General features: G+C 41.5%; 2 protein-coding genes across 4 annotated transcripts; both read left to right on the top strand.

The window, feature by feature from the left end:
• The first annotated feature begins 36,030 nt into the window (after positions 1 to 36,030).
• Positions 36,031 to 45,117, top strand: LOC124292145. Of its 2 annotated transcripts, XR_006902373.1 has the most exons (4): positions 36,031 to 36,168; positions 38,356 to 38,706; positions 40,206 to 43,665; positions 43,720 to 45,117. XR_006902373.1 is itself a non-coding variant. In XM_046729194.1 (3 exons), exons 2-3 carry the CDS (start codon positions 38,424 to 38,426, stop codon positions 40,382 to 40,384), a joined length of 462 nt encoding a protein of 153 aa, XP_046585150.1. In that variant the 5' UTR covers positions 36,037 to 36,168; positions 38,356 to 38,423; the 3' UTR covers positions 40,385 to 41,833. The 2 variants fall into 2 exon arrangements, 1 of the variants encoding a protein (XP_046585150.1); XM_046729194.1 differs by lacking the exon at positions 43,720 to 45,117 and having other exon boundaries at positions 36,037 to 36,168; positions 40,206 to 41,833.
• A 3,863-nt stretch (positions 45,118 to 48,980) lies between these two features.
• On the top strand, positions 48,981 to 69,890 carry LOC124292142 (endosome-associated-trafficking regulator 1-like). 2 transcript variants are annotated; one of them, XM_046729191.1, is made up of 7 exons: positions 48,981 to 49,706; positions 52,847 to 53,409; positions 55,168 to 55,241; positions 59,506 to 59,617; positions 59,973 to 60,035; positions 61,860 to 61,993; positions 68,758 to 69,890. In XM_046729191.1, the coding sequence occupies exons 1-7, from the start codon at positions 49,241 to 49,243 to the stop codon at positions 68,879 to 68,881; spliced, it is 1,536 nt and encodes a 511-aa protein (XP_046585147.1). In that variant the 5' UTR covers positions 48,981 to 49,240; the 3' UTR covers positions 68,882 to 69,890. The 2 variants fall into 2 exon arrangements, with proteins under 2 accessions (XP_046585147.1, XP_046585148.1); XM_046729192.1 differs by lacking the exon at positions 48,981 to 49,706 and adding an exon at positions 50,822 to 51,032.
• Positions 69,891 to 72,089: the final 2,199 nt, after the last annotated feature.

Raw genomic sequence — 72,089 nt, 5'->3', positions numbered from 1 at the left:
ATTGGCTGTTGTATTTCTAGGAAGTCATACACAAGGCTAAATATGGATGTCAGCTTGGAAACTTATACTCTTGTTTATTCCTGTGTAGATTCGGGCGGTGGGGTAGCCGCGAGGTTAAAGCGTTCGCTCGTCACGCCGAAAACCCGGGTTCAATTCCCACATGGGTACAATGTGTGAAGCCAATTTCTGGTGTCCCCCGCCGTGATATTGTTGGAATATTGCTAAATGCGGCTTTAAATTATAATCACTCACTCACTGTATTGATTCGAGCTGGTTTGTCTCAAAGACCTCGGAGAATAAATTAAAAACGAAACCAACTCAAGTATAGATTGCCAAAGGTAATAAATTGAGCATTACTGTGGGTGCTGTTTGTAGTATACGGTCCATTTGTGGATATGTATCTTATGTATGGGATAGCTTTATGTCGGGGACTATATTTTGCAGAAGAAAAACAGTTCACAATAAAAAATAATATAATGAAATGAAAAGTAGTCCCGAGACTTTCTTCATTTTCCTGAAACTGTGGAAATCTAGACTTCTCACATATTCTAGACTGCATGGCTTTCTTGTTTCAGGGTCTGTATGACCAGGGACTAAATGGTAAGTGGGTTAAACTTCCATGCCGGAACTTTAACGAAGTTCAGAACTGTTCCTTAGTAAGTCACCGTTTATTATTTATACAAGGTGAGCACCAATTCGTACATATCTGGTACAGATCAATGGAAAAACATCGTCTATACTAAAACACCCGTCTTTTCTCTACAGCCACCGTGGTATATGGAGCACACAGAATATATAAAAGATATAAACAATACATGCATATTGCAAGGTCCTTTGTTACGACATAAATTGTAATAAAAACGCAATTTGTAATACTTGCAGCAAATTGTAATAAATTTACCACATTGTTTGTTGTTTAACGACGCACTCAGCAATATTCCAGCTTTAATCAGGTGGTCTGTAAATAATCGAGTCTTTGTCAGACAATCCAGTGATCAACATCATCAGCATCGATCTACGCAACTGGGATACGATGACATGGGGTCAACCAAGTCAGCGAGCCCCATCTACCGATCCTGTTAGTCGCCTAAAGCCTTGGTATTTACGGGTCATTGACCACGTTGTACAATATAAATGTACTCACGTAACAGAACGGATAATACTTAACTGATGTGTACATGACATTGTGACGACAATACCTCGCCTGTCGGAATGTGTAGTGGCGTATTACCTACAGTAGGACCTGTGCAAGGTCACACTTTGACGAAGAAATAATACGATATACTGAAACCGCCCCACACAAAAACAAGGTTCAATAAAGAGATTTGAAAATCAGGGGGAAGTGAAACCTGAGTCGAGCAGATCGTCTGGATCTGATTGCATTTATGTAAACTGATATTTGTCACAATATCTTATCTACTAATGTTTCGTGTCTTTATAACATTGAGTAGGCAGTGGCTGATATGAAACTAACCTACCTACAGTCCGCGAGTCTGGAATGACTGAAGACGTCCGTCGTAGCTTCTCAACCAAATCATATTCAGTCACACAGAAAGCGGTAACTGTATTCACCCAACCAATCTACCTAATGGGTAATAACAATTCGTATCCTACTTCATCTAAATGTTGCGCTTAATTAAAACTGTCAAATTTTATGCTGAGTGTTACAAGTCTTACAAGTGTTAATAAAGTTTTACATACTGGTTTTCAATTATACTCCTTCGGTCCGTAATCACTCGCCCCGCCACTAAAAGTTATGATAAACTGGATCTTTCTATTGGTAGGCTAGTGGATGTTGTCCTATAGAATGACGTCTAGACTAAGGCTTAGTCTCTGAATATATATAATTTTGATAGTAACAAACAAGCCCATTTATATTGAAAGGAGCCCTAGGGAGACCAGAGATTCAGAATCCTGAACCTGAGGAAATCTAGGCTTGCTTTATTTAGGGCTTTAAGCACTGCAGAGAGGGCTTGGCAGTAGGGAAATTAATGTGGTTCAGGGACTGTGAGACAGACTAAATGCCGTCCTGTGACGCTCGTTGTCGCTTCCTTAACGGTTTCCTATTATATATGTTTAGTTCATTTACTCCAGCACACCACGCCCTTTGCGTCCACAGTACCTGACTTCTTCAGAAGACATGCTTGCCAAAAACAAGGAAGAAAGGAGTGAAAATCAGTGTTATTTAAACTGTGTCTACAAAGAAAAACAAAATTAAACTTGGCACTTTATTAATGCGTGTTTAGCAGATACAAGTGCATGCATTCACTATAATAATAATGGGCGCTTAGTTCCAGAGGGGCGCTTTTGGTAGCCTAATGGTTAAAGCGTACGCTCGTCAAATCGAAGACCCGGGTTCGATTCCCCACATGGGCACAAAAGTGTGAACCTCATTTCTGGTGTCCCCTGCTGTGATATGGCTGGAATATTTATGAAAACGGCGTAAAACTAAACTCTCTCACTTACTTGGTTCTAGATTTGGCATTCTTGGACGATAATGACATCATGAAGTCATCGAGACAAGATGTTAACGTAATTGTATTGCAAATATATAGACTCGAATATGTATTCTTTCGTGAAAATATATTATTCTGATTAATTACAGGTTTGTTAAAGGTCAATTACAGGTTTCAGATCACAAAAACCACCATTGATAAGAACATTTGATTTAATTGTCGCACCATCGAGGAGACTGATATTTACAGGAATCATTGCCTTTCCGAGAACCAGTAGAAGTTTCATAATGCAGTTCTGCAGTTATTTTACTGTTACGTCCCTATTGCACCTACAGCCGCTGAGAAAGCTCTCAGCCAAAAACTAGCCACCGAATACCTACAACCTGACAAGCACAGCCTGAGCTTAGAACGGTTTTAACCGTTTTTCGAATAACGAATAACGTGCTAGCAGCTGGTTCGTTATTCAAACGTTCTACATGGAATATCTATAGTAGTGTTGTCATATACACTGAAACTAGGTTCCATTCACAGGTGTACATGAGCATGAGGTGTTCAGAACTTCTGAATAACGAAACACAAACCAGCACTGGGTTCGTTATTCAAGGTATGCCCATCAATTCTATCAAATGTAAGATAAATATAGCCTACCATATTTCCAGAGTGTTCGTGTATCGTTATTCGTCTTTCGAATAACGAATAACGTGCTAGCAGCGGGTTCGTTATTCAAACGCTCCACATGGAATATCTAACCCGAAAAAAGGAACCCGTTGTATTAAGAAGTACTGAATTATTAAACAGTTGTTTGGAGAGAGGTTATAGAATATCATAGAGTTGGTGTGGTGGACATAGGTTGAAAAACGAACCCGGTGCTGGTTAGTTTTCCGTGATCCAGAAGGGCTGTATACGACAGCACTACTATAGATATTCCATGTAGACCGTTTGAATAACGAACCCGCAGCTAGCACGTTATTCGTTATTCGAAAGACGAATAACGAAATACGAACCCGCTGCTAACTTCAGGCTGCTCAAACTGCGTAGGCTATGATATAACAGGAAAACTGTTCCAAGCGGCGTCAAACCAAACTCACTTACTCACACCTTCATGCATCCAGAAAGTCACTTGTATTCGAACACATTATATCTGCGTAACCTACAAACCAGCTGGCACGAAAGAATCGAATTCAGTACTACGTACAAAACATGGCACCAACTGCTCACGTCCTGGTGTAAGCATCCCAAAGGTGCTATGATCCCCTCTATGTTGACTGGAATCAGTATCGACTCCACGTACACTGGTAGTTAGGTACAAAGAGGGCACATTCATAAAGCGTTGTACAAATCGATGCTGGTATGGGCGGTTTCCAAATCATATCTTTACGAACAGAAGGGATCAGTGCCAGCCAGAGACCATATACCGGTTTATGGTCTCTGGTGCCAGCTAATGGATCAGCGTGTATAGTAATTGTTTGTTATACAAAACTGAAAAGTGCCCCGTGGACATGATTACTTTGCAAACCATTTGTGCTTACCGAGGAATGTATAGCGGTGGTAAAGTGTTAGTAATAATCTCAAGTGAGAGGTGGCCTAGTTGGTAAAGCGTGACTTCGTCAGGAGGTTCGATTCCCCACCTGGGTACAATATGTAAACCCCATGCCTGGGCCCTGTTCCTCAAAGCGATCGTAGCGCTATGACTGCCGTAAGTCTATGTTAAAGTATGGGAGTTACGATCATCTTAGCGCTACGACTGTCGTAAGTCTATGTTAAAGTATGGGAGTTACGATCATCTTAGCGCTACGACTGTCGTAAGTCTATGTTAAAGTATGGGAGTTACGATCATCTTAGTGCTACGACTGTCGTAAGTCTATGTTAAAGTATGGGAGTTACGATCACCTTAGGGTTTCAATCGCTTTGAGGAACAGGGCCCTAGTGTCATCAAAACACCACAGACTCAACCACTCACTATGTATACGATGAACTATGAAAGATGAATAAACAGCTGATTGCCGTGCTACGACATAGTCAATGGTGACCACGTATGACGTTCTTCGCCCCGTTCCTGAAAGCGATCGTGGCGCTAAGATGACCGTAACTCCCATGCTTAAACATACAGTTACGACTGTCGTAGTTCTACGATCGCTTTCATGAACGGGACCCTGTACAATGGGTCTTCCCAGTGGATCATTTGAGAATTTGACTTTGCTGTTTAAGTTATTTCATGTCCAGCAGGACATCCACACGAAACAATTTTTATTTTATCTTTGTTTTTTATTCATTCAGTAGATACAAATATACAAAATACATAATGCAACATAACTAGCACAAAATAAGACTGAAGTTCATTACACATACTGGAATTTTCATTAATATTACGCTGGAATATATGCAATAGTGATATATGCAAAAGTGTCGGTATTATTTCCGCCAATTAAAACTGTATATTTTATCAGGGTAAAATTTTCTGATGATTTATCTTCAATATACTCTTTCAGTTTCAACACGAAACAATTGGTACTAAATGGTTATGCTTCACGTAACGAGTGACTTACACGGATCGAGTGGAATATTAGGGTTATATACTTGTTTATAACATCCCCCACTTTTATTCTATAGTCAAGATCAGATTATGTGGTGGTGATAGAATTGGGTTTAACGTCGTGCTTGAGAATATTTCGCTCATATGACGACGTGCATGCGTGTGTATGTGTATGTGCGGCTGCTTGTACTAGCCCAGACTGAAGCTGGTTTTATAGTGCTAGCTCACTGAGATACCATGCCGCAGTGAAGCATGAATACCCCACTCAGACACATTATACTGACTCCGAGCCGACCAGTCCTTGATGTACCCATTAATGCCGACGCCAGGCAGGGACCAACAAGTACCATATTTTAACGTCTTTTGGTATGACGCAGTCGGGGATCGTACCCGCGACCTTCCGCACTCCGGGCGGACGCTCTAACCACTACACCACGGAGGCGGTCCCAGATTATGTACAGAATGATGTTATTTAAATATAATACTGCTTACTGCCGCATTAAACAGTATTCATTCGCTTTGTTGGGATGGGGTGAGATGGGGTGGGTGTATACGTTCAAGATTTCAAACCAGAAACAAACCGGTCAGACAAACCTAGGGTGGATATAGATTCGAAATCAGTGTCACGGTGCTCGTGGAAGATGACGAGGAAATAGGGTGCGCAGATGTTTGTTGTTTTGTACGTGCGTGCGAACTTACGGCATAATCTATACAGAGAAAGGCCAGCAAATCTAATAATCAGGTTAATAGCATCGGAGCATGTAATCAGCCGGGACGTATCATGTTCTCAGAGCCCACTCATCCATCACAGAAAACCATCCCTAGCTTATCCACATTTGGAATTGCGGGGGTGTCACTAAATGGTCTTTTACTCATAGAAAGGCCGTGCTATGTTGAAATATTCGGAACAAAATGGCCGTAAGTACTCAGAGCAATACATAGTCGGTTATCGCATTGGTCATTTGAGACGGAATCTGTACTTGTTTTGCTCTTTGATGGTTAAAAGAGGATTTATTGGGAATGCAAACATTATCAAATTACCCCAACAAGGCAAGCTGTTGTTAGTTCCCCAGTGGGGCGCGTTTCCACTGACGTAGGCTGCGTTTCATTGATAACTTCTGATTATGCCGCTTGGGAAATGTGTTCAGGGGGGGTCCCTAAATTAAGTTGTTTGTAGAAATAAACGTCGCATGTGTCACAACTGGGTCAAGAAAGGATTGTTTCCGCATACCAGTTTACATAAGAGCGTCACTGTGGCTAAATCAAAACCTATCCATATGGTTTTACGGTGTAAACAAAGTAAGAGTTATAAATAAATTGCACAACATGCTGTTTACCAGAAATATTATATAGCATTATCAGATTGTTTCCAGGAATTTTAATCAATGGTAGATACGGAAGGTTAATAGATGGGTGGAGTTTCTGGCCGCGCCTTAGTCCTCTTGACCTAAGTTTAAGTGAGTGCTTTTACATACTAAAGTGCACGCTTGAAATACCAGAGTAAGGCCCTCTTCAAAGTTACACTTATCACCGTCAAAGTAACATTATTAGCTTGAAGTGAAAAAACATTAATATCTATCACGTAAAATTATGAAATACATGATCCGATTTTGACGATAACTCTCCTCTTTGTTAATTATAGGCCACCTTACAACCAGAATATAGTTTACTGGAAACCAATCCACACGATCAGAGATGTGTTGCTGCAGAGAAGGCTGCATCTGCTGGGAGAGCGTGAGTGAGTGAGTGAGTTTTACGCCGCTTTTAGCAATATTCCAATATTCACTGCGGGGAATCGAACCCGGGTCTTCGGCGTGATGAGCGAGCGCTTTAACCACTATTTAATGGGTAAGACTATGCCTGGTAAACGGCATTCCGTGCGGGTAGATATCCATCATAAACTGCGGCATGATCTATCAGTGGGCTAGTCTGTCATACAGACCCTGAAGCAAATATATCCAAGACAGCCCACGCAAGTCTAGAAAATGTGGCAAGTCCAGATTCATACACAATGAAGAAAGTCGCAAGGCTTCTTTTCACTATATTTTATTTTTTTACTATGAACTTTTTTCTGCAAAATCTGTTCATTTCAGAGACTAGTTGTCAGTCTACCAGTGGGCTACAACACCATTACACCGGCATGAGGCCCAACTGGTACCTGCAGACACACATACATGTCGCTATTTCAGTGCACTAATCTTGAACGCAAAACCCGATTTCATCTCACCGATGTTTTTACATACAAGACAACATACACCTCAACCCGGTTCCGTTTGTAACATCTTAATAGGCTTTTGTTTTGAAATATGGGCGCGTAAGAAAGGAAAACGGATGCGAGAAGACGAAGTTGTTTTGACACTTCATCCCTTGATCATTTACATTGCTGACGTCAGCAGAAAGAGAATTCGTCAACACACGACGCCGTGCACCAGACGTTAAAGGCAATTAACGTGTACATAGAACGATCTTGTCAAACCTGCATCATTAAACAACAAAAAGGGTTGTTAATGAAATCGATGGCATATTTTGAAGGTTCTTCGTCCGAAATACAATTTGCATACAACTCGACTGGGATGCTCGTTCTTCATACAACAATATGATGTTTGCACACCTGACGAATGTTTTACCAATGTTACTTTGTCGGTTCAATGATGTACACGATTATCTGCTTGTTCGGCTAACTCAATCATAAACAAACGTATGTATGTAACATCGTGTACATAAGCAGCTTAACGGCTCAAACACCAACATGCCCCTCTTCTCACTGGTGTTGTCATATGAATACGTAAGCTGACTCTTCCTTGTTAAAGGTGTCATGCAACCAAAAAATCAAACATAATTAAAACACAATTATCACTTATTCATGACATATGATATACATTGCTGGTTATGAAAATACATATAAACAAACTTATAAGCGTACAATCGCAAATCAAAAGTGCAATATTGTGTACTTGGGTTTACTTCCCAAGAAACGAAGCAGCCGGGATACCGAACCCAGTCAAAGCGGGTGGGTGTGCACTCAAGTGTAACGGCTGGTTCATTTGCAGATGCCCTCACGGCTCATTGTGTGTATATATGGAGATGTTGGGTTTTGTAAATACATGCTCATTTTTTGTGTATAACATTTTGCAATCAACAGACATCATAACATGTCATGTGTTCAAGTATCACACCTGCCTGTCTGTGTAATTACATAATGTGACAGAGACCGAACTCGGGCCATAAATCAATGCGTTTTGTTTATGGTGCATATAGCCTGATTGGTGTTAAGTTCAAATTGCATGTGGTCAGTGATCGCAGTTGTGTATTGAATATTGTCATTAGCAGACAGGCAGGCAGACACACAGGTGTCAATAAAACAAGACATTGTCTGTGACAACGACATATCTATATCACAGTTAGAAATTCTGTCAACGCTAAATAATGACATTGCTTTTAAGTATCGAACTGAGAAAGTGACTCGGTAAGAAGAACGTGTGGTGAAATAGACAAATGAAATTATATAAACAGTTTATTTACTGTCATAACATATAAAAAGCTCGCGCCTGTGAGATATCAACAAAACATCAGGAAAATAGCTTACACCAAAGCCTTCACCGAGTATTCACCGGACAGCCCGCTTCCAAGTTGCGCGAACCTATTTCACTGCGCACGTGCTATGAGCGCAGCCCAGCTGTTGAAACCAGTTTTTCCCCCGAAAAGTCGGGGGAAAATTAGTGAATCGTTTGAACTCCGATTTCGCGCGGTTTTTTTCATCGCGTTATTTTTCAACTTTATAAGTTGAATTTGCATTTTTGATGATTTGTTTCGGTAATTCCATACCGAAAGGTATCAGAATCTGCAAAGTTGTGTTTTACGTTGCATGTGACCTTTAAACACTGGCATGTTATGGGTGAGTGAGGGGTTGTAGGTTTCACAAACGTAGTAATTAAAGTGGTACATCCCAAACGGTTTATACATTCACTCAGAAGAGGAATCAGTGAGTGAATACTGTTTAACTACCGAGACACTGATATTCAGAATAGTTGTCGTAGTAGTAGTAGTGGGTGAGTGAGTATGGTTTTACGCCGCTTTTAACAATATTCCAGCAATATCACGGCGGGGGACACCAGAAATGGGATTCACGCGTTGTACCCATGTGGGGAATTGAACCCGGGTCTTCGGTGTGACGAGCGAACGCTTTAACCACTAGGCCACCCCACCGCCCCTTACTAGAAGTAGAAGTCGTAATAGTAGTTTGTTTCGGTTTTGTTTGTTGTTTAACGCCGCACTCTGCATTATTACAGTTATATGCTGGCTGCCTGAAAGCAATGGAGTCTAGACCCAACAATCCAGTGATCAACATCATGAGCATCGATCTGCGCAACTTTGATACGATGACATGTGTCAACCAAGTAAATGAATCTGTCCGCGCATGGTTTGCTGAATACTATTTAGAACCCGGATCTTCGCGGGTAGCAGTAGCAGTAGCAGTAGCAGCAGCAGTAGTAGGTCGACCGCCAGTTAGCCACCGGTTACCAGTACAGCATTCGGACTTGTCATACTTTGCTGATGCGCCGTAAATGTTGATTTCAGTCACACTATCGCACTAATGTTTTTTTTTCATGCTTCTACAAGTCTGAGACCTCGAGCCGCGGGCTGTTGCTGCCGCGTGACACATACGGCTGGAGTTGGTCAACATGGCGGAGATTGCTTCAGCATTGTTGCCATAGATAATATGCATCCTGTGACCAGTGAAACAGACGAAATGTAACATAAATATAAGACAAGTGTGTGCTCAAAGGCCCCAGCATGTAGCAGTGATGCGCCACAATGTGATGACGGTTTGGTGCGAAGATGATGAATCGATTACGGGGGTGGATAGTGAGTAACTCTCTAACGTTTTGTCTTCGTTTCAATGTCAAAGGTCACACAGTTTGGTGCAGGATTCCGGCAACGTGTGGACCTCAGACTACAGGAACGATGTTACACATGGCATTGCTATTACAGACATCCCCCTTTAAAGCAATCTCCTAAAATGGGTAGGATTTTCTAAATTTATTAATGATGCTGTGGAATTTGTCAAAAAACAGTTTCAACTGATCGTTGAAGGTGAGTCTGAAGTTATCAAATAGACGAATAACTGAAATATTGAAGGGATAACAGATTAAATATCGAAACTGCGCCTTGCAGATGGCCATGAGTCAATTGTGTTTATTGAAAGGGTATTTACTTGTGATGAGACATTTAACAAACTTTACCCAGAAAACAACTCATTGTGTCATTGTGATCGATCCTACGTCCCTGAGAGAGACAGAAGATTCTAAATATATTTTTAATTCGCTACGATTGCGTTTAACGTACAAATCGTCGTACACTGACTCCAGATCTTATTACGCAATGGCATACTTATTTCATGCACGTGCAAATGTTACATCAAGATGTTTGAAAGCTGAACAGAACATACTTTGGCACCAACACGTTTTGTGCATATACGTATCTTTATCAAAAGCGAAACATTAAAGGAAAAATATTGATGTCGACAGTACAATGTTTCTACCGACTCCGTCCATCCATCTCACGATACGTTGTTCCCAAGGACGTGTTGTGCCTGCCTGGTTCGCACTGAGCGACACGAAGCTTAAGAGTAGCGTTGTTACGCAACATACCGCGAACCATGCATGTGACAAAAGTTCGTCCCCTGCTGCCATATCAAGAAGTAACAAATTATTTCATTCACACCCCCTCTCACACGCTCTGACCGCAACGACTCACGTCTCAAAGCAGCCAGTGGGTTTAATGGTGGAAAATGTCGCCCTACGAGTGACCAAAGTAAACAGCGTTAATCTAGTTAAATCCTTGGCCTTGCCGGTTTCACCTTCTTGACACAAAGCTTTGATCTCAACGTTCAGTACTCGCACCTTGACCAGCGAGGAACATGGGACGCCAGCGCGCACCTGCGCACAAACAAACCAGTGCCATTTTAGAACGTGGCGGGTCCTTGGTGTGCTTTTCCAAGTAGGACAGTAGATGTATCATGATTGTCATGACCAACACGAATCTGTCAATGTATAAATATATAACTTATTGGCGAATATCGTGAAAATAAACCCGAGAAAAACGACGCATAGGAAATTAGAGAAATAAATTATACATTTGGCAAGTAATTAACCCATGAATAATTGGCTTTGTGGCACTAATTACGGTAATTAGTACATGGACATATGTGTCCTGATTAATCCATGAATAATAGCTTTGCTACCTTAATTAATACTACTTCAATAAGAAACCTTTGATAGCATACAATTAACACCTGACCGGTAATTATGTCGGTGTAGATATCAACAGAGATGTGACGTATTTGGTGTGTGTCCTTGATAGCACTACATTTGCTGAGATTTACAGTTCATTTATCTACCTCTATATTGCGGTTGTTGTCCAACTCCAAATTATTACAGATTTGTGATGAATAGGTTCTGGACATTCTATTTCAAAAGCATCCTGCAGGACATGTTATTGACATTCAACTCTTAGCGTATACTCGGATAGATCAAAAGGTCGTGGGTAAAACGCTGCATGCCTGCTAACGTACAAGTCCAGGGCCTAGGTTTTCGAAGCTCTCTTAGCGCTAAGATAGTCGTAAGTTAATGTTAATTTATGGCACTTAAGACTATCTTAGCGCTAAGAGAGCTTCGAAAATCTAGGCCCAGGAACAGTTCGTGAAGCTGACGTCCTCGTGATGTTGCTGGAATATAGCTGAAACTCACTCACTCACTCAGTTATATCGCCCCTTACCTTCAGTGTTTAAATGTTTGAACTATGGGAGGGATAAAAATATCTGGAGTTGTTGTCAATGACGTTTACACTGTATTGTATAGTTTTGTGGAATATATAGGACTGTTTTAGCGTAGTTTCAACAAGTAATATGTTAATGTAATATCATTGACATAATCGTTTACACTGCATGCATGTATTTTCGTTTGCATGAACCCCTCATGTAATAACCGTGTGCTTTTCATCTCTAAACTAGGTTAGATTACGAATGGTTTGTTGTTGTTTGAAATAAGATGTTTACCTAGCTTTCTACGTGCACGGCCAACTACACGTGCCTTGGCCAGTATTTCATGAAGTTCATCAATTAGCGTGGATGTGTGCAAGCGTCATGTATGTCAACCTGGAGGATATACGTGTCAGACAAGGCTCTCTCCAAATGAAAGCCAAATAAGAACGAAAGGCAAATAATATCCTGGGCGAGAAAAATTGATATAAAACCAAATACGTCATGAAGCACCAACAGACGCTCGTGATAATGCAATTATCACCCAACAAGGAAGTATTGCAGTAGACCGTCCTTCCGCACTGCAAGCTGAGCTGCACTTCCTTAAGAGTGGGCAAATATGCATGATCACGTAAGGTCTTGCAGGTGTTCGAGCGGCACGAGCCGGGGTGAATTCTGATTGGTTGAAGGTATCCGTGACACGTGTCGTTAGGTCAGGTGGTTCCGGTCAGTTGTTTGCTTTTTATTAATGACACGATCTTTGATGCTCCTACCGCGGTCAGTTCCAGGTCAGCGCGAAGCCAGGGCAATGACATTACCACCATCACGTCGGTCGGTACCTCATGCTCACCTTCACAGGTTCAAACCCTGCTATGTCAATGTTTTAACTATAACGCATGTAGATAATATGGCACAGAATGGGAGGTCCTTGAGTACGCTTACGTGTCCAATAGGTAGTCCTTGTAATGCACACGGAGAGGTGGTGGAGGAGGAATGATGAACTAGGTTCATCAACGTGTTTGTTGACAATTCCATATCAATAACCTTACGTCTTAATAGCCAGCGTTGAAGACATCCTTTTATATTTCACATATGCTGAACTTGAAACTCAGCACAGGGGCTTGTTTTGCTGAAAATAATACGTCCTGGGTCCTACAAGCGTACACTGATATCCATATACATTTAAAGAAGATATCCATATACATATAAAGAAGACGTCTTCTTTATATGTATATGGATATCAGTGTACGCTTGTAGGACCCAGGACGTATTATTTTCAGCAAAACAAGCCCCTGTGAAACTCAGTCAGTTTAGCGTCCAGGTCCCGTGTTTCGTAAATATATGTTTTATTTCCCTATTTTTGTTGTAATAATTGCCAGAGTGAAATACGTTAATAATGAAACTATGCTCACCGTTAAAGTGTCTCTTGCGAAGAATACACATCATCTGTTGAAAGAAAATGAACATATTTTTTCTGGTGTATGTATGTATTTCTAGTTGTACTGGTATCAGCATAAATTCGAAGTACCAAATTTCACCCGGAAATACAGTTAGAGTTGCGATGATTTTCACGAATATGAAACAGCCAATGTCATGAGAAAAAAGTAACACAATAGGCTCAGTACTTCAATACAAAAAAGTATCTTTAGTGTATCATATATTATGAATGTCAGTGTGTAGACTTTCAGCCCACTCAACCCTCTGTCATTTATATCTGCAATCAGAGTCGCAAAGTCAAAGGATGACATATTGCTGACGTCAGCGACTTTATAGGTATGGCAGTCATTTGTTTCATTCTTATAAATGTATTGAGAACTTATGATAAGTTTTATATACCCTATTCTTCCATTTCACTTCACTTAATGTCATGCAATCTTTAACAAGTTTGATTAGTACAGATAAGATTTCAGGTTTAATATGATAAAATAAGATGAACAAACCATTTATATCAAATCAAAATCATTTGTTGTCGGAGTCATAAGCACCTTCACAGCCAGAAATAATTAGGATTTTATTTCATTGCCCGTTTACCACGCAATAACAAAAAGGAATAATTTGTCGGAAACAAGTTACAAGATTGAACACAGCCACGCGATAACAAAATTGAATGCATACATTGTCGGAAACAAGTTACAAGATTGAACACAGGTATTATTCTTAGTGTTGTAGCGTAATAAAGAGGTCTGAGCCGTCCACTGTTGCCCGGCAGGATCCACTGATCGCTGATTCAGATCCACAGCTCAACCCTGTCATTGTCACTGGATATTAAACACAATACCAGACCCGTGGTCGTCACCCACCTGTAAACGTCAACACATGCGTCACTTCCGGCGTATATGCATCTATAACCCCTCGCGATACCCGTCTGGAACCTACACATCATTAATGTCAAACATTCCCTTAATATTGTACTAAGTGCAACATATCAGTCATTATGTAGGTATTCATATCCAATAAATGCAAATATAAATGCCGTATACAGCATCGATAATATGTTATCCCTGTAATACTGACATGTCAACATTATGCTGAAACATCACATTCTTGTCATGCTGGTGATTAGTAATTTTAGCTTGGTTTTCTTAATAGGTATACACACAATGTGCTAATAGGTAATATATAGTCTTACACACAATGAAAACACATAATCTAAAACACAAGTGGTGATGCATCTACAGACTAAAAAACAGTGGTGATGCATTTACGGCCTAAATGCATCTACGGACTAAACACCAGTGGTGATGCATTACGGTCTAAACACCAGTGGTGATGCATCTACGGACTAAACACCAGTGGTGATGCATTACGGTCTAAACACCAATGTCGATGCATCTACGGCCTAAATGCATCTACGGACTAAACACCAGTAGTGATGTCTCATCTACGGACTAAACACCAGTGGTGATGCATTACGGTCTCAACACCAATGTCGATGTATCTACGGAATAACACCAGTAGTGATGCATCTACGGACAAAACACAAGTGGTGATGCATTACGGTCTAAACACCAATGTCGATGCATCTATGGCCTAAATGCATCTACGGACTAAACACTAGTAGTGATTTCTCATCTACTGACTTAACACCAGTAGTGATGCATCTACGGACTAAACACCAGTGGTGATGAATTACGGTCTAAACACCAATGTCAATGCATCTACGGCCTAAATGCATCTACGGACTAAACACCAGTAGTGATGTCTCATCTACGGACTAAACACCAGTAGTGATGTCTCATCTACGGACTGAACACCAATGTCGATGCATCTACGGCCTAAATACATCTACGGACCAGTAATGATGCATCTACGGACTAAACACCAGTAGCGATGCATCTACGGACTAAACACCAGTAGTGATGCATCTACGGACTAAACACCAGTAGTGATGCATCTACGGACTAAACACCAGTAGTGATGCATCTACGGCCTAAGCACCAGTGGTGATGCATCTACGGACTAAACACCAGTGGTGATGCATCTACGGACTAAACACCAATGTCGATGTATCTACGGACTTAACACCAGTAGTGATGCATCTACTGACTATACACCAGTGGTGATGCATCTGCGGACTAAACACCAGTGGTGATGCATCTACGGACTAAACACCAGTGGTGATGCATCTACGGACTAAACACCAGTAGTGATGCATCTGCGGACTAAACACCCGTAGTGATGCATCTACGGACTAAACACCAGTGGTGATGCATCTACGGACTAAACACCAGTAGTGATGCATCTACGGACTAAACACCAGTAGTGATGCATCTACGGACTAAACACCAGTAGTGATGCATCTGCGGACTTAACACCATTGGTGATGCATCTACGGACTAAACACCAGTAGTGATGCATATACGGACTAAACAACAGTGGTGATGCATCTACGGACTAAACAACAGTAGTGATGCATTACAGTATAAACACCAATGTCGATGCATCTACGGCCTAAATGCATCTACGGACGAAACACCAGTAGTGATGTTTCATGTACGGACTAAACACCAGTAGTGATGCATTGCGGTCTAAACACCAATGTCGATGTATCTACGGAATAACACCAGTAGTGATGCATCTACGGAATAAACTCCAGTAGTGTTGCATCTACGGACTAAACACCAGTAGTGATGCATCTACGGACTAAACACCAGTGGTGATGCATTACGGTCTAAACACCAGTGGTGATGCATTACGGTCTAAACAACAGTGGTGATGCATCTACGGACTAAACACAAGTGGTGATGCATTACGGTATAAACACCAATCTCGATGTATCTACGGTCTAAACACCAGTAGTGATGCATCTACGGACTAAACACCAGTAGTGATGTCTCATCTACGGACTAAACACCAGTAGTGATGTCTCATCTACGGACTAAACACAAGTGGTGATGCATCTACGGCCTAAACACCAATGTCGATGTATCTACAGACTAAACACCAGTAGTGATGCATCTACGGACTAAACACCAGTGGTGATGCATTACGGTCTAAACACCAATGTCGATGCATCTACAGCCTAAACACCAGTAGAGATGTCTCATCTACGGACTAAACACCAGTGGTGATGCATTACGGTCTAAACACCAATGTCGATGTATCTACGGAATAACACCAGTAGTGATGCATCTACGGATTAAACACCAGTGGTGATGCATTACGGCCTAAACACCAATGTCGATGTATCTACGGACTAAACACCAGTAGTGATGCATCTACGGACTAAACACCAGTCGTGATGCATTACGGTCTGAACACCAGTGGTGATGTCTCATCTACGGACTAAACACCAGTGGTGATGCATCTACGGCCTAAACACCAATGTCGATGTATCTACAGACTAAACACCAGTAGTGATGCATCTACGGCCTAAACACCAGTGGTGATGCATTACGGCCTAAACATCAATGTCGATGTATCTACGGAATAAACACCAGTAGTGATGCATCTTCGGACTAAACACCAGTAGTGATGCATCTACAGACTAAACACCAGTGGTGATGTCTCATCTACGGACTAAACACCAGTGGTGATGCATATACGGCCTAAACTCCTGTGGTGATGCATCTATGGACTAAACACAAGTGTTGATGCATCTACGGACTAAACACCAGTAGTGATGCATCTACTGACTAAACACCAGTAGTGATGCATCTACGGACTAAACACCAGTGGTGATGTATTACGGACTAAACACCAATGTCGATGTATCTACGGACTAAACACCAGTAGTGATGCATCTACGGACTAAACACCAGTGGTGATGCATTACGGTCTAAACACCAATGTCGATGCATCTATGGCCTAAATGCATCTACGGACTAAACACTAGTAGTGATTTCTCATCTACTGACTTAACACCAGTAGTGATGCATCTACGGACTAAACACCAGGAATGATGTCTCATCTACGGACTGAACACCAGTAGTGATGCATCTACGGACTAAACACCAGTAGTGATGCATCTACGGACTAAACACCAGTAGTGATGCATCTACGGACTAAAAACCAATAGTGATGTATCTACGGACTAAACACCAGTAGTGATGTATTACGGTCTAAATACCAATGTCGATGCATCTACGGCCTAAATGCATCTACGGACTAAACACCAGTAGTGATGTCTCATCTACTGACTAAACACCAGTGGTGATGCATTACGGTCTAAACACCAATGTCGATGTATCTACGGAAAAACACCAGTAGTGATGCATCTACGGACTAAACACAAGTGGTGATGCATTACGGTCTAAACACCAATGTCGATGCATCTATGGCCTAAATGCATCTACGGACTAAACACTAGTAGTGATTTCTCATCTACTGACTTAACACCAGTAGTGATGCATCTACGGACTAAACACCAGTGGTGATGCATCTACGGACTAAACACCAGGAATGATGTCTCATCTACGGACTGAACACCAGTAGTGATGCATCTACGGACTAAACACCAGTAGTGATGCATCTACGGACTAAACACCAGTAGTGATGCATCTACGGACTAAAAACCAATAGTGATGCATCTACGGACTAAACACCAGTAGTGATGCATCTACGGACTAAATGCATCTAAGGAGTAAACACCAGCAGTGATGCATTGCGGTCTAAACACCAATGTCGATGTATCTACGGAAAAACACCAGTAGTGATGCATCTACGGACTAAACACCAGTAGTGATGCATCTACGGACTAAACTCCTGTGGTGATGCATCTACGGACTAAACACCAGTAGTGATGCATCTACGGACTAAACACCAATGTCGATGTATCTACGGACTTAACACCAGTAGTGATGCATCTACTGACTATACACCAGTGGTGATGCATCTGCGGACTAAACACCAGTGGTGATGCATCTACGGACTAAACACCAGTGGTGATGCATCTACGGACTAAACACCAGTAGTGATGCATCTGCGGACTAAACACCCGTAGTGATGCATCTACGGACTAAACACCAGTGTTGATGCATCTACGGACTAAACACCAGTAGTGATGCATCTACGGACTAAACACCAGTGGTGATGCATCTACGGACTAAACACCAGTGGTGATGCATCTACGGCCTAAACAACAGTGGTGATGCATTACGGTCTAAACGCCAATGTCGATGCATCTACGGCCTAAATGCATCTACGGACTAAACACCAGTAGTGATGTCTCATCTACGGACTAAACACCAGTGGTGATGCATTACGGTCTAAACACCAATGTCGATGTTTCTACGGAATAACACCAGTAGTGATGCATCTACGGACTAAACACCAGTAATGATGTCTCATCTACGGACTGAACACCAGTATTGATGCATCTACGGACTAAACACCAGTAGTGATGCATCTACGGACTAAACACCAGTAGTGATGCATCTACGGACTAAAAACCAATAGTGATGCATCTACGGACTGAACACCAGTGGTGATGCATCTACGGACTAAACACCAGTGGTGATGCATCTACGGACTAAACACCAGTAGTGATGCATCTACGGACTAAACACCAGTAGTGATGCATCTACGGACTAAACACCAGTGGTGATGCATCTACGGACTAAACACCAGTGGTGATGCATCTACTGACTAAACACCAGTAGTGATGCATCTACGGACTAAACACCAGTGGTGATGCATCTACGGACTAAACACCAGTGGTGATGCATCTACGGACTAAACACCAGTGGTGATGCATCTACGGACTAAACACCAGTAGTGATGCATCTGCGGACTAAACACCAGTGTTGATGCATCTACGGACTAAATATCAGATTACAGACGTGAGGTTCGTCATAGTTACAGCAGTGTTTTAGTTCAGATGTACAGCAGTTCAGATGTATAGGGATGAGGATAGTTAAGGGACTTCATTGGGGAAGTCCAGATATTCAGATTCACAATGGTGAAGTAGTTCAATTTTATAAGAGTTGGTAAATTTAGATCCACAGACTTGTAGTTATGGGTAGTTCAGATGGGGTTCACATTTACAGTAGTCGGATAGCTCGGACTTGTAGTTATGGGCAGTTCAGACATACGGTTTATGAGGTATATTTCATAGCTACACTGGGACAAGTTGAGAAGCATACACCCAACCAAAATATGAAATATCTCCTCAACGTCTTGAGTATCGTCTTATTGTCTACAAAGTGAAATCCGACAGACCCTCTTTAGAAAGTTGAGAAGTGGTATGTGTATGCCTCCAGATATATGATATATCCTTATAAAGTGTGTTAAAGGCTACCTGTCAAACTACCAGACCTGTCCCGTGTCCACACGTATAATTTTCCCTAGAAAATGCCATTTGAACATGTATGCAGACGCTTCCGAAGAAATCGCTCATAAAAACGATATCGCTCGTAAAACCGATCGTAAAGAGAATATTTCAATCTCCTAAAGAAAACATACTCAATCATCTCCGAGAAATATGATCGTAAACCCCGGGGAAATTGAAACGATCCATGTCAGCGTGCAGCATTGTAGAGTGGATGCTTCAGTGACGACTTGGTCCTGTCTATAAAGGCCGGAGGAGCGGGACTGCTGTGGAAAGTATCCTAGTGGTACCGTTCTTATTGGATTGGGATTAAGGTAAAGCATTAACTGTCAGCACACAATCACATACTCCCTGTACAAGGGACAAAAAAGACATAAACTTCATCTTCACATTGTGATAGGCATATTGCAAACGACCGCCACCAATATGTTTCCTGATTATGTAGTCCAGACTGTGCCGTTTGGCTAGACACACATATAGTCTACGAAATCGTTTAATACGCAATACATCCCCACGTCTAAAACTGGTTTCTCCTGAAGTTGACTACAACGGTGCCTGCTTACTAGCCTCGCTAAGCTAAACTCGGATTGGTCGATTTTATTTTTGGCTCAAAGTTTTATAGTGAACATTTTCCGAATTGGGCTTCCGCAACCCATGCTCGTCGCCCATTAGGATATGGTGGCCAGGTTCCCTGACAAGCTTGATGAATATGTAGGCCGTTAGACAACAAACACAATCTTTCCGCGTATGGTTTACGTTAATAATGCAAAACTATTATCCTTTTCAAAGGACCTAAACAGAATAGTATCAAGTACACAACCCTCAACTCGAAAAACCTTGAACGAATTCAGCCGGTCACAGTTATTATACACTCTTTTCAAATTCATATTTATAATGTTCGTAGGAAGCTACAGATCTACAAACACTTGAACCCGAACAGAAACGAACTGCGATGACATTATCATTACTGGGTGTTGCTGTGCTTCGCCTTGTTGTGAATAGTGAAGTGACAAGATAGGATAGTATTACAAGTTGAAGGGTTAACGTCAGTGGGCGATTGTTGTGAGGTTTATGGTTGGTTGGTAATGCCAGAGTATCGATCAATCAGGAGGACCCCCAGTCGGGCTGACAGCCACCTGATCTCCCTGCTGAATGACTCAGCGCGCCCATGTAGTGTGCTCAAACGGGTGTAAGGTAATGAACTGGTTTACACGTCCATAAGTGCACTCAGTTCGGCACTTTTAGCTGAAATTTATTATAGGCGAGGTCAAATTATGTCACGATTGCGTCCCCTATGAACCCTTACTCACCTGTCAAAGCTTCAGGCAGCAGTACTAATCTACCTATTACCTGTGCTACTACCACTCTACAAACAGTACTAATCTACCTATTACCTGTGCTACTACCACTCTACCAACAGCACTAATCTACCTATTACCTGTGCAAATACCGCTCTACCAACAGTACTAATTTACCTATTACCTGTGCTACTACCAGTCTACCAACAGCACTAATCTGCCTATTACCTGTGCTACTACCACTCTACCAACAGCACTAATCTGCCTATTACCTGTGCTACTACCACTCTACCGACAGTACTAACTACCCATTACCTCTACCAACTACTCTACCAACAGCACTAATCTACCTATTACCTTACTACCACTCTGCTACTACCCACTGTCTACTACCAACAACAACACTAATCTACCTATTACCTGTGCTACTACCACTCTACCAACAGTACTAATCTACCTATTACCTGTGCTACTACCATCTCTACCAACAGCACTAATCTACCTATTACCTGTGCTACTACCACTCTACCAACAACACTAATCTACCTATTACCTGTGCTACTACCACTCTACCAACAGCACTAATCTACCTATTACCTGTGCTACTACCACTCTACCAACAACACTAATCTACCTATTACCTGTGCTACTACCACTCTACCAACAGCACTAATCTACCTATTACCTGTGCTACTACCACTCTACCAACAACACTAATCTACCTGCCTACCTGTGCTACTACCACTCTACCAACAACACTAATCTACCTATTACCTGTGCTACTACCACTCTACCAACAGTACTAATCTACCTATTACCTGTGCTACTACCACTCTACCAACAACACTAATCTACCTATTACCTGTACTACTACCACTCTACCAACAACACTAATCTACCTATTACCTGTGCTACTACCACTCTACCAACAGTACTAATCTACCTATTACCTGTACTACTACCACTCTACCAACAGCACTAATCTACCTATTACCTGTGCTACTACCACTCTACCAACAACACTAATCTACCTACTACCTGTACTACTACAACTCTACCAACAACACTAATCTACCTATTACCTGTGCTACTACCACTCTACCAACAGCACTAATCTACCTATTACCTGTGCTACTACCACTCTACCAAAACACTAATCTACCTATTACCTGTACTACTACCACTCTACCAACAACACTAATCTACCTACCAACAGCACTAATCTACCTAGTACCTGTGCTACTACCATTCTACCAACAGCACTAATCCACCTATTACCTGTGCAAATACCGCTCTACCAACAGCACTAATCTACCTATTACCTGTGCAAATACCGCTCTACCAACAGTACTAATTTGCCTATTACCTGTACTACTACCGCTTTAACAACAGTACTAATCTACCTATTACCTGTGCTACTACCAGTCTACCAACAGTACTAATTGACCTTTTACCTGTGCTACTACCACTTTACCAACAGTACTAATCTACCTATTACCTGTGCTACTACCACTCTACCAACAGTACTAATCTACCTATTACCTATGCTACTACCACTCTACCAACAACACTAATCTACCTATTACCTGTGCAACTGCCATTCTACCAACAGTACTAATCTACCTATTACCTGTGGAACAAACACTCTACCAACAGCACTAATTTACCTATTACCTGTGCTACAACCACTTTACCAACAGTACCAATCTACCTATTACCTGTGCTACTACCACTCTACCAACAGTACTAATCTACCTATTACCTGTGGAACAAACACACTACCAACAGTACTAATCTACCTATTACCTGTGGAACAAACACTCTACCAACTGTACTAATCTACCTATTACCTGTGCAACTGCCACTCTACCAACAGTACTAATCTACCTATTACCTGTGGAACAAACAATCTACCAACTGCAATAATCTACCTATTACCAATACTACTGCCATTCTACCAACAGTACTAATCTACCTATTACCTGTGGAACAAACACACTACCAACAGTACTAATCTAGCTATTACCTGTGAAACAAACACTCTACCAACTGTACTAATCTACCTATTACCTGTGCAACTGCCACTCTACCAACAGTACTAATCTACCCATTACATGTGAAACAAACACTCTACCAACTGCACTAATCTACCCATTACATGTGGAACAAACACTCTACCAACTGCACTAATCTACCCATTACATGTGAAACAAACACTCTACCAACTGCACTAATCTACCCATTACATGTGAAACAAACACTCTACCAACAGTACTAATCTACCTTTTGCCTGTGCAACTTCCACTCTACCAACTGCACTAATCTACCCATTACATGTGAAACAAACACTCTACCAACAGTACTAATCTACCTTTTGCCTGTGCAACTTCCACTCTACCAATAGTGGAGGAGCTACAGATGTTCTCTCCCTCAATGACCTTATGAATGTTAGGTCGACAACTTCCACAACTACTACTACTGCCGTCTTCTACCATCGCTACTGCTGCTGCTACTACTACTACTACTACTACTACTACTACTACTGCTACTACTACTACTACTACAACTACTACCACTACTACTGCCTCATCCGCCAATAAAACGAATTTTAAGATATGACTCCTCGGGAACAATCCTGCGTTACGACTGCAATCCATCAACGAATCGGTGAATCTTGACATTCTGTGCCACGAACTCATATCGTAAATATCGGTACAAGATAGAGAGCACGTTGCAATAAAATGACATGTGAAACAACATTTCTTGGAGAGACCGCAAGGTGCCAAGCCACTAAAAGTTAATGGACTAATGAACTTCGACAGATTCGGCTTGATTATGTTTCTAGAAATATCCGCCGTCACAAGTTTCAGCTGTCTGGTCTTGAGAGCTGCAGTACCGGGCTTTCGCCGGTCAAGGTGAAACGCCTTCATAAAATTGAAATATTGATCAAAGCGGCGTTAAACCAAACTCACTCACTGCTGAAACAGCTCCACAAGTGTCGAGTTCGTGCGTACTTCTACAAACTGTGTATGCATGTAAATCACATTTGCAGCACTCAGATATTTAAATGAAACAACAAACGTACATGTCGTCGATCAAAACAGTCTAAACAAAATCTTCAAGTTTGAGGCGGTTGGATAGCCTTATGGTCAAAGTGTCCGCTTGTCACGATGAAGATCCGGGTTCGATTCCTCACATGGGTACAATGTTTGAAGCCAATTTCTGGGGTCCCCCGCCGAAATTTTGATGGATATTGATAAATGCAGCGTAAAACCATATAAAATGAGCGAGTGAGTGAGTTTGTATTAACAACGCTTTGAGCAGTATAACAGTTATATCACAACAGGGCAGCCCGAAGTGATGCAGTTATCACCTTCGCGAAGCCATCGATAACGGACGGTACGATGCTGACAAACCTAGAACAATAATCAGAGTAACCCGGGATTCGAACCCAAGACCATTTAAGTCTAAAAGTTGGGACCGATAGCAACAGAATATAAATATCGGAAAGTTTTGTAAAGACAGATACGCCCTCATTAAGAACCCCGGTGCTTTCACACCCGTTGTCAACGTCTAAAGCCTACACAAGTCCTGGAAAGTTTCCTAATATACACGGAGTGATTCATTACTGAGGTGTTTAACAAAACGTATCAATATTAAATGAGTTATGTATCCATTAAATAACAGTTTAGGTTAGTATTTCAACGACTGCACCTGTTCATTTATTATTTTTGCCATCATTACCGTCGTCCTTCATACCTCATTATGGGGGTTGAGCACAAGAACACGTGGAAAGGACTTTCGCGTAGGAGATCAGACATGCTATTTTAGGGTTGTCTGTTATGAGATACTTGGAATATTATTTTCAATTTCGAAATGTTAATAGTTTTCACAATACGATCGCATAGCCTTGTCTGGTGATATTTAACGGATTTGATACACCGCATTAAAACATACATGACGTGTGTGATATTTCAGAATTATACAATCTCCTGTAAACGATATATCAATCTGTTTAAAATTGTCTGTTATAAAGACCAAAATAAAAAGGTAATGTGTTCTTCGGAATTCACACCCGTTGAACCATCTGAAATGACTCTTTTCTTCACGAGGAAAGCTTTCCATCTAAATCCATTTGAACCCTAACAAAATCATGAGAAACCATTTTAATGTTTCCCATCGTGGATTTATATCCCATTTTGAAAGCCTCGGTGTCAGAGGTGTTGTGATGACAGAGTTGAAGCTATAATTATGTGGTCTAGTATAGCAGTGATCTAACAATTAAATCGTATCAGTGCATGAACACGCCACCAATGTGTTAAGCCAGCGTGTTCAGGAAGTAATATATAGCTGTGTCCCAAGCCAGCTGTGGAGAACATGATGCGGATTGTATGGCCAACAGCTTTTACCACAATAAATAAATGAAGACATATCGAACACAAATGCCGGTTTTTCATGAAAGTATCATCCACAAAAGGAAATACCTTTATGTGAAATGAACGTTTATAAGAATGCGATATCTCTTCATCTTTTCCCACCATTAAGGCGCTATCTGACACGAATCTGACACTTGCACTTGGTCGTATTTCGCAAAGTTATCAAAATTCCAAATAAGACGAGCAATCCTATTTGGTGGTAGCATGCAACATTGCAAGGAATATTTGACATAATCATTAAATCGGCGAGGACTCTGTACCGAGTCAACCCTGTCGGTATTGTCAAGGAGCACAAGGCATCTTATCAACTTGACTAATTACCGAAGCAGGTGCCCGCTTAGCGATCCTATAAACCGATACACGATAGTGGCAATACCCCCACCAATACAACTGCAGGGAGAGGGCGGGAGACACTGGATAACATAAATATTCCGATGAGACAGTGAAGAAGACGTGACTGATGGGCTGCTGCCAGCAGGTGTCCTGGGGAGAATGGGGGACACCGGTCATGGGTCGGCAGCGTCTAGATTTACCGAGGGACCTGATCAACCCCTATTCTTGATGTTCGAGTGTGACCAATTTTACTTGTAACAAACCAGAAACATTCGCGAAAACAGTGATGAGCACCCCATAAAGCATTTCGAGCCCAGCGTCAATTAACATAATTTTATGAGAGAGTACCTGCTGAGTCAGTGCAGGAGACGGTTTGTTTATGGTGGGTATTCGGGACAACGTCCAAATTTTATTTGACCAAAAAGATAAAGCTTGTTATCTTCAAACCACATAGAAAATTATTAAGGCTCCCCAAGGAGGACTCTTGGGCTGACTGCGTTTAGCGTAGCTGTGACGAAGAGTGGCCCGTTGTCTGCTTGCATGAAGTTAGAGGTCGAGAGAAAAAGAATACTTATCATGTGAAATAGGCACGACTGACTGAGTTTGGTTTTACGCCGCTTTTAGCAATATTCCAGCAACATCACGGCGGGGGACACCAGAAATTGGCTTCACACAATGTACCCTAGTCTGTCTCACAGTCCCAGAACCACATTAATTTCCCTACTGCCAAGCCCTCTCTGCAGTGCTAAAGCCCTAAATAAAGAAAGTCTAGATTTCCTCAGGTTCTGAATCTCTGGTCTCCCTAGGGCTCCTTTTCAATATAAATGGGCTTGTTTGTTACTTTCAAAATTGTATATATTCAGAGACTAAGCCTTAGTCTAAATGTACCCATGTGGGGATTCGAACCTGGGTCTTCGGCGTGACGAGCCAGCGCTTTTTACCACTAGGCTACCCCACCGCCCCTAAATAGGCACGTGTGCAATACCTTCTAAAGAGGTGTATTCTTTCACTGGAAAATTATGTACGTAGTATTCCGTTGACAAGAGGTTAAGTGAATGAGTGAGTGAGTGATTTGGGTTTTACGCCGCTTTAACTAATATTCCAGCAATATGGGACACCGGCATGGGCTTCATGATTTTACAGCTGGGGAATCGAACTTGGACCGCTCCCAATGACGTCACAGTTACGGTAAGAGGATAGGTCCGCTGTTTTATATTCATGAACCTCCTCAAGAACACAATTTAGCAGTTTATCATCTTGAAAACCTGTTCAAATGGCGTCAAACACAACCCATTCACTCATTCGCTTTGTCAGCAGTATATCTTCAATATTCGCCCTGCTTATGATCTTGGTCATGACAAAACCTAATCGGCTATGCCCTCCCTCGAGGTTTTCCTCATACTTTAGGGCCAGTAGGATACCTTAGTGGTTAAAGCTTTCGCTCGTCACGCCGAAGGCCCTGGTTCGATTCCCCACTTGGGTACAAAGTGTGAAGCCCATTTCTGGTCTCCCTCCCTTGCTGAAATAAGACTAAAGGAGGCGTAAAACTAAATTCTCTCTCTCTCTCTCTCTCTCTCTCTCTCTCTCTCTCTCTCTCTCTCTCTCTCTCTCTCTCTCTCTCTCTCTCTCTCTCTCTCTCTCTCTCTCTCACACACACACACACACACACAATTCATACTTTCAACCAAAACGCGGGAACAGAAAGGGGTAATGTTGAAAGCTGTCTTAACTCCATCAGTCACTCATACTTTTGTTTTTTAACCTTTTGACAATTGGTTGTGGTGGAGCGGTAACCGTCTGTACGGGAACGCTCGCTATTCATCAGCGTATATGTTCAATTCCGGACGTTAAGAAACTCCTTTGGACTTTGTAATTAAAGTGTGTGAGTGTGCAGACTTGGTCTCATCGCTATGTGACTGAAATAATGCCGATGCGACGTAAAATTCACTCACTCACTCAATTCCGGATATACGTATAACGGTACAATTAGTGAAGCCCATTTCTGTGGCCCCACTGGAATAGTACTGGAATATTGCTAAAAGCGACATAAAATCCTACTTCCCCTCATTCACGAGTAAGTGCACTCTAACTGTCCTTCACAATGCCACCATTTCAATTAGTTCAACGGGTCAACACAACTATTACGACCTTAGAGATATGGCGTAAACATAGAGCAACGCTGTTGGCGAGAAATCTCGCCCTGTTTATGCGTGAAAGGTGCACAGACGTAGAGCACTGCAGCATGGCGTTACACAAAACCTAACAAATGAAAGAAAAAGTAAGTGAGCGCTGGAACCCAAACGAAGTACGATGTACAGGCTGAATCCAATACGTTTATGATGTCCAGGACATGCATAATCCCTTCCATTAACACCAACCTACGAAGGATATCAAGTTTCACTAGCTTATTGTTGCTACTGTATGTTAACACGGCTGCAGTGTTTTCGCTTGCAGAGGCTATTCCTGCTAACAAAATACCCTCATTCAACTCCTAACCGCAGACATTTATAGTGTTTATAAGTCGCTTTTGTACATCGCCCTTTGAAACTTTCAGCGTTTATATGTTGTTAATATACACCAGTCAATTTCACCCTGTATGATATTACCTGTAAAACATCTTCGTGTGTGCCGTTTCTGTTTATATAACCTTGTTTCACTTGCAAAATGTTCGTTTTTTTGGTCTGGAACCTGCGCGGTACACGAAGTGGAATGATTCATATCTAATTTCCATTGACCGTGTCCTTTGAAAATAAAAGCACATGTGAAGATAAACAAGATCGTCAGTTTTTTCGTATTGGCATGAGTAGTTTTCTGATTTTGCATTTAGTCGTGCATATAGCGCATTAACTGATAAGAAACACACGCACACACACGCACGCACACTCACTCACACACACACGTGCATGAGCATGTGCATATATGTCTGCATCCTCGCCCTGCTACTAACCTTGCGGGGCGGTGGGGTTGCCTAGTGGTTAAAGCGTTCGCTCGTCACGCCGAAGGCCCGGGTTCGATTCTCCACATTGGTACATTGTGTGAAGCACATTTCTGGTGTCCCCCGCCGTGATGTTGCTGGAATATTGTAAAAAAGCGGCGTAAAACTAGACTCACTCATTACTAACCCTGCTGTAAATTAGCTCTAAGTAAATGTGCTGTGGGCGTCTAGCGATTTCAAAAAGAGAATAATTTTAATTGGCAAACCGCCATACATAGTCATAATAATATAGATATATGGGTAGGAGGCGATGTAGATAGATTACACGCTTACACTTGAGGCGGGTTCGATTCCGAAAACCTGCCGTTGTGGGCATTTAGCCTCTGTAATCATCAAGTTTTAACACTGATACTCGCTCATTACCTGTAGGGGAAATGGTCTTCTATGCTGTAGTGGACAGCGTCTTCGTGCATTCAGTACCAGAAGTTAGAGACAGATGAATGGTACATGATTAACGAGCCTTCTCTTATACCAAGTGTGCCATGCCTAGAACAGCGACAGCGTTAAAACAATCTCAGTTTCCCCCAGAATACCGTCAGCACGGTACCATGAAGCACTAGATCAGACAAGTCAGTCTTTCCCTACGTTTTTTTTATTGCCTTTCTACTCACACGCACGGCAGCCACAGTATCGTCAGTTCGCGGAATTCGAGTGAGGAGAAGTAAAATATCCCATTTAGGATAAACAGCTTACAACTGAAGCGCACGTAAACTGTCTCGTGCGTAAGCTGAAAGCACTTGCACACACTGTACTTGGAATCCATCGTGCGATTGACATAAAAATGTAGAGATATGTTTTCATTTTACACTAATCTTACCTTTAAGTTGATTTAAAGCTATATTTAAATGAAGATTTGTCTAAAATGTTTGTGTGTCTTTTGTACAGATTACAACAATGATCGTTGTACTGTTCATTTGCAAGTTAAAATCAATTCCAGTTACAAGAAACCACGAAAGTTTACGCCACTTCTGTGTCCTATTCATATTCAACGGTGCTTAATCAGTATATGTAGATTGTTCAACATTCGCTTTGACAATGTACATAATTAGTTATTACAATTTGGAAATTTTATACCTCCGAATGATAAAAAAAACATTTTTCTTCACAAATGCCCACTGCGAGAACTATGGAACGATGGCCGTTAGGATAGTTAGCTCACGTTAACCCACATAGTCCTTCATGATATGGTCCAAGGGACATAGTCCTGGCGCTGGCACGAAATGAAGCCAACAAAAGTTTCTTCCCCTTCGATACTAAACCTACAGATGCGTACATAAAATATCGTTGCTGTATTTCATACACGCTATTTATTTCTGGATATATATGTTTTTCCGAGCTACATCAAAACGATAAATAATTGTTATTTCTGTCAATAATACGCAATAATATATTCAGTAATAACCTAAAATTGTGATGGCATATTTACTTAAAAGAGTGATTTCGCATTGAGTTTGGTCCTAAGCCACAAATATTGAATGTACGTACCAGTGACGTTTGTTTATAAAATAAACTGCTGGACAAAAGAACGTATCAACTTGAAAAGTGGCTGTGACCAAACTATTACAAACGTTATGAAATGTTACAAAACTGAAAATGTCTCCAAAATACCGAAACCCAAGGTCCAAAACACATCTTTGATCCTGGTACCAAATACATCGCTATTCAAATCGCCAAATTCATTGTAACATTTTACCCACCCTCAAACATGGGTACTTACTTTTTTTTAACCTGTCAGATCAAAACTCACATGCTACAAATCTTGCACTGTTTCGGACACAAATACGATCGTTTGTCTGCCACAGCCTTTCATGATAAGTGTACTTGCAGCACGAAACAAAGTATATAATAATAGTTCACTGTTCATGATTTAGACTCATAAAAATATATTTCATGACTATTTTCCACGTGACGTGTGTACAGTCTAGATGAAATACTAGTTTTAAAATCTCACTCGCATGCACTCGCACAGTGTTCATTGACATCAAAGCAAAACTGCAATTGACCTTTAGATGTTGGTATGAAGTTCGTTAGCAGTGACCGTCATTGATACGTGGTGCATAGTTTTCTGTCCGTGAATGGGTTAATTTTATACTACAAAACGTGCGATGAAACTACTAGAATGCCGTTTGAAAAAGTCCATAACTTTCCTTTTTGCCTGATCATGTACATGAACTCGTTCCACATAGTTCAAACGCTGGGCAGTTAACGAAAAGGTCACACGCACGCACGCACAGCAGTTCTCAACAAGGACGTCTGGCTAGGTCAGGAAAACGCATTTTGGGTGAGTATGGGAGAAATTTCAATTGCTGTATATAGAATCATAGTCTGGCGTACAGACCCTGAAGTAAATATATCCAAGAAAGCCCACGCAAGTCTAGAAAATGTGGCAAGTCTAGATTTCCTCAGCTTCAGGATGAAGAAAGTCTCAGGGCTCCTTTTGATTATATTTTTTTATTTTACTATGAACTTTTTTTCAGTAAAATATGTTCATTTCAGAGACTAGTTGTAAGTCTAATAGAATCATGGCATGTATGTTCTTGTCAAGAAACGCAATAACAAAACAAGCAGATAATAAGAGGAAAGAGGCGCTTACACAATTAAACATTAGCATCACCAAGTCATGACACCGACAACCGAGTCTCGAGGTCAGCTGACTATAGAACTATATAAAAAACAAGGGATGTGACACACGTGCGCAAAACTCATGACTATACATGGAATTTAGCCATACAGTCCTAATATGTACTTTACACACTAGAATTGTACAGCGACAACGTTTCAAATGATTAAATGACCGCTAAGTTTGATTTGTGAGAATTTTACACAAAATACTGCCGAAACATATTTACGGACTGACAGTGTATGAGATATGAATTGGCGTTTTGTTTTACATTTACTGCGCAATGAATGAAATAACACGTGACCAATTCAGTTACTCGAAATACGGGAATACAATGAACACAGTGAAAAAAAAATTCGAATTTGATCTAAGAAGTACAACTCTTTGCCATTGAAATTCCCTTGCATTCAGCATTCAAACTAATGGTTAAAGTTACAGAATAGATGTTACTGAATATTTTCATTTGTTTAGCCGACACGTTTCGTTGGGCGCGAGCATACGGTTACCTGCCTGAAATTGGAACACGCTCACTGACGAAGTGGACACAATAAAGTAGATTTAATATGAAAATAAATATATTCAAAATAAGGGTGAGTGAGTGAGCTTAGTTTTACGCCGCTTTTAGCAATATCACGGCGGGGGACACCAGAAATGGGCTTCACGCATTGTGCTAATGTGGGGAATCGAACCCGGGTCTTCGGCGTGACAAGCGAACAATTTAGCCACTACGCTACCCCACCGCCCCTAAACCGCTTTATCTATGATAAAGCAACAATACTATTCGAGGCAGAGGAGACTGCTTTGCTTTTAGGTATGAAGATTTTATCGATTCTTTAGTAAAACCAGTAAGATTAGCCCTGTTTAGATTCGAGTTCGAATGGGTCATCAGCAACATTGCATGTCTGTCACAAAAGGGACAAAAGGGAACGGGTGGTCAGACTCGGTGACTTGGTAGATGACTGTCGTCGTGTCCCACCTGTGTACACCTGTGCTAATGACGACAATCACTAGATTTTCTGGTCCGGACTCGACATATTTATGGACCAGTGTCACATAGCTGGAACGTTGTTGAAAGCGGTATTAATAGACGACAATGAGAGTGCAACGATATGGAACACAGGGCCATATTAATAATCAAATCGAATCTTGGATTAGAAAATCGGGTAGAATTGGGACGACAAGGCTTTCTGTGCCGCTACGTTCGCCCCCAAGCTCCTATACTATTGTACCTAACACAATTATTTGTCATGGTGAAATATATAGATTGCACACGACTCATCAAGTTCCGTTTGCTGCATTTGGTGCATTGAGGCAGTGATTCATAGACTTCACCAGAGCTGTTCTGGTGATGCCGCCTACAGACGCGCACCTGCTTCATAGAATCCGGATATCATGTGAAGATCCGTCCAGATCAGTAAGTATACATTCTGCTTCAGGTAAAGGATACTTGGACATTTTTTAAAAAGTCATATTTTTTTCAATGACACATTCCTCTATACCATAACTTATTTGAGAAAAATATTTTGGATATATTGGAGTTTATTGATTTGGTTATCTAACTAATTGTTAGTTGATATTCAATGCTAATATATTGGTATGTCACGTGTTGTTCTATTCCAGCTGCTTCATTTGGTAAATTTCAATGGTAGTGGAGAGCACCTGGCCTCGCAGTCTTATGAGGCATTAATTCTTATAAAAATACCTTAAAATGTTTTAAGATTCCAGCAGATAATGCATAATAATAATGTTAACTATATTAAAATACAATAGCGTCTCCATAGTTCATTCACACACGTATTCGACATAAACGGAGAATGTACTATACATGCTACAAAATACTAAAACAGTGGAAGGTAGGCTCCTTATCTGTTACGTATATAGAGAATACTACACGAGGTCTCATTACATACGAATTATACGAAACGAGTGTCCTTCCTATGTTATCTGACCTCGCTTTCGCTCGGTCAGATACCATAGGAAGGACACGAGTTTCGTATAATTCGTATGTAATGAGACCGAGTGTGGTATTTTATTTATTACCCACGCCTTACATGCATTTAAATTGACAAAATAGCGTATTTTTGTTATGTTTTTGGTTTCAAACCGAAACCGGTTTCATAAAGAGGTTGCGGAAGAGTTTTGTACTGTAGTACAATATTTGCATGACGTCACACTAATGACGTCACTGCCATGGTAACCGACGTCACGATGCATGTCAGTTGTCATCGCCTCGTACAGCCTCCTACAGTAAACTACTCCGTTGCACCTCGTTTCTTGGTTTCCAGTTGCTTCATTTGGCTAACATCACTGGTGGAAACATTGCGTTTATGTTTTTCGACAGATATAATGTCTCAGTTCGACTCACAATTAAACAGCGACACGGCAACGTTCGCAATGTTTACATTCCAACAATGCATTTAAGTTGTAGAATGAATGAATTCACGTGTTGTTATGAATGAAAAAATAGTTACGTCAGAATGTGACCTACTTGAGAGGTCATCGGTTATCCAATCAAATCGTTAGGATTTCAGGTCAAGTCGTTACGACACAGGTCAACGCGATACGACACTCGTGTGACGTACGAGATTAATATTTATTACCCACGTGGTCAACGTATGGGTAGTTGCATACTAATCTCGTACGTCAGATACCATAGGAAGGACACTCGTTTCGTATAATTCGTATGTAATGAGACCTCGTGTAGTATTCTCTATTTATAACATATATACTTCAACCGATGTCAATGCCACATTATAAATTGTTTATAGCCATAAGTCACCATAAACAGAGAAAATTGTCGATGACAAATCACATCCTGTCTGAGCCCAGAGTAGACGCCAAATATACATCGGAGGTATACCGTCAGTTCCGACCTTTATCAGTTTATACCACAGACATTAGCGATTACCATTGTCCAAAGCTTTCAGAGAAAATACAAAGGTAAGTAGATTGAAAACTTCCAATTATTGATTACCGAAAACTAACTGCAAATACTTTCATGTGTACTTCGTTTTGAACAAAAGCCATTCTGTACTTCATCTAAAATATTGTGTTCTGGCCTTATAATGAGTGAGAGAGTTTAGTTTTACGCCGTTTTAACAATATTTCAGCAGTATCACGGCAGGGGGCACCAGAAATGGGCTCTTCACGCATTGTACGTGGGGAATCGAGCCCGGGTGTTCGGCGTGACGAGTGAATGCTTTAACCACTAGGCTACCCCACCAGCCCTTATAATGAGCCTATCCTTGTCATAGCTCAGAATTTCTGCAAATTCACTGCTGTGATAATGGCTATTGCAGACAAAGGTTGTATGAAAATATGCAAGCTGTCTGCATAGATGTGTGCATTTATGCCGACCACCCTCGCGTCCACAACGCAGTAGACCAAGCAACCTGTCACAAATGTTACATGTTCAAAGGGGCGGGGGTCAATCACAGGTTGATATCCAGGTACGTTTAGTGTTTGACACGTGCAATATTTGTTACTGCTTGCGAACAAAACAGGATGTAACGCCCCGTTTGAATAATTGAGCTACATTTCCTTGAATAAAAGAATGGTCACATGAAACGTTTTATGCTGAAACAAACTGTGTTGTTATAAGGTTTTGTTTTATCGCCCATGGTTTTAATAATGAAACAATTGTTAAACATCCTAATGTTCACTCTCACAAAATATGTAACTGAAGCTGCACAAAAAACTGCAACTCCGTAAGAAGCATGACAATCTCCAACATATCTGCATATACAGTCGAATAACCTATTTCCATTACCGAGATACCCGTGAAGATCCGGGTAGAATTGATCTTCAGTAACACATGCCTGTCGACCAGCGGGATCGGGTGGTCAGGCTTGCTGACTTAGTTGACACATCCGATATGCGTAGAACGATGCTCATGATCACTGGATTGTCTGGTCCAGATTCGATTATTTACAGACCGTCGCCATATAGCTGGAAAATTGCTAAGTACGACGTTAAACCACAAACTAAACCAAAAACCATTATCGAGAAACAAAATACTGCTGTCCGGCAGGTTCGGACTATACTCTAAATATACATACACTCCGAGAACGGAAAATGACCGTATTTTCATGTATTTCATATCCTGTGCGTTAGTATGATCAGGAAATTAAATGACACCTTCATGTGAACTTCAATTACCTCTTTTACTTCGTAAAGAAGTGTCGTTTGATTTCATCTATAATACCAGGGAGACTATATACGGTTGTAGAGTATCCCTGATAATACGTTACAAATGAAGCATGTGTTTTGTGCTGAGTGTTTTGATTTCGACACAAACAAACTACAATATCGACTTATCAGCACATTATGAACTCACGAAACTAACGAACGACATGCTAGTTTGGTAATGTGGCAGCGGTGAAAGGCAGCCTGTGCTATATATCTGTATAAAACATTCCTCTTGTTGCCTCTTACAACTCACATGAAGGGTGGCGGGGTAGCCTTGTGGTTACAGCGTTCGCTCGACACACCTAAGACCCGGGTTCTTAATCACAGGATTATCTGGTCCAAAGTGGATTATTAACAGACCAGTCTGCGGGAATATTTCTGTGTGCGCATTTAAACAAGAAAATTCAAATGTATCTGATTCAAGTCGATACTGTCAAATTAAATTTTTTACAATCCCTATCACATTTAATAAGGCTATTCTCGTCAAATAGAGCTGGAAAATACAAACACGCTTTTTTCAATATGAAACTTACCTGTACGCCAAATTCAAAATCTTGTCCACAGCGCCAACCATCGCGTTCGTCAATTGTCGTCTGCTACGTCCATACCGGTTGGAAAACTTTATGTATACAGATGGCGCTGTAACATGAACTTCCGGTTTACCTGGTTTGTTGATTACAGGTGTTCCTGAACCAGAAATACTTACATCACTAATAATTGTGTGGACGTGTATATGTTGCAGCGATGTAGGACAGGAAGATAATACGACATCCACCAAGTGGTAAGTGTTGCAATTGTTAAAATAACTTAATTACAAACATATTCAGGTGCGAAGTGTGATAATGAGTTGACTGACGAGACTGTGTCAAACGAAAGTCATCATTCATGGTGACAAGAAGTAAAAAGTTACCTGAACTGGATATTACCTGATACTCGACAGGTACTTTACCTGTAGACATATTGTATTATTCTGTTATCAACCTGATATAACCCAATACACATATCCCATGTTACATATAAAACAACATTAAAATATTTTGCATTTTTATCATACATTTCGGTAACCCCCGCTTGAAAAATATTCTAATTATTATGATTATTTCAAGGGGTTAGGGTTTAGGTTTAGGGTTTAGATTCAGCCTTATGTTAGGGTTAGGGTAAGGATAGGCTTTCTATAAAAACAACATCTATTGTTACTATAAATCTTTGGCATAGAATGACAATAAAATGGGGGTTACGGGTGGAAACCTTTCCCTACACTATTGGGGTAATGCTGTTTTTCAGGGCATTGTCATTGGCAGAAGCCCTAGGTCAGTTTAACTCTCCTATCCCGCTAAAATGGATGGAATTTGTGTTAAAAAAGACAAAACGGTATCATAAATTTAATTGTAAGTTCAAACAACTTACTCACAAGGGGCTGTTGACCCAACACTGTTAGATCATGAAACAAGATTTATGATGTCACTATGGAGCGAGACGTCACCTGCTGTGACGTCATTTAACAGCAGAACAGATAGTGGCCCGTAGTTAAGGAATCAGCGGGCCATTATCATTTCCAGCAGCCCAATCATTTCTGATAACTAGATGGCGGTTTCATGATAATTCTGTCCATTTTAGCTATAACACTATAATTTATTCATCGTTGTCAGATTTAGTCAGTAATAATAATAATAAACTTGTTGAAGTTTGAAAAGGAACTACTTTTTCTGGCGATGGTGTTAGTTCAAGGAGTGATATGATTTACCTTTGACCTAGGAACACTTTGACATGGTTTACATAATGAATTTCTTTCACGAAAAAACAGCGTAAAATGATTTGAATTAGAATGGGGATTACTGTACTGTGTTTGACGAATTGGGGATGTATACCGGTGGTTATATAGCCGCAAATTTAACGTTATATCAGCTCCACTTACGCGTCGCCGATATAACTAAATTTGCGGATATATAACCACCGGTATACGTCCCCAATTCGTCAAACACAGTACCGTTATCCCCTAAATAATATTCATATATATAAGTTTGTACGTACCAGAACAAGTAATGCCCTGTGGGAATGTCCCATTAAGTATTGTACAACACACAGCTGTGTGTAAATGCCCCTGGCTAGTCCCAACCCCCAGCTGACAAACAGGAAATCCTATCTGTAGAGTCTATACTTGATCTTTACCCACTTATCTGCATCTGAGGGGTCAAACTACAAGTTGACCAAACAGATTCAGAGTTTGGCCGTTTATTGTGCTGTGTTTGAAGTGCTCAGCTTGCTCTATCACCATGATCAGTGTAGGCAGATGCAAAGACTGGAGGCCATAAAAGAAGAAAAAAGAGAAATAAGCATGACAGTAATTTCCTTACATCCCTTACAATAAGATAAAATACAATACAGGATACGCTTCAAATTGTTAACCAGATTGAGAGAATGCTCAGCAGGAAATTACATGAGTATTTATTTCATTTAAGTTTGACAGTAGTTTAAAACTGGCGAGCTATAGCAAAAAGTGTGTAAAACACACATTTTAATACATTTCACCTAATGAATATATAACATATTACTAAATGTATAATATAATAATATATTTGTAATGTTATGATAAAACAAACCGAAAATGTACAAATAGTGAAAACATTTGTCTTGTTGAGACTGTGTGTTTTCCGCCAGTTTTAGCAATATCACAGCAGGGGATACTTAAAATGGGCTTTCACACATTGAGAATTGAACCAGGGTCTTCAGCGTGTCCAGGTGATGCGCGTCATGTACTTAATGAATGACACAACCCCCCACAATATTTAAGCATAATAATTTTTTATCTACAAAATTGTTTTCCCCACTAGTACATGTGTACAAAACTGATGAAAGCCCACCCCCCTCCACACACACACCTCCCCAGAACAACATGGGTGACAACCACCCCCAGCCATAAATTATGTACGGTCCCTATTTTGAAATGACGTAATGCCTTCCTTTACAGTTAACCACCCCAAAGCAGTAATAACCACCTGCAGTAGCGGATGTTGCAGACGACGAGGATGAGACAGAATGAGCAAGTTTGAAGAGGATGTGGAGGTCACAACTGCAGCAGCTACAACCACAACAACAACAGATGATGGCGGCGATGTGGACAACGGCGACCAGGTTATGGTGCCAGGGGATGACACACCTATCACCGACACGGTGGCTGCTATCACAGTCGCCATATTAGCAGTCGTGTTGCTTCTCACATTGCTGGTCATATTCCGTGCCTTACGTAAACGAAGACGTGCACGCCAGGGACAAAGGATGGACGATATCCCTACTGTCTCAGCTGGCATTATGGGAGCTAGTAAGTTGCCAGTGAATTAACAGACGCCCTAATGAACTGCATATTTGTATCACCACAGCCTGGCTGATATTTAGATATTTGAAAAAAGCAAGCAAAGCAATAGTGAAATGGTACTGTGTATAACTACCTTATGTAATCTCCCCACTTGCCAGGAGTGGAAATAACTTTAAAATTGCTAGTGTACTCCGGTACAGTGGCACATGTAAAATCACTTGCCCTGATAATTTTTCTGCTATACCGACCGTTTTCTTGTTGATTTTTTAAATATACAACATAATTAATATTGGAAAGTCAACTGGAGAGCGGTACAGTGTGATATACAAATTTGCTTGCCCGAGAGAGAAAAGCTGCAAGCTGGTGAGCTGCAAGATCCTGAACCTGATGAAAAATCTAGACTTGCTTCATTTGTATTAGGGCATTTGCATAACAAAGGATGAACAGAAGGAAATACAGTGTGATTCAGAGACTGTGAGACAGACTAATTCCATGGCTGCGTAATGCCAAGTAATGTTCAAAGATGGTACTTGTTGGTCCCCTGTTACACCCATGCTTGTCGTAAGAGGCGACTAACAGGATCGGGTGGTCAGGCTCACTGACTTGGTTGATACACGTCATTGTATCCCAATTGCGTAAGATCGTTGCTCATGTAGTTTGTCACTGGATTGTCTGGTCCAGGCTTGATTATTTACAGTCAGCTGCAATATAGCTGGAATATTGCTGAGTGCGGCAGCATTAAACAACAAACCAACCAAGGAGATAAGAAACGACAGCCCAGGTCATATTCAGTATAAACTTGAGAGAATGTCTAAGGCATCCATGTAAGGTCAGAGCTCCAGATAAGATTTAGCTCATGTGGGTACTGTACCCACTGTATTTTTTGGGAGTGGGTATTATGAATGTTGAGTGGGTATTTCATTTTCCGTTACCCACTGCTTTCAAATATGTGCATATTTCAGTCATTTTACTCACCTAAGTATATGTCATTGAGTAAGTTTACTAAGCAGGTATGTTCTGCCTTACGTCATACCTAATCAAAACCAACTTAAAGATAATGGAAATGATTTCATAAAACATCACTCATCCTATACTGACAGTACAACACTTGTCCTATACTAACAGTACAAGTTGATAGCAATCGATGTCTTTTTAATTACGCAAGTGATTTTTATAAATATATTCCGTACGCATTTGTTTTCAATTTTTTGCGTATCTAACATTTTAAATGCGTAATTGGTACGCATCAATTATTTTTCAATGCGTAATTGGAAATGTTCTATACGTGTTTTACCCAGATACGCAGCTTATCTGGGCCTCTGTAAGATTATGGCATGGTATGAGCTGTCACTCCAACCCTGGTAGATGTCGAGGCAAGCACCTGCAGCTATACAGACACATACATCACTGGATGAGGGAAATAACACTAACACATTGTCCAACCCATTTCGCACCCCCTGGGATTTCAAGTATAGCTCTGACAATCATCTGTTTTGTCTTCCAAGGTGTCAGTGCCTACAACAACATTCCAGTAGCAGGTCGAGTAACCTGGGAGCCAGTGTCACCATCCACGTCCTCGGCCGAGCAGCCTAATCTACATAGAGACATCCCTTCACCCAACAGACCTGGCCGCCACAATAGAAGGTCAAGGCCACCAAGGGCAGCCAACTCACAATCAAGTTAACATCATCTTCCAGTTCTATCACTTCAGTCTAAGTATACTAAGAACATCAGTGATAGAGACATGGACCGATGGGAGATACCTCGTGCATGCGGAAGGTGATCATGTCAAAGGTGTACATTTATTCAGTGTTTGTTATTGACGTATGGGTTATGAGTCAACATGTCTTTCACAACAAAATGTTTCCATTGTTTGTATACAGTTCAAGTGGCCTGTTGTTGTGGTTTAAGGTAACAAACTAAAAGGGTCACTGGTTTTATTTATGTGAAATTGAATTTAAAATGCTTGTTAATATTTAATGTTTGATTGTTATTTTAATTACAATACTGTGATTATAGAATTAAGTATGAAAGAACGTTCCATTGAAACATTCAGTGTGTGAAATATTAGTGGTAGGATTTTAGAAAATCAAGCCAGATGATATTTATTCTGTCCATCTCACAAAATAGATCTAAAATCAAATAATTCTTGTTTCTAATAGATATCATGTAATTTACATTAACAGTTAATACATGAAAAGACAACAGTCAGTCATATTTGTTATTGTTAATATTAAAAAGGATCAACAAGTTCGAGTATGTAGGGGGCTTATTGTTTGTTAAAGGGGGTGAAGGAGGCAGTGAGATAAGTAAAATGAACCCCCAATAATTATAAATGACCAATCCCTAAAAATGGCTGATATATCTCATGTCACAACAGATGATAATCTCCCAGCTATGTTAAACTTCCACTGTTTCCACTTGTTTCCTTATATACCCTGTCAGCTGTGATGTAGAATGATTTCTGTCTTTCGTGTTTCATTTCTAAAGGGTAAATAGAGTGATATTAATGTGAGGAAAATCAAAATATTATGAGAGTGTTTTGTTAACAGTTTTACTTATTTTGGCATTTAGTGGCATATCACTGATATGTACCATATTGATATCACTAATATGTACCATATTGATATCACTGATATGTACCATATTGATATCACTGATATGTACCATATTGGTATCACTGATATGTACCATATTGATATCACTGATATGTACCATATTGGTATCACTGATATGTACCATGTTGATATCACTGATATGTACCATATTCATATCACTGATATGTACCATATTGATATCACTGATATGTACCATATTCATATCACTGATATGTACCATATTGATATCACTGATATGTACCATGTTGATATCACTGATATGTACCATATTGATATCACTGATATGTACCATATTCATATCACTGATATGTACCATATTCATATCACTGATATGTACCATATTGATATCACTGATATGTACCATATTCATATCACTGATATGTACCATATTGATATCACTGATATGTACCATGTTGATATCACTGATATGTACCATATTGATATCACTGATATGTACCATATTCATATCACTGATATGTACCATATTGATATCACTGATATGTACCAATACAAACTAGTACCATATTGATATCACTGATATGTACCATATTGATATCTCATCCAATTCCAGGAAAAGGTTACTTGAAATGAAAAAGTTGGCTGTTCTGAAATAATCATTGAAGTTGATGAACAATGGAAGAATTCAAGCATTTACACATTTAAGGGGTTTTATTGGTGCACTGATGACTAACTGCTAAACACTGACACCGACTTTTGGTAGCCTTAGCAAGGAGAATATTATACCATATGGTCTCTGTTGTGTCTGAGTGTGAGCAAAGCAAATTGAATAATGATGATGTCATTGCTTGTTTAAAGCCTGAAAGGCAGGACCATTGTGTATCTGGACAGCTTTTGGTTTCCTTCCATGCTGAGACTGCTATAGATAAGGAAGTTTCAGACAGGATATTGTTTTGGTCAACACCCAAAATCTGTTTCTCTGTCAGGAGGAGTCAGCAACAATTATTCTACTCAAATCACAGATTATTCAGTACATCAGTATATTTCAAGTGGAAAGCAGATATTTTTGTTTTGGGGTTGTTTTTATAAAAAAAACTGGGGACAAACAGTTTCCCCGAGGATCCCTTGGTGAGTTGGTAATACCAGGTGTCCATCCATGCATGTGTCCTTCCGTGTGATATTATGTATCTCAACTGTTCCATGGCTCCCCATGTCAGCTGTACTTACATCCCATACTGTTTTGTTTTCACCTGTATGTGCTTGATGATACTCTCAGTCAGTATGTACATAGCAAAGTCAACAGGAGCAAGTTTTAAGTTACAAATTTTCAACTATGAAAACTGTACAAAGTTGTCTGCAAACATGACAGTTCTATTTTTCAAATACAAACGTTACAGATCGTAGCATCTATTTTTCAAATACAAACGTTACAGATCATAGCTTTGTTTTGGGACTGATCAACTATTAGCGGGGATGGGAGGAGTCATAAAAAATGCAACATGTTGTCAATGTCTTGTAGCCAGAGACAGGTCCATTGTTTATCAGTGACAATGAAAAAAACAATCATGTCAATAAGCAATATGTCAGATTTATGAATATGAATTAACACTGATTCACGGTTGTATAGTACATGCTTATCTCCACCTGTAAACTACTTTCACATGTTTCGCTTCAAACACCTGGACCAGCTGAGCACCTGGAGCATCGAGTGATAAGATTGGTCACACATCTCAAGAATAACATTTAGTCTGTGATATGAAATATTGAATGTTCCTTTTTGTAAATGCCTTTGATTGTATAATAGAAAGGAGCTCAGAGAATCTCATCACTTTCAGAAATTGAAGAAATCTGAACTTGGGGCATGCTAGTTATATTTGTTTCATGATCTGTAAGAACCTAGTCAACAGGTGTGCCCTGAGAACTGAAATTTGTCAATCATGATATGAGAAACATTCTCATTTGAAATAAGTATGTAAATTGAATAGGTCATGAGGCTTGTTTTTATTTGTCTCTGTTTTTCTAGAAGGCAGAAACAGTTTGGCAACCTTTTGAACCCAGGTTAAACAAGAAATGTTGACTCTTTATAGAATTTATAAAATGAACCATATGATGTGAATGTCTTTTCTTCTACATTTCCTGACCTAATAGTCAGTAAATTGAAACTATATCCCATATAATTGACAGGCATGCAGTAAAATCAAATCCGATCTGAGATAGTGTTGGTGCATTTTGTTGTTGTTGGACATTGGTGTGGACCAGTTACCTAGTTGTTGTTACTACTTCACACTGATGGTGGTGTGTCGGAGCTTTCAGGAGTCTCCATTGCAGTGTGGTATTATATGTACATATGGTATCAAATTTACTGAGAGCTAATCTCTGCTACATGGAGGTAATCTCAGAGTTACCTGGAGTTAATCTCAAAGTTACCTGGAGTAACCTTGAGTTAATCTCAGAGTTACCTGGAGTAACCTGGAGGTAATCTCAGAGTTACCCGAACGTATACTCAAGTTGTTGGCATTACCATTCAAGGTGAGATCTGGACAGTGGGAGCATATGTATCTGATATTACATTAATGTAACAGTTTTGAAGATGTTCATTGTGTATGTAGACCAGCATCCCGTACTAAGGTAAAAACCTTCCATCATGAATATTTCCTATTATTCTCGCTTCATGGTATAATGAATGTCTGTGAAACAAAAATATTAACTGCCTTGAGTGAAGATGTAAACAAAGATGTGTGGCTAGTTATTGGTTTGTTAAGGTACATAGGCAGGTGTGCTGCTTCGGAGGTTATTAAGGCTCACTGCGAGGAAGAATGAAAGGTTGCTTCTGTGTAGACTCATTAAACTGTAATCTTGAGACACAGGCTATAGGGTGCAATACTTTACCACATCTATACAACACAAGCAACAATGTATCATTTGTGTAACATCATAACGTACTTGAGGGGATATAAGCATTTTTATTTGTCAGAGTCGACTAATGGAATCAGGTGGTCAGGTTAGGTGACTGGGTGGACACATGATGTTTAATGACGATGTTGATCACAGAATTGTCTGGTCCAGCCTCGATTATTTACAGACGCCGTCATAGAGCTGGAATATTGCTAAGTGTGGCATTAAACAACATTGTAAATCCGAGACTCCAAATTTTAAATCAGCCTCAGTCAATATTTATCCTCTCTATTAGATATAAGTAATTACAGATGTCAAAGTAGACACAATTTATGGATAACAACTTCATAATACTGTTATAGCTCCTGGGAGTCTTAGTCAGATGCCAACTGCTAAAAAAAAATGCCTATCAATGAGGTCTATCTTTGTATTTATTTCTTGAATATTCAACTAGTATGTATGAAATATGACAGAGCTTTCAAGAATCACAGTTATTTTCTTACACTGTGTATAAAATATAGCAATACATTGAATAAAGCCATGTTATATGCAAATATGAGATGCTCATAGTGTCTTAATATACCGGTAATCTATCTGATGTTAGATATGGATGTGACATGGCAATATTGTAATATATACATTGCTTTTTAAAAATCTTCAGATACCGCATGTGTTGCAGGCCAGTGTGCTGTTGGTCACTGCATGCCATTTCTGAAAGTGTGTAAAACATATTCTTTTATATATTTAAGTGAAAAGGTCATTTTAATTGTGTACATAAAAGACATGGAGTGTTTTAGAAGCATTTATATATGTATATACATTCATGATATACAGCATGTAATAGAATGAAATGTTTGTTATTTACAAGATAAGATTGCTAGTGTGTATGTGTTTGTTGGTAACTGTGACTATTGATTAAAGACAATGTACAGTTTTATGAACAGAAGTGTGTGTGTACTTGTTTTTTAGTATGACAAGCATCAACTCAGCTGTGTGTTTTACAATTACATGGTTGACCCGTGAAGGTCCGGGTTAGAATATTGATCTTCAGTAACCCATGCTTGTCGTAAGAGGCGACAAACAGGATTGGGTGGTCAGGCTATATGTCCCTAGGTAGCAGATGCTACCAGTTAACAATGTCCCTAGGTACCAGATCCACAGTTAACAATGTCCCTAGGTAGCAGATCCACAGTTAACATATCCCTTGTTAGCAGATCCACAATCAACATGTCCCTAGGTAGCAGATCCACAGTTAACACATGTCCCTAGGTAGCAGATCCACAGTTAACATGTCCCTAGGTAGCAGATCCACAATTAACATGTCCCTAGGTAGCAGATCCACAGTTAACATGTCCCTAGGTAGCAGATCCACAGTTAACATGTCCCTAGGTAGCAGATCCACAGTTAACATGTCCCTAGGTAGCAGATCCACAATCAACATGTCCCAGATCCAGTTAACATGTCCCAGCAGATCCACAGTTAACATGTCCCTAGGTAGCAGATCCACAGTTAACATGTCCCTAGGTAGCAGATCCACAGTTAACATGATCCAGCAGATAACATGTCCCTAGGTAGCAGATCCACAGTTAACATGTCCCTAGGTAGCAGATCCACAGTTAACATGTCCCTAGGTAGCAGATCCACAATTAACATGTCCCTAGGTAGCAGATCCACAATTAACATGTCCCTAGGTAGCAGATCCACAGTTAACATGTCCCTAGGTAGCAGATCCACAGTTAACATGTCCCTAGGTAGCAGATCCACAGTTAACATGTCCCTAGGTAGCAGATCCACAGTTAACATGTCCCTAGGTAGCAGATCCACAATTAACATGTCCCTAGGTAGCAGATCCACAGTTAACATGTCCCTAGGTAGCAGATCCACAGTTAACATGTCCCTAGCAGATCCACAGTTAACATGTCCCTAGGTAGCAGATCCACAGTTAACATGTCCCTAGGTAGCAGATCCACAGTTAACATGTCCCTAGGCAGCAGATCCACAATCAACATGTCCCTAGGTAGCAGATCCACAGTTAACATGTCCCTAGGTAGCAGATCCACAGTTAACATGTCCCTAGGTAGCAGATCCACAGTTAACATGTCCCTAGGTAGCAGATCCACAGTTAACATGTCCCTAGGTAGCAGATCAACATGTCCCTAGGTAGCAGATCCACAGTTAACATGTCCCTAGGTAGCAGATCCACAGTCCTAGGTAGCAGATTAACATGTCCCTAGGTAGCAGATCCACAGTTAACATGTCCCTAGGTAGCAGATCCACAGTTAACATGTCCCTAGGTAGCAGATCCACAATTAACATGTCCCTAGGTAGCAGATCCACAGTTAACATGTCCTAGGTAGCAGATCCACAGTTAACATGTCCCTAACAGGTAGCAGATCCACAGTTAACATGTCCCTAGGTAGCAGATCCACAGTTCCCTAGGTAGCAGACACAATTAACATGTCCCTAGGAGCAGATCCACAGTTAACATGTCCCTAGGTAGCAGATCCACAGTTAACATGTCCCTAGGTAGCAGATCCACAGTTAACATGTCCCTAGGTAGCAGATCCACAGTTAACATGATCCACTACATGGTAGCAGATCCACAGTTAACATGTCCCTAGGTAGCAGATCCACAGTTAACATGTCCCTAGGTAGCAGATCCACAGTTAACATGTCCCTAGGTAGCAGATCCACAGTTAACATGTCCCTAGGTAGCAGATCCAGTCCCTAGGTAGATCCACAGTTAACATGTCCCTAGGTAGCAGATCCACAGTTAACATGTCAGCAGATCCACAGTTAACATGTCCCTAGGTAGCAGTTCCAGGTAGCAACATGTCCCTAGGTAGCAGATCCACAATTAACATGTCCCTAGCAGATCCACAGTTAACATGTCCCTAGGCAGCAGATCCACAGTTAACATGTCCTAGGTAGCAATCCACAGTTAACATGTCCCTAGGTAGCAGATCCACAGTTAACATGTCCCTAGGTAGCAGATCCACAATTAACATGTCCCTAGGTAGCAGATCCACAGTTAACATGTCCCTAGGTAGCAGATCCACAGTTAACATGTCCCTAGGTAGCAGATCCACAGTTAACATGTCCCTAGGTAGCAGATCCACAGTTAACATGTCCCTAGGTAGCAGATCCACAGTTAACATGTCCCTAGGTAGCAGATCCACAGTTAACATGTCCCTAGGTAGCAGATCCACAGTTAACATGTTCCTAGGTAGCAGATCCACAGTTAACATGTCCCTAGGTAGCAGATCCACAAGTTAACATGTCCCTAGGTAGCAGATCCACAGTTAACATGTCCCTAGGTAGCAGATCCACAATTAACATGTCCCTAGGTAGCAGATCCACAGTTAACATGTCCCTAGGTAGCAGATCCACAGTTAACATGTCCCTAGGTAGCAGATCCACAGTTAACATGTCCCTAGGTAGCAGATCCACAGTTAACATGTTCCTAGGCATCAAATCCACAGTTAACACGTCCCCTAGGTAGCAGATCCACAATTAACATGTCCCTAGTTGGCAGATCCACAGTTAACATGTCCCTAGCTGGCAGATCCACAGTTAACACGGCGCTAGTTAGCAGATCCACAGTTAACGTGTCCCTTGTTAGCAGATCTACAGTGAACACGTCCCTAGGTAGCAGATCCACAGTTAACGTGTCCCTTGTTACCAGATCCACAGTTAACATGTCCCTAGGTAGCAGATCCACAATCAACATGTCCCTAGGTAGCAGATCCACAGTTAACATGTCCCTCGGAAGCAGATCCACAGTTAACACGTCCCTAGGTAGCAGATCCACAGTTAACATGTCCCTAGGTAGCAGATCCACAGTTAACATGTCCCTAGGCAGCAGATCCACAGTTAACGCGTCCCTAGTTGGCAGTTCCACAGTTAACACGTCCCTAGGCAGCAGATCCACAGTTAACGTGTCGCTTGTTAGCAGATCCACAGTTAACATGTCCCTAGGTAGCATATCCACAATCAACATGTCCCTAGGCAGCAGATCCACAGTTAACACGTCCCTAGTTAGCAGATCAACAGTTAACATGTCCCTAGGCAGCAGATCCACAGTTAACACGTCCCTTATTAGCAGATCCACAGTTAACATGTCCCTAGGTAGCATATCCACAATCAACATGTCCCTACGCAGCAGATCCACAGTTAACGTGTCCCTTTTTAGCAGATCCTCAGTTAACATGTCCCTTTTTAGCAGATCCTCAGTTAACATATCCCTATGTAGAAGAGGCACAGTTAATGAATCCTACAGAGAAAAGAGTTTCCTTGTTAGCAGATCAGTGATTCCCAGTGAAGACGTGCCATGTTAACTTTCTGGTCCGTTGTTAACAGATACCTAGTGAACAAATAACCAGTTTTCAAGCACCCAGTTAACAGACGCCTATGTTAACAAGTCCCCCAAAGTTGACAATGGTGGATATTTTGTAATGATGAGGATATTAATTGTTAATTTCTGCAGTGTTTTAATATATGTCATTGTCATTAGTGATATCAAATATGTTATACATAATTGTGGACTTCGGCAATTTGAGGTGATATCTAACCTGATGTTTGATAGGCAGGTAGGGGAGAATGTGGAATGTAGTAATGTAAGGGCCTGGAAAAGGCAATCTAGCTGAACCAGAATTACAATCTACGATAGCACATACGGCTCAGCCACCCGTGTCTGTTATCAGAGACATTGTTAAAATACTGCGGTAAATACTCCCCCACTCCTTTCGACAATCCACGGAATTCCCCGATCTTTAACGAGTGTTGACGATTTTACCGCATATGACCCAGATCCATGCGCACTGCGCGACAGACAAGCAGCGGCCGGACCAGGGGAAACGTCTGTGTATAATTGTGCATGTGTGGGCCGCAGGTGTGTTTCTTACCAAAACGGATCGAAATTCAAACGAAGAACTGTGAACGATAGTAAAAACTATATATTAGCGCTGCATTCATAAGGCCGCCATTGTGCCATGTTCGTGCGGTGGAGAGTCCAGTATTAATTACCGCATACTACAAGCACTCCGAGTGTTGTAGTAAAACCTTTCAAGATGGCCTACGTTGTAGGCGATGTCAACGACAAGTACCGCATAGAACATTGTTTGACAATTCGTGGAAATGATGCTATTATTGTAAATGGTTTTAAGTACCGATCCGGAGGCGCTGGCAATAAAAGTCACCTGTGGCGTTGTATATTGAAGCAATGCGGTGCCTTCTGCAGGACGAACTTAAGTGCCACTTACATTCTGAACTACAAATTTTGTCATGAACATCCCGAGACTGCAGTTCGAAAAAAATCTAAACGAAAGAGGGCGCTTGAAGATGAGAGCGTCGTACCGTGCAAGCTGTTCAAGAATAGTTCCACCTGTGGGGATGAGCAATTTAATCAACAGAAAGATTTCGGCAGAAACTACTCTAGGCCATCAAACTGCCAAAACGCATCTCGCTGTTTCAGTGAAACCACACCCCAAGGCAGCGACCAGGAACACTGTCAGCCCGTAGCACGTGTTAAGTTAGGTGGGTACAGTTATGTACATGTATGTCATATTACTATTTATAAGGGTAACCTTGAGGTTATAGCGTTCGCTCGTCACGCCGACTGTCTCAGTGCGACTCCTAGTCTCACAGTCCCTGAACCACATTATTTTCCCTACAGCCTAGCCTTCCCTGCAGTGCTAAAGCACTAAACGAAGCAAGTCTAGATTTCCCCAGGTTCGGAATCTCTGGTCTCCCTAGGGCTCCTTTTCAATTTAAATGGGCTTGTTTGTTACTATCAAAATTATATATATTCAGAGACTAAGCCTTAGTCTATGCGACTCCCAACACTGGTGCAATATGTGATATATTTCTGGTGCCGTTCGTGGATACGGCATGAAACACAAGTTAACAAAATACGCACATGTATATTTATTACAATGCCCATCGATTTTTATGTTATATAGGCAGTTTAAAGACACTGAGTAAATGATTTTTGTTGTTGTTGTTGGGCTTTGACAGAAGAACGCACATTATCTTCAAATCACTCACTCGTAATTAAATATTTTTGCAAGGTGCACGTTCCGAAGAGGCTAAAAAGGTTGACAAGCATTTAGTAGGGGTGCAATAAATGGGCTAAACTTCAAGGGTGATATACATTGCTGCCTGCATGGGTATTAAGTCAGTGCAAACTTTATGTTTAGGGAAAGTTACAAGTCATACGTTAACTTACGTATTATATGTCCAAATGTAAAGTCGTCATTAAACCAGAGACCATATAACAATTTATTATTTAACTCTTTATTTTAAACAAAGAAACTCGTGCGTGTGTGTGTCCTACCTTGCCATAGTGCAACATGAATTACTTAAAATAAGTATATTGCGTGCAGCTGCTTAGACATACATATGGTCCAGATATAAATTCAGAGAACTTCTAAAACAGCGTGGGGCGGAGAAAAGAAGAGCCGCTTTTTCATGGCCGACATCGGGGAGTAGTATGTTACTGTTTAGTTTAAACAAGATAATATCTTCTTTAAAATCTATCAGTTGCAACTATACAAATTGTTGTGCCATGTTCCGCTTATGTCGTTTTGTTAAATTAGCAAGACGCTAGTCAAGTTCTCAGTTGTCTCCAAAATGTAGAAAATGAGCAATAACCGGTCCCTTTAATCACAACAAAAATGGCGGAGGGTGGAGGAGAGGACTCGGAAAATCCGTTTTCGTTCAAAAAGTTTGTAAAGAAGAAAGATCAAACTTATTCTCTGAGTGATGAAGACAAAGATAAAGATGACACAGAGGACATGTTCCTCCTTCCAGACGTGTCGGCGCTGAAGAAAAAGGGGAAGGCAGCGCTGATTTTTGAAGATGGTAGTTATTCTGGTTATCTCATAACTGATTAGACTATGGCGCTGTCAAAATGACAATCTGGGTTTGTTTCTGATTTGTATGGACGATCATGGGATGTTCATGAACAACTGTCGGTCTCCCTCTTGTCTGAGGTTTTAACGAATTCTCGTCTGGAGGTTGGAGTCGGCAAAACATGATGATAACAGGTCGGGGAGATAAACCACCAAGCTGCACACGATTGCTGACTGTCATGTGTCAAATCGTCAGCACAAACGATAGGAGTGACTATTGAGGGGGAAACAACTATTGTGATAGCGATAGTCCTACCAACTAATGCAATACTATTGCAATAGTTTTATTCTTCTTGAATTGTCTCATTTGAAGTTATTTCCCAAATGAATGTTATAGTTTATATGAAATAAAAACAAGCTGAAGTAGTTTCAGTCTCTTTTAATAACTGACAAGAAACTTGAAACTCAGTCATGCTGTTGATCACTGGATTGTCTGGTCAAGACTCGATTATTTATAGACAGCCGCCAGATAGCTGGAATATTGCTGACTGCGGCGTAAAACTAAACTCACTCACTTGAATCCCAGATCAAGTTTGTTTAAGAGGTAACAGGGGTGCAGGGGTACAGATAAACTGCATATCTGCATAAATTACACACATATTTATGTGAAAACTCAATTCCTATTAAGTCTATTCCATACAAGTATGCTTAAATTTTTTGTAAATACTCAGTAAATGTGATCTTACATGCGTACACACGAAAATATCAAATCTTAGCTAGCCTACCGGTGGATAGATAAAATAACTGCAGTATATTGAGAGGTTCTATTTCTGGACATGAACTTGACAATTTGCAGTCTTTCTTATTGTTTCTCATATTACAGATCAAATATAAATAACAAGCACTAACATTTAATTTTTTAATATATTTTTAAAATTAATGGAAAATGGCAAAATACCCAACTGAGTTTGAGTGAGGTGGGTACAATTTATTTGGTTCCTCAAAGGAAAATTAGGATACCCAAATGAGATGAACAGAAGCGAGTACATAACTCAATGACCCAAAAAGTTATCTGTAGCTCTGGGTGGTGGATAAATCAAAGTGAAAGAATCTGGTATTTCCTGTATTTTGCCCTGCGCATTTATCAACAGAAGTCAATTACTAAACTGTCGATAGTCACACATACTATCGATGAATCAATAGTTTTTCGTTTCTACCATTGATTAATTGCTATCGGAGACTCAACAGTTGCAATCCATCGATAGTGTAATGCATCGTTACAGCCCTAACAAATGACATAATGTTTTTAAACTGTCCCGAGTATAATATGGTGAAAATGCCATGTTTTCTATAGCACTGTTTTCTAAATGGGGAAAAAGGCTTTTGAAATGCTAATGTTGAATTGGATGATTGGTTATTATGTATGGTTGGGGTAGGAGGTTCCACCAATTTTGTTCTGGGCAGGTAGTTGGGGTCATCAGTTGTGTACACATGCACTAGGTGGGATCAGCAATTTTTTACATAAAATTATTAATAAATTATGCTTAAAAATTATGGGGAGGGATGGGGGTGTCATTGATTTTGTACAATGTGATTTATGGCTGGAGGGGGCCACTTACTTTGTACATAGCATTTAGTGGGGCTCATACACATTGTACATGCTTCTCAATAACAATCATCACCCTACCTTGGGGCCATGGGCGCTGTCACAGATAATTAGTGCTTGTTTACCTAGTCATCAGCACCTTTAACTTTCTGCTCTTGCATAATATCTGGTGGTGTGTGTATGATGTGTTGAATGTTTACTTTCTTCTCACTTTCCAGAGCCCCAGGCTGCTCCAACGAAAAAAAGCAGCGATGAAAATCCATTTTCGTTTAAGAAATTTTTATCTGGCCCTCAAACTAGTGCAAGACCTAAGTCAGGAGCATCTCCCAGATCAAGAAATAATGCCCCAGACTTTGCAAGTGATCTCCCAGATTTTGTACAAGATCATTTTCTTGATGAGTCCCAAATAAAGAAGGAGCGAATAGCAAGAAACCCAGATCTTGATCTCCCCGATTTTGCGCTAACTTCCAACATCGAAGAAAATGTAAGTGCCTCTGGTCAGAACAGTGGGGACCTCCCTGATATTGGTGGCAGTGGTATAGAAAACGGAGACCATCATTCGGATAATAGTGATGAGGAGTCGACAAGGAACAGGCCTACCATGCCGTCTAGTATATCTAGTCTTCCAGACTTCTTGTCCGATGGAGCAGTGAACAATACAGAGCTGTTTAATGGTCATAGTGGTGGAGGGACCGAAGCTTCTGTGCATAGTACCCAGAGAGGAGTGCGGGATGTGTCATCCTTGGAGGTTCATGGAGACTTGGAACTGGAGAACAGAAGAGTGAGTCTTCTACAGGTTTCACCAGGGTCTCCCCTTTGGGAGAAGCGGTCCTGTGCTAGTTATAAGAGATGACACAAACAGGGTCAAACCGATCAAACCCACAGGCCTGGGAGATATTTTTCCTGCTTGTCCTGCAAAAGGTCCTCGTAGAATAAGATGCTCAAGTTGCAGGCACAGTAGCTGAAGTATTAAAACTGGTCTGAATATATAGACTCAGATTTTGCATACATTAGCCATTACAAGAAAGACTTGCAAGGTTGTGTGATAGGTCTTGCACAGCATTTTCAGGGCTCGATTTAGTGCTTTGTTACTTGCACTGACTGGTGCAACCCAATATTACAAACTGCATACTAGTTATTAGTCTAACTTGCACCAGGTGTAAGTCAATTTTGAGAAATAAAATAATAAATCTAACATTATAAGCATAAATATGTCAGCTCATTTTCTTCAAAACTTTGAATAGACCCGTGAAGATCCAGGGTATAATAGGTCTGCAGCAACCCATGCTTGCCACAAAAAGGCGACTATGCTTGTCGTAAGAGGCGACTAACGGGATCGGGTGTTCAGACTCGCTGACTTGGTTGACACGTCATCGGTTCCCAATTGTGCAGATCGATGCTCATGTTGTTGATCACTGGATTGTCTGGTCCAGACTCTATTATTTACAGACCGCCGCCATATAGCTGGGATATTGCTGAGTGAGGTGTAAAACTAAATTCACTCACTCACTCACTAAACTTTGAATAGCTATGGCACCAATAGACACCTCTTGACACTATGTTGCAACTGGAATTTGGCTGGTGCAACTAGGTTTTTATCTTAGGTTGCACCTGGAGCAAGTAGGTTAACATCTCTTAAATCGAGCCCTGATTTTGACAATTGAGAGTGAGAGGATGAAAGATAATTTAAACTGTGTGCCAAAAGACTTTGACCATGCATTAATGTCCTACAAGTTGATCAGGTAGGCAGACTCCGTGACTGTGATTGTGTGTTATTGTGTGGATCATTGCTCACAATATACATCACTATGTGGTCACTGCATTGTCTGGTCCAGACTTGATAATATACAAGCAGTCGGCATGTATTTTCAGACCGATATTGCGTTAGTGTTTCTGAACGTGTGGCATCTCTTATATCCAGCTCAGGTTGCTGGCTACCCATGATTATTTGCTTCCGTATGTGTCTCAGAAATTAATTACAACACACACAAGAAGGATTTTGAACCATCATGTAACATACTTCACCAAGGCCAGATATTGAGTACTGCAGTTTTGATTTTAACCCTTCCTTGTCATTGAGATAGATAACAGCTGAATTCATTGCGAAAACCCAATTTTGTTTTGTGAATCAAACTGTCAATTAAGTCTTTAGATGTATTAATGATTTTCATGCATTTGTCATATTTATCTGTGGTGTCATATTGTAAACATTGTCAGAAGTTTTTTGTCAGAATATAAGATTTTTAATTATGCTCTTTCAGTACCAGGAACTTACAATTAACATGTCATTATGATTGTGATTATCAGTTCAATTGGTGCTGTTTATTATTATTATATTATTAAGTTTATTCTCTACCAGTTTAAAAACATATGTGACTAGTGTATGGTTTTCATGAGCACCCCCTTTGTCAATATTCCGTGATTGTTATGATTGTTATGTCTAATCTAGTGTGTATCTTTGAATTATTAAGTATCAACTGAAAGATGAAGCACTTATGTTCTGAAACATAATGAATGCATGTCATATGGTTGATTTCAGTTAAGAGAAGAGAATCAAAAGTTGAAAACAATAGTGGAGGATACCAAAAAGTTAGCTGTGAAAGAATCAGAGAGGTAAGAGTTGTAACACGTGAGATTATTTCCTGACTGCCATCACCTGCCATAATTGGAACATTGCTGAGTGTGGCGTTATGCAATAAACACTCCTGTCTGTACTGTTGTAATATACTGTAAGCCATTAAAAACGCAATTGGTATTTCTTGTCCTGGAACTCACAAAAGTTCTTTTGAAGATTTTTGCCTGCGATACAGAGAATGTAGGGATAAAAGGCTGTTATTCTGGCCCATTTCGAGTTCGAGTCCCGGAGCATTCCTCTCACATGAACTTTGATACTTAAAACTGAACCTTTGACATTTCTCGTAAACACAACCACATTCATGAAACACGTTGTGCACATGCATTACCTGCACCCAGGCCCTGTAAAAGCACAAGGAATTGTGGAACTCAATCACTTTGAGAAAATGCCACACTTGACACAAGACGAAAGGAATCAGGTTATCGGTATGTTCAGCCAAGGTGCTTCAGATGTGATGATTGCCAGGCACTTTAATGTGCATCCACAACGTTTTCGGGCTACCGGAAGTGTTGCTGATCGTCCGCGACCTGGTACACCACCTGTGATAACAGCTCGACAAAACCGCAATATCCGAGTTTCACACTTGCGAAATTGGTTCCAAACAGCTGATGAGGATGCAAGGAGGACAATTGGGACAAGTCAACGTCATTTCAGCGCCCAAAAGATGCAAGGACGCCTTGCTGCCTTCAACATCCGGTGTCGTCACCCGTACTGTGGTCCAACCTTATTGCATTGCCACAGACTTGCCAGACAGCGATGGGCAGCAAATGGGGCCAATCTTGGCAACAGGACATGGCCAGATGTCATTTTGTCAGCTGTTCCTGAGAAATGTGTGTCTTTCAATGCCCGAAAGACTGCGAGCATGTCTTGAAGCGCACGGTGGACACACACGATATTGACTGCACGTCACACCTCCTGTGTTTGATGCCGTTGTTGCGTCACTGATGTTGTTGTTGACTGGACATTTGCAGATGAAATTATTCACAGATGTTCACTTAAAACATATCTGCCCGTTAGGTTTATATATGTTGAAATTGGTGTGAGTAAAGGATGAATGTCAAATTGCGTTTTTAATGGCTTACAGTATATATCTGGCTGCCAGTTGTCCCCACGGTGTCGTGGTACAATTAAACCGTCCTCCCCACGGTGTCGTGGTACAATTTAACCGTCCTCCCCACAGTGTCGTGGTACAATTTAACCGTCCTCCCCACAGTGTCATGGTACAATTTAACCGTCCTCCCCACAGTGTCGTGGTTACAACTTAACCGTCCTCCCCACGGTGTCGTGGTACAATTTAACCGTCCTCCCCACAGTGTCGTGGTTACAACTTAACCGTCCTCCCCACAGTGTCGTGGTACAATTTTACCGTCCCTCCCCACGGTGTCGTGGTACAATTGGTCCTCCCCACAATAATTTAATCGTCCTCCCCACGGTGTCGTGGTACAATTTAACCGTCCTCCCCACAGTGTCGTGGGTACAATTTAACCGTCCTCCCCACAGTGTCTTGGTACAATTTAACCGTCCTCCCCACAGTGTCGTGGTACAATTTAACCGTCCTCCCCACAGTGTCGTGGTACAATTAAACCGTCCTCCCCACGGTGTCTTGGTGCAATTTAACCGTCCTCCCCACAGTGTCGTGGTACAATTTAACCATCCTCCCCACAGTGTCTTGGTACAATTTAACCGTCCTCCCCACTGTGTCGTGGTACAATTTAACCGTCCTCCCCATGGTGTCTTGGAACAATTTAACCATCCTCCCCACAGTGTCGTGGTACAACTTAACCTTCCTCCCCATAGTGTCGTGGTACAATGTAACCATCCTCCCCACAGTGTCATGGTACAATGTAACCGTCCTCCCCACAGTGTCATGGAATAATGTAACCGTCCTCCCCAGAGTGTCATGGTATAATGTAACTGTCCTCCCCAGAGAGTCATGGTATAATTTAACCGTCCTCCCCAGAGTGTCATGGTATAATGTAACCGTCCTCCCCAGAGTGTCATGGTATAATGTAACCGTCCTCCCCGGAGAGTCATGGTATAATGTAACAGTCCTCCCCAGAGTGTCATGGTGTATATATATATATAACCGTCCTCCCCAGAGAGTCATGGTATAATGTAACTGTCCTCCCCAGAGTGTCATGGTATATATTATATATTATAACCGTCCTCCCCGGAGTGTCATGGTATAATGTAACCATCCTCCCCAGAGTGTCATGGTATATATATATATATATATATATATATATAACTTCCCCGAGTGTCATGGTATATATGTAACTGTCCTCCTCAGAGCGTCATGGTATATATGTAACTGTCCTCCTCAGAGCGTCACTGTATATATGTAACTGTCCTCCCCAGAGTGTCATAGTATATGTGTAACCATCCTCCCCAGAGGGTCATGGTATATATGTTACTGTCCTCCTCAGAGCGTCACTGTATATATGTAACTGTCCTTCCCAGAGCGTCATGATATATATGTAACTGTCCTCAGAGCGTCATGATATATATGTAACTGTCCTCCTCAGAGCGTCATGGTATATATGTAACTGTCCTCCCCAGAGTGTCATGATATATATGTAACTGTCCTCCTCAGAGCGTCATGATATATATGTAACTGTCCTCCTCAGAGCGTCATGGTATATATGTAACTGTCCTCCTCAGAGCGTCATGGTATATATGTAACTGTCCTCCCTAGAGTGTCATGATATATATGTAACTGTCCTCCTCAGATGCGTCATGATATATATGTAACTGTCCTCCTCAGAGCCATGGTATATATGCGTCACTGTATATATGTAACTGTCCTCCCAGAGCGTCATGATATATATGTAACTGTCCTCCTCAGAGCGTCATGATATATATGTAACTGTCCTCCTCAGAGCGTCATGGTATATATGTAACTGTCCTCCCCAGTGTCATGATATATATGTAACTGTCCTCCTCAGAGCGTCATGATATATATGTAACTGTCCTCCTCAGAGCGTCATGGTATATATGTAACTGTCCTCCCCAGAGCGTCATGGTATATATGTAACTGTCCTCCCAGAGCGTCATGGTATATATGTAACTGTCCTAACTGTCCTCCCCAGAGTGTCATGATATATATGTAACTGTCCTCCCCCAGATGCGTCATGGTCATATATGTAACTGTCCTCCCAGAGTGTCATGGTATATATGTCCCCAGAGCATCATGGTATAATGTAACTGTCCTCCCAGAGTGTCATGGTATATATGTAACTGTCCTCCCCAGAGCGTCATGGTATATATGTAACTGTCCTCCCTAGAGTGTTGCGGTATAATGTAACTACCTTCCTCAGAGCGTCATGGTATATATGTAACTGTCCTCCCCAGAGTGTTGCGGTATAATGTAACTATCTTCCTCAGAGCGTCATGGTATATATGTAACTGTCCTCCCCAGAACATCATGGTATATATGTAACTGTCCTCCCCAGAGCATCATGGTATATATGTAACTGTCCTCCACAGAGCGTCATGGTATATATGTAACTGTCCTCCCCAGAACATCATGGTATATATGTAACTGTCCTCCCAGAGTGTCATGGTATATATGTAACTGTGTCATGGTATATATGTAACTGTCCTCCCCAGAGTGTCATGGTATATATGTAACTGTCCTCCCCAGAGTGTCATGGTATATATGTAACTGTCCTCCCCAGAGTGTCATGGTATATATGTAACTGTCCTCCCCAGAGCATCATGGTATATATGTAACTGTCCTCCCCAGAGTGTCATGGTATATATGTAACTGTCCCTCCATGGTATATATGTAACTGTCCTCCCAGAGTGTCATGGTATATATGTAACTGTCCTCCCCAGAGTGTCATGGTATATATGTAACTGTCCTCCCAGAGCATCATGGTATATGTAACTGTCCTCCCAGAGTGTCATGGTATATATGTAACTGTCCTCCCGTCATGGTATATATGTAACTGTCATGGTATGTATGTAATGTAACTGTCCTCCCAGAGTGTCATGGTATATATGTAACTGTCCTAAGTGTAATATATGTCTTCCTCAGAGCGTCATGGTATATATGTAACTGTCCTCCCCAGAACATCATGGTATATATGTACCTGTCCTCCCCAGAGTGTCATGGTATATATGTAACTGTCCTCCCCAGAGCGTCATGGTATATATGTAACTGTCCTCCCCAGAACATCATGGTATATATGTAACTGTCCTCCCTAGAGTGTCGCGGTATAGTGTAACTATCTTCCCCAGAGTGTCTGAGCTGCTGAAACAGATGGAGAGGCAGCAGAAGAAGGAGGCTGAGGAGACGGCGGTGATGGAGCGAGCCGTGCAGCAGGTGGAGGCCAACCTCGTCACTACAACGGTTAGTTGGACTTCATAGGGATGCCAACGAGTCTGGATAACCAGATGGGGATTGAGGGGCAACACCACAGTGAGCTGGGACATCTGAGAACATCATTGGGTCTCAGAGTAATATCATTCGGAGTTGACTAACTACACTAGAAATCAGAGGAGCTTTCCTGATGTGTAACTTGGCCCCAACATTTTGGTGTTTCTTCATGTATTCAATGAAAGTAGATAACCCTAGAACAAGTATTTCACTTCTAAGAAAGAGTAATCCCAAATACGACGTAGGCTACCTTTGACCACTTTATAAAAGGCATTCTGGTTATCAGTATGTCGACAGAGGTTGTCTGAATATTCGTTGTTTATTTCAGCAAAGAGCAGTAAAGGCTGAAAACACAGTAGCAAAGTTACGACAAGAAGTGAAGACATTGCAGGTGTGTATTACCTACAGCTGCTGTGTGGGGCAGTAGGGGCTGTGGGGTAGCCTAATGGTTAAAGCGTTGGCTCGTCACGGCGAAGACCCGGGTTCGAATCCCCACATGGGTACAATGTGTGAAGCCCATTTCTGGTGTTCCCCGCCGTGCTGTTGCTGGAATATTGCTAAAAGCGGCGTAAAACCAAACTCAGTCAGTCAGTCAGTGTGGGGCAGTAGATTGTATGTGATCTTACACTGGCTGGCCGGCTGCTGTAGCCATTATAGATAGCTGCTGTGTGGGGCAGTAGATTGTATGTGATCTTACACTGGCTTGCCGTCTGCTGTAGCCATTATAGATAGCTGCTGTGTGGGGCAGTAGATTGTATGTGATCTTACACTGGCTTGCCGTCTGCTGTAGCCATTATAGATAGCTGCTGTGTGGGGCAGTAGATTGTATGTGATCTTATACTGGCTTGCCGCCTGCTGTAGCCATTATAGATAGCTGCTGTGTGGGGCAGTAGATTGTATGTGATCTTACACTGGCTTGCCGCCTGCTGTAGCCATTACAGATAGCTGCTGTGTGGGGCAGTAGATTGTATGTGATCTTACACTGGCTTGCCGTCTGCTGTAGCCATTACAGATAGCTGCTGTGTGGGGCAGTAGATTGTATGTGATCTTACACTGGCTTGCCGTCTGCTGTAGCCATTATAGATAGCTGCTGTGTGGGGCAGTAGATTGTATGTGATCTTACACTGGCTGGCCGTCTGCTGTAGCCATTATAGATAGCTGCTGTGTGGGGCAGTAGATTGTATGTGATCTTACACTGGCTTGCCGTCTACTGTAGCCATTATAGATAGCTGCTGTGTGGGGCAGTAGATTGTATGTGATCTTACACTGGCTTGCCGTCTGCTGTAGCCATTATAGATAGCTGCTGTGTGGGGCAGTAGATTGTATGTGATCTTACACTGGCTTGCCGTCTGCTGTAGCCATTATAGATAGCTGCTGTGTGGGGCAGTAGATTGTATGTGATCTTATACTGGCTTGCCGCCTGCTGTAGCCATTATAGATAGCTGCTGTGTGGGGCAGTAGATTGTATGTGATCTTACACTGGCTTGCGCCGCCTGCTGTAGCCATTACAGATAGCTGCTGTGTGGGGCAGTAGATTGTATGTGATCTTACACTGGCTTGCCGTCTGCTGTAGCCATTACAGATAGCTGCTGTGTGGGGCAGTAGATTGTATGTGATCTTACACTGGCTTGCCGTCTGCTGTAGCCATTATAGATAGCTGCTGTGTGGGGCAGTAGGTTGTATGTGATCTTATACTGGCTTGCCGCCTGCTGTAGCCATTATAGATAGCTGCTGTGTGGGGCAGTAGATTGTATGTGATCTTATACTGGCTTGCCGCCTGCTGTAGCCATTATAGATAGCTGCTGTGTGGGGCAGTAGATTGTATGTGATCTTACACTGGCTGGCCGTCTGCTGTAGCCATCATAGATAGCTGCTGTGTGGGGCAGTAGATTGTATGTAATCTTACACTGGCTGGCCGTCTGCTGTAGCCATTATAGATAGCTGCTGTGTGGGGCAGTAGATTGTATGTGATCTCACACTGGCTGGCCGTCTGCTGTAGCCAGAGTTTTTACCAGATTTGAATCTTAGCTGAAATGGAACTTCAACCACTGCATATTATTTTGTCTGTGTTATGAAGAATGTCCCCATGACTTGTGCCCTACACAGTGTCTACAAACATTGGTTGGAGAGTTCTATTGAAATGAGCTCGGATTGTCCTTCATATTTTGTTCCAGGGTATACATTGACAATCTTTTATATTACTGTAATATTACAGAACAAGATATCAGCTCTTCAGACTGACAGGGACTCTTCTAACGCTGAAGATGGTTTGTCTGCTATCCTGGAGAGAACTAAGTACTCTTCCGACCAGCTGGCGTCTGCTGCCGACACAGGAGAACAGGCCATCAAGTGAGTCCAAGTCACGGTCTTTGTCATTCCTCTCTACTCTGGACCCGTCCTGATGATGAGCGCAAACCTCACTGGTATAGGCACAGTCTGTAGCTAGTCTGGCTTGAAAAAATGATAAAGTATGCAAAAGAAATGGGAAAGTCCTTTATTTATCTCTGTAACTTCTTTGAGGGCAGGGCGGTGGGGTAGCCTAATGGTTAAAGCGTTGGCTCGTCACGCCGAAGACCCGGGTTCGAATCCCCACATGGGCACAATGTGTGAAGCCCACCTCTGGTGTCACCCGCCGTGATGTTGCTGGAATATTGCTAAAAGCGGCGTAAAACCAAACTCAGTCAGTCAGTCAGTCTTTGAGGGCAACAGTACCTCATGCTTGTTGTAGGAGCAGGCCAATTATTGGACTGGGTGGCCAGGTTCCACAGCGGTGTGTCTTCACACCTTGGTATGTTGATCATGATGTCAAGCACTGGTTTGCCTGGCCAGGACTGGCGGTAGTGATGTGACTTTACTTTACTGTAGTTTTTCTTATCCTGACTCATGATCTTTTGCTTATCTCCCTTTCCTATGCGAATGGTAGTGGAACACTTGAATCCTTTGAAGTTCCAGAAGCGGACGTAAAAAAACCCTCACCTACGAGTTACCTCCCTTTTCCCGCGTAAACAGTCATGTGACCAGCCTTACTTGTCACTCTCTCTCTTTTCGCCCAAGCGGATGGTTGGGCGAGCACTGGAGTCCCGTATACGGCATTATATTCTTTTTTTCAGATCCTGTTCTTTGAAATTACGCTGTGTATGGATTTGGCTATATTTACTTTGTATTATATGAAAGAAAATTGAATTTCTTTTTGGTATTTGTGTCATATTTCATTGTAATGTAACTTGTTTACATTTCATGAAATCTTGCAGTGTTTGCAGGCACAGGTTATCCGCGGCTGATCCTCACCCCCAATGCCCTACGTGCATCTAACCATGTTCTTCCAGCTTGCGTTGTACATATTGTGTTGATTTATCAAATGTACAATTAAATCAATATTTGTCTTATATCTATAGACGTGCCATGGATTGGGTGAGGAAGTCATCACAAGTCACGGCTGATAAATCTGGAGATCAGTCTGCTAACCGTATGTTGCTTGCTACTGCAGTAATTCATAATACTTGTGCTATGTCGAGTACGATGCAGGGGCGGTCGTCTGGTACGGGGGCGAAGAAGAGATCGGCTACAACGGAGTGGACACCGGCTCTAAGTAAGAAGAAGACTTCATCTTCATCTACGTCGCAGAGGAGAACATCTGTAGCCAGTTCGGAGACTAAATCTACGCGGCCTAGTAAGTCAACACGTCAGAAATCCTTCAACGAACAGATTATATTTTATGAACCTCCGTTACTTCTGCCTGAAGTACCTACCAGATCGGCGACTCAATTGACTTCCACGACTACTAGATCGTCTCCTGCAACTGCTACAGCAGGCCAGCTGTTTGACGACCAACCACCAACTTCTCAACGGAGTGAAGTTGAAGCACACAACTCATCAGTGTTCGCGAACGCTTCATCTACATCGCAGCAGCTTCAATCAATGCAGAACTTTGATCTGGGTGAATTCATGAGGCAATTCATCAACCAGATGATGGCCATGATGGAACGTAGGTTCGAGGAAAAGGCGAAGGCTCGACGGAACCTCTCATCTGCTGACAACGTGAGCAAACCCTCGGACCTGCACGAACCCTCGGACCTGCACGAACCTACTCCTCATAGATCTACGTCACATGACTACGTTGGCGAACGTACACCTTTGCGAAGGTCTCCACAGTCTGACGACAGAGGTTCGCGAAGGGAGGACTCACAAGATAGACGTTCGCGAAGGAAGGAATCTAGAGATTCCTTCGCGGAAGGTTGATGCAAGAGATGGAGGTTCGAGAAGGGATGACTATAGGGATACAGGTTCGCAGAAGGATGATTCACAGAGGCATAGTTCTACGGACCGAGATATATCTGATGAACAAGCCGACTTCGTCTTCCCGGATTCAGAGGTTACAGCTTGGATAGTCAATGGATTGAACTTGGAGTCTCCTTCTAAGGATGTGGATGAAGTCTTCACATATAAGATGTGCAACGACGACTTTGACTCGGTGACTATCCCTCCGATTGAACCTATATCCAAGGTACCTTCTAACCTACGCACAGCTTTTGAGAAAGCTGCAGACATCTACAAGGTTCGAGAACTCTCAGATATACAGGCAGATAACAGCAACGCAGACATCTACAGGGTTCGCAAACCCTAGAGTTAATGAACCCTTAAATCAACAGGCAGGAAGATGACGGTGACTCTATTACCATGTGGCTGAATAAAATGAAGCAATGATTAAAAGATCAACAACAGTTTACAGCCTGCACAACTCTACAACCTGCACAACTCTACAACCTGCACGAACCTTACACCTGTAGTAGGTTCAGTTTTGGACGACAACCTACTTGATGAGAGGAATTCCTTCATCTACACGGATGCGGAGGTTTTATCCTGGGTAGCAGATGGCCTGCAGATATTGTCGTCCACTCACTCACTCCAACCCAACAGAGACGTACTGCATATACGCTGATGACTTCGACTCCAATATGATATCACCTATGAAGCCGATAACTCAAGCACTGTAGAACCTCAAGGCGAGGTAAAGGGCTTAAGGTTAACAACGCCTTCAAGAACCCTTGAACGGACGTGCAGATGATATTATTAACACTCGTCACTCAGCGTGGGGGTTAGGATTTTATATCCTATCAACTAGATTCAACATCGGTATTTCTTTAAGATCCATACAGACATACGTCTCGACAGCCCCCTTCGTCATGCTGACTTATATTAGCCACAATGGAAATACGTGATTAATATCACTGAACAAGATTTTATACTTGGAGCAACCCTTATTCAAGAGGTTTATATGAGCGGCGTAGAACTATGCGCGCTTTTACTCAACCAACTATTGCACCAGATTTTATGGAGGCCAAGTTGCTACAACACCAGTGACGTCATGCTTGGAAGCTGATTGGTCCACATCAGACAACGCCTCCTACTGACAGAGCAGGCGCCAGCAAGTTTACTAACAAACCCGTTGTACGGGGGAATACTTCACCGGCAGCCTTGGAAACAGTATACAACTACGGCCTGTTATCATCATGGGAATCTAATAGATGTCTAGCCTTGACAGCAGGATAAACAATGTTTATCTTGGAAATTGTCGCTGATAAAAGTGGGTATGAGTACCTGTCCCGTGCGATACGGGGGCCAGCCTTGCTATAAATAGACAACACTTCGATGTATGCTGATCAACACAGATCGCCTGCGTATATAAGGGGAAGAATGATGTATCATTACTGCAATCAGAGGTTAGCACTTCCAATGGAACGTCCTACCGTTTTGAATATCGTCGGCTCTATGATTATTCATACGAATAACCAAGCCTATCGGCACTTATCTGCAGCATCGAGGTCTACACAGTGCCAGTTATCTGGACAACGGCATACAGGTTCTTCAAAGTGCCAATCAACTCAGACAGCAGCTGAACTTCACAATTTAGTTGCTCATGCAACTAGGATGGCTAGTGAACCGGATGAAGTTGGAGTTAGAATCAAACAAGATCTTCAATTGCTGGGAATAAGAATTATCACAACACTGAATCGAATTGTGGTCCCAGAAGATCGTTGGGTCAAGATACAAGCCATGATTCCACAAGCAGTCATCTCTCCGTACACACTACGAACATGGCAATGTCTAATTTGTCTGCTAACCTCGGCACAGGACTTGACTCGCACAGGAAGGTTACAGCTAAGGCCGCTGCAACGGTCCCTGACAAAACATCTGGACAGCGTCGACCCTATGTTACTGCCAGACAATCTCAAGAGGTACCTACTTTGGTGGACTCCCAGGTCGAACGTCTGCGGAGGGATCTATTTACCGGCCGGCCTTTGAGTCGGCCTTCGACACACATCTCAACGTAGATGCATCGATACAAGGCTGGGGTGCACATGTCAACAATCAAGTTGCGTCAGGGAGGTGGTCCAAAACAGAGCAGCATCTTCACATCAATCTGCTGGAGATGAAAGCCGTGATCAACGCCTTACAACTATGGTCGAGCTCGCTGAGCAACAGAATACTGATGGTCCACACGGACAACTCTACAGTGGTATTCTACATAAACCGGCAAGGTTCTACAAGGTCTCCAAGCCTTCTACAGCTCACATTCTAGTGATGTTCGACATCACGGAGGAAGCAAACATCTGGATAAAGGCGTGTCACATTCCGTGCTTGCAGACACTCTCTCCCAACCACTGCACCCGTCACCTACGGAATGGATGCTCCATCCAGAAGCATTCCGGCTCATCATAAGGGAAACGGGATCCCCATGCATAGACCTGTTTGCCACGAGGTTCAACAAACAACTACAGACTTTGTCTCACCAGTTCCAGATCCTCAAGCCTGGGCAACAGATGCACTGAGCATATCATGGGAAGGACTAAACGCTTACGCGTTTCCACCCCCGATATTACTACCGAAAGTACTGTTGAAGATCAAGCAGACACAGGCGCTACAACTGACTTTGGTCGTGCCCTATTGGCCAGTGAGAGTATGGTTCCTAGACCTAATAGAGGATCTCGGAAGTCCAACAATCAAGTTACCAGATTGGCCGAACCTACTCATACATCCACACACCAAGCAAGTCCACGGGAACCCAGTACTGTTCCAGCTACACGTGTGGACCATATCAAAAAACATGTTTGAAGAAAAGAGGATACTCCGCCAGAGCAGTCAAGACAGTAACTCTAGCGTTACGCAGATCCACTTGTAACCTGTATGATGACAAGTGGCTGAAGTTTGAAACTTATGCAAGGCGGAAAGGCTTCATTGCTATGAAAGCTACTCATCCTCAAGTGGCGGAATACCTATGTCATCTTAGACATACTAGACATCTGAAAGGTTCGACATTATCCACATATCTGGCTGCCATCAGTACAGTGATCACCATGAAGACAGGCATCAAGTTGACGAAAGTACCAGAATTACCTTCACCTAATTTTCAAGGTCATGGAGACACTCTGAAGATTTCAGCATGTTACTGACTGACTGACTGAGTTTGGTTTTATGCCGCTTTTAGCAATATTCCAGCAACATCACGCCGGGGGACACCACAAATGGGCTTCACACATTGTACCCATGTGGGGATTCGAACCCGGGTCTTTGGCGTGACGAGCCAACGCTTTAACCACTAGGCTACCCTACCGCCCCTCAGCATGTTAAGCTGCATGTTAAGCTTGTCAGCGAGATGCCTCAAGAACCGTTCACTGGATTTTCTTCATATTGAACATCAAGCTTCATCGAGGGAAGGCGCAGGGCCCAGTCGATTTTGGTGACCTTCCCTTAATTTTCAAGGTCACGGCAACACTTTAAAGATTTCAGCATGTTAACCTGCATGTAAAGATTGTCAGCGAGATATCTCAAGAACCATTCACTGGACTTTCTTCATATTTGACACCAAGCTTCATCTGGAGAAGGTGAAAGGCCCAGTCGATTTTGGTGACCTTCACTTAATTTTCAAGGTCACGGCAACACTTTGAAGACTTCAGCATGTTAACCTGCATGTAAAGATTTTCAGCAAGATATCTCAAGAACAGTTCACTGGATTTTCTTCATAGATTTTCAAGACTTCCCTTGAATGTTTTTCAATAAACAATTTCTTTATTACTATTTTTGCATATTTCATACACTAAGACATTCATGTCAAGGTCAAAGTGAGTCTTGAAAATATTTGTGCGTTTGAACAACTACAGAGCAAGATATCAAGAGAGGTTGACTGGTCATGTTTTTGTTTACAGTTAACTTCATCTTAAATTACGACCTTCACTTTCATTGCTTTTTAAGTTTGATTTGATAATTTGCGGCGGAGGATTATGTGACCTTAGTGACAATGCTTGTTCAAGTAAAATTGATATTTTATACTTATCCTGACTCATGAGGTCGAGCCCTCCCAACCTCCCCACTGGAAACACTTCGGATTTCACAGTAGATCCAAAATCAGGAGAGAGTGACAAGTAAGGCTGGTCACATGACTGTTTACACGGGAAAAGGGAGGTAACTCGTGGGTGAGTGTATTTTTCACGTCCGCTTAGGGAACTTCAAAGGATTCAAGTGTTCCACTACCATTCGCGTAGGAAAGGGAGATAAGCAAAAGATCATGAGCCAGGATAAGTATACATTCGTAACTACTTGCCTCTTTCTATGACCTACAAGAAGACTCGTACCCCTATTGTACGCCATTATTGCCAAGAATTATGGCAAACCAATTAAATCGCGTGTAGTAAAATGCATTTCGAAGCATGAAAATGGCGGCACCGTTGAACTTTGAAACTTCGCTAAACTATGCAAAGCACAATTTAAACATATACTTTGAGCTAAAGGATCAGAAACTTTAAACACTGAAACATATTTACAAAGGGAATGGCTCTATTGCTGTTTTGACCACGGGATATAGGATATTCTATGAGCCATGTTTGGAAATTCAGAGTTATCTTTCCTTCGTTTGCGGTTAGAGAGAGCCCAGTTGTAAACATGGCCACGAGATGGGGAGGGGGGCATCCGGCTTGCTGGAATGACACGAGTAGTTACGAATGGATAAGTATAAAATATCAATTTCTCTTGAAAAATTACATTTTCGAACAACAAACACGTTGAATATTTGAGCATGTTTGTGTTTGTGTATTTACATAAAGTATTTCTACTTTCAGACAACTCATGACGGGAGTAGACAAGCTCCGCCTCTTGTCCCAAGTCCTAGCGTCCATCGACAAGATAACAGATGTCCCCGATGAAGAGAATGCTGAGTCAGCGCAGTCCTCCCACAACACATGACGTCACGCAGCGTGCCAACACACACGCTGGTTGACGTTGAGATATAATGCACAACATTGTCAAGGGTAGCTGTTTCCTTTCCTCATTGCAATGCTGGGGTAGCCCAATGGGTGTGGTGCTCAATGATCAGTCCTGGGTTCAACTCCCTTCATGGGTACATGCTGTGATATTGCTTGAAATGTTGGTTATAGTAACTGTACTTGGTGTTGTGCTTATTGTAGCTTAACATCTTTAGTACAGTGAAAAGTGTTTTAAAGAATGTCGGGGAATTTTTTCAACCAGTGTCAAAAGTGTTTGCCTTTATCCTGAACCTGGCTTTTTTTAGAGTGGTATTTTATGAACTATAATTAGCTGAATTTCCAAGCATAACCTACAGCAAATATGATAGTGAGCTGTAACTATGCATTATTACCATCAACTGGTTCCACAATATTGCTGATTGTGCATATTTTGGTGGAGGAGAGGGTGAGTCAATAAATTGAGAGATGTGGAACTGTCTCATGTATTGTCATTAAAGCTTGAAACTGATGGATACCAGCTACTGGGACAATACAAAACCTCATGCCCCCCTTTAATTGATAAATTTCTGTTGTTGTTGAATACCTCTCTGGTTTTAAGTTTGCTTGTCATAGATCTCAGGTTCAGGTCCCGAGAAGGGCACATCGTTTAACATTGTTCAAGGTGCTACTTCCATTATTTGGCTAGTAGGATACTGCAAGCAGCATATCACACTCTCAGTAGACGGTGGATCATTTGGTGCCGTATTTACCATATTAGGCGCCTGATCCAGTAGAAACCCCACCAACAACTATGTGTGAAAATGTCTGAAGTAAATGTCGGTACTGAATTCTAAATTGGAATAAAGTCATGATATTATATTGTAAACTAATCTTATATCTCTGTGGAGGTTATTTGCATTTCACTGACAATACCATGTAACCAAAAGGAGGCTGTAATGTTTAGTTTTTGCATTGTATCAAATATTAGAATGCCTATCAGTTTAAGAAAATAGTAAAATCGTAGTTTTACACCAATTTGTATGCCAAGAGCTGTTTGTTTAGAACCTAGATGAATGCTATGAGGACCTGCTATGTTCCTGTGCTGTAGTATGGAAGCATGTGTAGTATTTATGATGTTGTATGTGGAGCATTTTAATGACAAAGTTCAAGAATTAGCTTGAAAACATGATGTGAGTGCAGCAGAAGAGTGGTGCCAGGTGATACACACCAGTGTGCTTGATTTACCAGTGCTTTGTATCAAATGTGCAATGTTTTATAATGTGTATATGATAATGACATAGTAATTGCCTAGTGTATAATTACCTAGTGTATAATTACCTGTTGTATAATCGCTCAAGAATGCCTTCATTCTTTAATGTTGTATCATCCAGTATTACCTGTATATTATTTTATGTATGTTTGATGAATGCTGATGGTGTATGATATAATACAGACCTAAACTCACTGCCCTTTTAACCCAGCCAAGGTGGTCCAGGGCCCCACTTTCCACAAAGTAATCATAGCACTTCATCAGTAATAACCCCATGTTTTGACATAGGTGTATGATCTGGGTGCGATCCACTATTTACAATCTGCACCGGTGAATTTTAAAAATGGCTGATGCAGGTTGACCCAGAGCAGCTAACAATAAATCCTCCAACATCTTATAGCTGTCATTGTGTCTGACTGACTGACTGAGTTTGGTTTTACGCCGCTTTTAGCAATATTCCAGCAACATCACGGCGGGGGACACAAGAAATGGGCTTCACACATTGTACCCATTGTGGGGAATCGAACCCAGGTCTTCGGCGTGACGAGCCAACGCTTTAACCATTAGGCTACCCCACCGCCCCTGTCATTGTGTTTTGGTTGGGAAGTAAATGACTGGAAATAACAAGGCTTGTGTACTCATAAATCAGTTGCGTAGCAATAATCATATAATTGAGATTTATAAATAAAGGCAATGCAAAATTGAAACAAAATCATTCATAATTATCATCATGGGGTCTGGTTCTGTTGAATGTATCTGATACTGAGTATTGTTGGGAAAATTGCTAAACAAGTATTTATGTTAGGTTTTAGAACCAGTGACATTATTTTATGGTGCAATAATAATTTTGATGGTGCAGCCAAACCTTTAAACTAGGTTGCACTTGGTGCAGGTATTGAAAGAAGGAAGATAACACACCCTGATGATAGTCATATCGCTATGATGTCTTTGTGGACCAGGTTCCAGATACCATGGATGACTGTTGGCTGGTTGGTTGGGTGGATGTTAACTGTATGTGATAATATCAAATGTTTTAGATCACCGCAAATTGGGAACAAAACTGTCAAGAAATTTGTCCCCCCCAGAACCTGTAGTGAACTCATTAGGAGTAGCTTCAGGTCTCAGGACCAAGCTTTGTTTCTGTACATGCAAGGCCGTGGCTGACTTTATTGATATAATTAGAGAGGCAAGAATGGATGAAATCAAAACTTACCTTGTAAATTGATGTTACACCCTTATTCTGCAGACATAGAAGTTTAAGTAGCAGTGAGTACGCCACACTACACGTACAGTGTTCCTGATTGCCTAGTTCAATGCTAATAATGACGATCACTGGATTGTATGGTCAAGACTCTTTTTTTTACTATACAGTAGAACACGGATATAACGAACTCCAAGGGACCAAGAAATTTAGTTCGCTATATCCGGTGTTTGTTATTCACATTTGACCGCCATCTTGGATTGTAGAGATGTAGAGACACGTTATATGCTGAGGCTACAAATCTTTATTCTTGTACATGTATATTGACATAACATTAAAATTCTGAATTGATCATTCACAGACATTAGCTAGAACATGTTTAACAATCTCAACAATATGTTGATTCGCCGCCATCAAGGTTGATGTATACCGCTAAGTGGCTGAGCTGACACTGAGCTGACACTGAGTGAGTTCGCTAATCACGTCGTTAATTGGGCTTGGGGGTAGTAAATCAGTTCGCTATAGCCGTTAATTCGCTACTCACGAGTTCGTTATTCGCGTACAATTCTAATGATATCATAAAGGATTGTTGACGGGACTTTTAAATTTCGCTATATCCGTTTGTACGCTATATCCGTGTTCGCTATATCCGTGTTCTACTGTATTTCGATTATTATTTTTGGAAAGGAATCTATATTCTTAGGCTCTCGGGTTTCTCATGTCTGTCCTGGGCAAGAA

Source organism: Haliotis rubra, unplaced genomic scaffold (assembly GCF_003918875.1).
Source record: "Haliotis rubra isolate DU_JTF1 unplaced genomic scaffold, ASM391887v1 Scf51, whole genome shotgun sequence".
NCBI classification, from domain to species: Eukaryota; Metazoa; Mollusca; class Gastropoda; order Lepetellida; family Haliotidae; genus Haliotis; species Haliotis rubra.
Note: the sequence above shows the minus strand (reverse complement) of the source record. Positions and strands in the feature narration are given on the sequence as shown.

Bases quoted from the DNA above. Each gene is read 5' to 3' on its own strand.
- LOC124292145 (XM_046729194.1), top strand. From the start codon at position 38,424: ATGAGCAAGTTTGAAGAGGATGTGGAGGTCACAACTGCAGCAGCTACA. The intron at 38,707-40,205 runs GTAAGTTGCCAG...TTGTCTTCCAAG, and splicing joins AGCTGGCATTATGGGAGCTA to GTGTCAGTGCCTACAACAAC.
- LOC124292142 (XM_046729191.1), top strand. From the start codon at position 49,241: ATGGCCTACGTTGTAGGCGATGTCAACGACAAGTACCGCATAGAACAT. The intron at 59,618-59,972 runs GTTAGTTGGACT...TGTTTATTTCAG, and splicing joins CCAACCTCGTCACTACAACG to CAAAGAGCAGTAAAGGCTGA. The intron at 61,994-68,757 runs GTGAGTCCAAGT...TTCTACTTTCAG, and splicing joins ACAGGAGAACAGGCCATCAA to ACAACTCATGACGGGAGTAG.